A 71189-nucleotide genomic window follows, 5' to 3' on the forward strand; every position below is an offset into this window, starting at 1 on the left:
TCCCCGAGGAGAGCTTTTCACTCCTCTCCAAAATGCATTATGAAGAATTAGCCACATAAACACCTGCAAATTAAGAGCCAGACTCAGACACACACCGGAGACAAACTTTCAGAAGAAGTTTATCTTTCACCCAAACGCCCAAAACATCTCTGGATTCCCCATAGAGCTGAATATGTTTGAATGATTTTCATACTTACCTCTTCCAGGTGCCCTTGACCAAGGCACTAAAAAACCAAATTGTTCCCATACAGCTGCTCAGAAACCAACGGTATAGTGTTTGTAATGGGAAGCTCCCAGGCGAAGCAAGGAGCCGCTGAAAAAGAGCTTGCACGCTAAGCAATATAATTTTAATTTCCTTATATGAATAAATGTTTTTTTTGTTTTGTTTTTTTAAAAAAGGAGTTGCTTGTCTGAGTCCGAATGGCTTTGGGTTGATTTTGTCCCAGTTTGTCTTCAGTTTCAGCAGAGCACAAAGAGACTTGTTCTGATTCAGTGGCAAAACTCATGCAGGTGTTTACTTTTGATTATGTTTGAAGATAATCCACTTGAGTTTGTCTACAGAGTCACTGAGGTGAACACAGACGTTCCAGCCACAGTTGCGTCGTGCACTGTGGGCCATCACTGCAGATGTTCATAAGAGGTGGATTAGGGAGATAGAGGCATCTAGGGAGGTGATGGAGCTCTCAACAATGAGGGCCCTGAGAATTTACTGCCCGGCTCACCGTGGACAGAAGAATGGGCTGCTTCACTAGCAGGGAGCGAGCTTTATGCAGTGACGGACGATGAGTCAAGAAGAACCCCGTCCTGAACTCAGCGTGGAATGTTTCATTTACAGTCACCCACATGGACACCCCAGCCTGTGCCTCGTCTGCCAAGACACAAGAGGGAAGGGAATTTCAAACAATGTAGATAATTCAGGGCTCAAACTTCCCCCACTGCACAAAAGGTTTACATGCACTCAGATAGACAGAAAGGCACAATCCACTCTCTCTCACTTTGTCTGTCCTTCCAACACTCCCAGTACCTCTCTGTTATCTCACTGTCTCCCTCTCTATCTTCTACCAGTGATTTGTCATCTTTAAATTATTCCACCTAAAGAATTCCATGGACAAAAAAAAACAAAACACTGCATGACACCGTTCCTACGTAAATTATTAAAGCCAACATTTGCAGTGTAAGCAAACAGGATTTCCATCCACAAACCCTTCCTTGTGTGTTTATTTTGTTTAGACTCTGCACCATACAGTTTCTCAGGCTTTAAGACAATATTTTGACTGTAGTAATTACAGTACGTGAAATATAATCATTATAGTTGTCAATAAAATCAGGTGTGACGCTTACAGTTGGTGCCTGAAGATGCTGTTTGCGATGTTGCCATGCTGGGATTGAACCCAGCAGAATGAAGGCTTATCTTTAAGAAAACATCATGATATAAGTTATGTTGCAACTTTGATGAATACCTGCCAAACACCAGCTGAAGTCGAAACCATGAAAGAGGCATCGACCCAGGTTTGTTTTTACATGCTCAACTCACCACTTAATCCATCCGGTTCAAGATGTAAGTTTTATGACTCCTTCCAGACCTAAGCTCACCATCTCAGATGCATACTTGTTTTGCTCGCAAGAAAATATCAACGTTCAAGAAATATGGGGCTGCATTATGGCTCTTTCTACCATGATGTAAGCTGAGTAAAACCCTGTAGTGTTCAGTGTTGGTCAGTGCTGGGAAGGCTCCTCACTGGGCTAGGTCATGTACAAGCCATGGTCATCAATCACAAACAGCGAGGACTGCGTAGCGACGAGCTGGCGAAAGGAGTTGACGGCTTGACATGACTTGGCCTTCGGTGCCTCCTTCAATTCCAAGCCATCGCTGACTGATTACTTGCATAATCTAATATTTGGTGACACAAGAAAGCATTCATGCCTCATTTCGCTAAGTTTTTATTGGCTTTTTATATATGATTTAGTTATGTGTGGCTCCTAACCCTGCTTCCAATCCTGATATTTTTCTTTGCATATCAATAATGCTTTTAAATTTGTCGAGAGCATCCAAATTTAACTCTTCATTTGACCAACTGAGAGCTTCCTTGTAAAGTCTATTCATTCTCCAGGCAACACAAGCCACAATTCCCCTATGCAAACTCCTATTCCATGCTCTTGATTTTAGTTGTGGATATCTATTCCATGCACATGAACTCACATTTAAAAAAATAAATAAAAAAAGCTCTAAAATCTGTGTGCAATGTCAGTGCAACTGAGTGATGTAACCATTCAGTCCCACAGGGCACGGAGTGTGTGGCAGGTCGGTGACTTGGAACAGGACCAGTGATACACAATCAACAAGTCCTTTCTTAGCAATCCTTAAACACAAACACATTACTGGAGTTTAAACTGTGGTGCAAATCATTTGAGTTATTTTAAAATCATGAAGTTCTTTGGGCTGCACATGTGTTAGTTATTTCGGGCTGAAACAATACAACCTGTCATGAAAAGCAGGACATCTCTCCTCTAGCTGTAGTTTGTGCTCACTTTAACTGGCACAAAAGGAGGGTAAATCATTTTTGATGAGCTGTAACAAGATCATGACTTTCCTGGCACTGGCAATCGCCAATGTTGCTTTTAATGGCATTACAGACAGACGGTAAGATGTGATCGATACCTTTTTGATTACACTGAATATATGCCAACCTGTCTTGTATAGTCTTGCTAGTTCAGTGAGAGATGAGCCATGATGATAACGACATGGCACCCTGGCACTTTCCTCCTCATCTCATCTCAGTGATGACACTATCTGTGACTCATCCTGCAGGCCACAGGCGTGAGAGTAATCTGTTATTCTTTACCTATGCCACCGTCTCCTCGTGCAGAGCCGTGGGGAGGAAGTTGTTGCGCCATGACCCACAGCGGTGAGTTTACATAGCTTAGATACCCAAAGAGATACCCACATCCCCGTCATACAGAGAACTGATAGGAACTAATCAGTAAATGGCGGTTTTAACTGGCAGGGGGATCTGACATGAGCTGGACCTCACAGGATGTGGTCTGAACGTGGGACAGATTCTATCACAACAAAACCTGCTTTCTTCCACTGTGAAGGCTGTGTTTAACAATGCTTTTTCATGGTGCAGTTTTACATCAATTAACATTTATGTAAGTTAAAGATGTTACTCTTTTTACAGGCAGAAACTTCGGATAGACCCTGACTCTTGGTGGGCGGCCATCCGCCGCTACTGGTTGGGACACAGAGACACTGATACAGATATACAGATATAGAGAAATAAGATTCATAATAATAGCAGTTAGTATGATGAGCAGTACTATGACTAGAAATAATAGTAGTAGTAGTGCAGGGCGTAGCAGGGCGTAGCAGGGCGTTGAGCAGGACCACGACAACAGGTGCAAACACGATTTAGCTGCCACCCCAGTCCAAGGAAGTCCAAGGACTGCGGGGAATAAGCTCCCCGGAGCCAAGTTAGTAACAAGCATTACTGGGACATGAATGCACACAGATGGAAAGAGAAAGGAGCTCAGTGTGTCAAAGGAAGTCCCCCGGCAGTCTAAAACTATAGCAGCATAACTAAGAGCTGGTCCAAGGCAGACCTGAGCCAGGCCTACAAAGGGCTGGTAGATGAATCAGTCTACTATGAAGAGAAGCAGAGCGAAGGAGGGGGCGGGCCGAGGCTGTGGCTACACCCTCCTCCGCCGGTCTAGGCGAACGCTGCCACTCCTCACTCCTTAACTATAAGCTTTAAGAGGAGAGTTTCAAGCTTACTCTTAAAATGTGAGGACGGTGCACAGTGTTGACTGAAGCTAAATGCTAATGTTGGTATGCTTACATTGTCACAATGACATGTCATTGTTCTTTAGAAGGTATCTTTGTTAGCAATGTTAGCAGGCTTAGTTTGTTAGCAATGTTAGCAGGCTTAGTTTGTTAGCATGCTACCATTTGTCAATTACCACTAAATCCAAAGTACAGCGGAGGCTGATAGGAATGTAATTTGTTTAGTTTTTTTTCTAACTGATATTTTCCCAAAGAAACTTGGCTAAGACAGTGTTGCAAAATCAGGACCCAACATGAAGGAGACAAATAAACAGAGGTGCACGAATTCCAACACAGATCTTGACACATGCATTTTGACAGCTTAAGATATATGTTAACTTTAATGAGTGTTGAGGAAATCAGCAAAAACAATATTCAATTCTAATACAAAACGTGTGTTGCTCAAACAGCTGGTTACCAGGCCTTGAACTTTCTGACACAGAAGAAAAATAATTACAAAGCTTTGCAAAAAAAATCCTCTCTGACATTTTCACCTTATATGGTGCAATAAGCTTCTGGGAGTTAATGCCTAGAACTTTACAACTTTAGTTGATTATGTGTTAGTTGCTGTATCGTTCATTCTGGAACGATACAGCAATGGTTCTGCATTTGGGGAAATGTGCTTTTTGCCCAGAGTAAAGTAAGAAGATCAGTACCACTTTCATGTCTGTACTATAAATTTAGCAATCTACAGCCAGCAGCCAGTTAGCATATCTTAACATAAAGACTGAAAACAAGGGGAAACAGCTGGCCTAGCCTCGCTTTGTCCAAAGGTAACAAAGTCGGCTTACCAGCAGCACCTCTCATTAGGTCACTAATTAACACATTTGTTTCACAAAAATGGGTTATGTGCGCAGGGGCGTCCCATGTAAAACCACAACATTTTTGTACCGATTTAACAAATAAGAATTAAACACCCTTCCCTCTCTCCCTCCCCTCCCCTCTGCCCCCAAGAACTCTGGACTCTGAACCCCCCCCAACCCCCCTCTTTCAGTTACAGCAATGGCCACCGAGGAACACTTTTTCACTTTCATTTTATATTTTTCCTTTATATTGCACATTTTCAATTTCTTTAGTTTTCTATACCATTTGGTTTTGCCTTACTTTTGCACTTTTAAGAATGTACTGTATTTATTATTATAAAGTTGACTTGACAAGATATTATATTTTAATTAGCTAACTTTAGAGATGTTGGTAGGTGGATTTTGTTACTTTTGAACAATCCCTCGTCTTTAACCTAAGCTAAACTAAGCTAAGCTAAACTCAGCTAACCGGCTGCTGGCTCCAGCTTCACATTTAGCGTACAGACATCAGAGTGGTATCGATCTTCTTATCTCACTCTCTGCAAAAGAGCAAATAAGTGTTCTTCCCAAAATCTCAAACTATTACTTTAATGAAGTTTATCATGACAATATTCATAAACATGTACAGGTCTATTAAATGATAATACCTTCAAATATTTGACATGCTCTTCATGTCAAGTTCATATGAAAGCATTATTTCAGACTTTTCAGGATCAGTTATAGTCTGTAAACATCTTTATGTGTAAAACAAAATGCAGGTGAAGCTTCACAAATTAACACAGTCAACGTGTGGCTGTTGTGGGATGCTGTTAGTGACAGTGCACAGGGGTTTCCACGCAGCGCAGAGAGGTGACAGAGTTTCTATGGTTGGCTCACCAAACAGACCTGCTCTGTCCCAACCCGCGGAGCGTCGGGCTCCCTGCGTCAGACCTGGCCTTGGAGAGAAGGGCTATATTATGGGGCCTTGGCCCCTGCCTCTCCCCTGTAGTTCACAACTTTTTCACCACAAGAAAATGTCAGGGATGGAGTTTTTTATTTCACCCCAAAATTTCCCTTTCTAATCACGCGTCTCAGCTCTTGGCTCAAGCAGCTATGGAAACTCACCACCACATCATGTCCAGAAACAAGTCTGTGCTATCAGCCACTCCATCAAAATCTTATTTGCCATCCAAACACAGCAATAAATAAATTCAGAGCTGGGACACTGATTTAAATAGTCGTCTGGCTGTACCTTTGCAAATACATGCGCTGATATGTGATACTGGGAGGATTTACATGAGTGCTTTGTAGGCTTTGTCAGGAGAAATATATGACCAATAAAGGCAGCAGAGTCCTCATGTCCTCCTGCCGCACTGGAATGGCCTTGGTTTTTTTATCTAACTTGCCTAAAACATAATGCAAGATGAACCTTCAAAGCATAAACGACGAGCAGGGATAGAGGATTTACGCTGGCATTTTGTAAATAGCTCCATTTGCTCCGCCGCTTGACCTTTGGCTCCCTCTATTTAAGGTGTCATCTCCTGGTCAAAGGAGACTATCATTCAGTATAAAGCAAGACTTTAACAGTCTGCAAGTTTAGAACGCTCATTCTTCAAATATGTGAGGAGTGCTTCACTCAGTGGAATTTGCAAACATTTGCTGCACATTATCTTGTTACAAACACTTCTAATCCACACACTCACCCTGATAGAGGGGAAAGATAATTGCTCCTCCTCAGGGAGAGATTCCTAGCAATTGTTTCTCTTATTGTGCCGAGCCCTGTTTGCCAGATTCATTGTACCTTAAATGATAGATAAACTTGTTGATTTGATGTTTGTGAGTTGGCTTCTGAGATGAAAATACATTAAAATGGTAGTCTTGGGAAAGAATATGCTCTAGATTGATCCTCTTTGCTCATAATTTAAATGACACGCGTGTTGCAATGGTTGAGGGGAAACACCTCAGAAACAAAAGATACATTTTTCACTGGACTCTGGCTCTATGATTGCTCTGGGAAAGCGGCCCCCGAGTCTTTTGTTTGTGCAAAATCAAACTTTAATCTGGTGCTTTTGATAGATGTAGCCTTTTATTTAAAATGTTTATGGAAATACCCAACAACAGTCTTGTGTGGTCCTGTGTCTAATGAAACACACTCACGTACGCCTCCCGTAGCCATCAGATCCCTGGCCAGCACACAATGTTCACCATGGAGTGTGGTTTCTGAAGGGGCGAGCACATGGCGGGCATGGGACAGAACAAGAGGTTTTTCCTCCTCATCGGGGACTATCACATCTGTGAACGTGGGTGCTAGGAGGCTTTCAATCCCAGCTCGCGGCTCAGCAGGCCAGCTGTGTTGGTGCTGTCAGCCTCATCCTCCTCCGGTCCATCTCCTCTGTGGGCCACATGAGCTCCCATGGAGGGCTCCAGGAGGATTAGCACACCAGAGGAGGGGGTGAAGGGTTCAGGAGCAAGTGTTCAGGGGTCAGCCGGGGGTTTTACATTTGATCTCCTCTCAAGTACAAATTAATGTGCTCTGATGTATTATTTTGATTGAACCGGTTTACACTGAGAGCCTCAGCTCTTCAACCTATCAAGTGTAATTTACTCACACCCAAGCTCACACTTGGGATTCTGCTTGTCTGAGGGACACAAGATCACCTCGTGTTTTCCTGTCGAGTGCAATCGAGGAGAGAGCTGCAGGTTGTTTTGATTTGGGATGACGGATGGGGGTTGGGAGTGGTGGTCACAAACCACACAGCACATTGGGTTGTCATCAGTGTTCAACAACACAAGACCTCACGTTATTTCTTCTTATTATTATTATTTCTGAACAAGGGAAAGGGGAGTGGGGCAGCTGTGTGTGCACATTTGAATAACAATTCTGCGTAGACAAACGGATTGTAATGCCACCCTGAGGCCAATTCTGTCAAACTCCCCACAGGTGGAAAAACTTCAAGTGATTCTGCAAATAAAGAGGCCTCTTTAAATTGCACACCTGCGTGGAGACGGAAGCATTTCAGAACTCAACCTGTAATAGCCTGTGGTTATATTCCTGTGAACCCAAAAATCTAAAGGCTAAATATCTCAGAACAAACTCATCTCATGAAGATTTGATGCCACGATCAGATGCTGATCAGACATGAGGGAAGTTTAGAGAAGAGAGAGTTTGGTTCTCCTGAGTCTGTGCTGCAACTGCATTGCGATAGCTTAGTGGATGTCCCAAGCCACGTCTGCTGGTGTTCCTGTGTGCAAGAAGAAACTTGCTCCGTCAAAATAGCTGCCCTTTTAAAGGAGGAGAGGAGATTTAGTTGCTGCAGCCGAACCAGGCTTTTATGTCTTTGCCACCATCTTGATAAAACGTACATAAACAGTGCACACAGACAGGACAAAGGACACAACAACTGACATTGTATTGTATTTTTTCTATGACAGCAGAGCTTCCCTTCCCTGGATGCTGGGTTGGACAACAGACTTCCTCTCTGTGTGCAGTTTGTGCGTGAGAGAGAGGGGTGGATAAGGGACTGTTTATTTTAAATTCCTCCCTTTACACTTTTGCCTTTAAAAGGTTTAGTTCAGATCTTGAGACTTTGTTGAGGCAGACTATTAAAATATAAATGTTGGTCTTAATACATAATAGAGGTGTAAATCACAAGTTTTATCACAATACGATATATTGTTTTGTCGCACAACTATGCAATATTTGGTAATATCAGAAAGTCAGGGGCCATGCGATCGATATGATACTATATCATAGGCTCATTTAACACAATTGCTTAAATTTATATCATCTCACAAAAAGCAACTGAAATATGATTTGACCATTTCATTACTGAGCACTATCTAGCATATCTAACCCTAACCCACAGACATTTTAATGAAAAACAAACTATTGTTTTTAATAAAAAAGAATAGGCACATTTCTAAAGATGCATCAATGGTATTTGATCGTTGATCATTCGAGCAATACATCAATCCAGATCAATGTCTTGTCAAAATTGTCACTCAAAATCACAAATGTGAACCTCATGATGGTCAGAGGATCACCAAAGTCATTAGGATTCATCCTCTGGGTACCACTAATATCTGTACCAAATGTAATGGCAATCCACCCAATAGTTGTTGAGGCATTTCAGTCTCGAACAAAGTGGTGGACTGACCGACCGACCAACATTGGCATCCCCGGAGTGGCTAAAAACAGAAACAATCCTGTCTTCAGAACTACAGTTCTTTATGTACGATTTCACAAAACATCTCTTTGTGCAGCTCGATTGAGCCACAGTTGTGTTACTCAAAAAGATTGCTGACTCAACCACCGTTGCACAATGAACATCTTTGACCAAAAGAAGAAATGTCAGTACCCTTCAGTACATTCTTTGTGTGCATGCTGAGACTGTTGCTCAACTCTGTTATCCAGAAGTAAATTGCCGCCTTAAGGTCTGCACTAATAAACTGTTTAAGATCAATAACTGTCTGGTCTGTTCTGCTGTTTGGACAGAAACAGAGCAGGGACTTGCAAACCACAAGAGGCTGTGATAGTGTGTCATCATTTAAATCTGGTTCGCACTGTAGTAATAATGTTCCTTTTATTAACAGATGTTGAATTCAGGTTAGATCCTAACTCTGCAGAGGCTACAGGGAAGCGTGGGTGTCCAGTGCCCTGCAGACAGGGTCAGTTAAGTACCATGTCCAAGTCTTACACAGCTCAGACGTGTGTCTCCTATGAAAAGATATGGGCCATTTGAGACTCAGTGTCTCTTGTATGGACTTTGACACTTTTACATCCATGCCTGAAATGTAGCCTGCCTTCCCCGGGTGAATGATGTCTTTCAGACTTGTGTCTAGTTCATTCTGTTTTCCCCAAACAGACACATATACTGTACACAAATATAAGTTGTCTCAAACCTCTATAAAATATTTGTGGAAGAAGCAGGTGTAAACAAAACAAACATGATAAAAAAACTTCACATCACATTCACAGCAATTGTGCGTGGCACACTGTGCCCCTTGACAAATCCCCTTGGGGTTACACAGGGGGGAGGGAAACATTTTCCAAACAGCTCCCCCAGCTTGTCATACAAGAGGTATAGACCATCTATTGCTTTAAATTCTCCATGGGATCTTGCAGCACACTGCATTCATAGGTAAGGCAATGCTAAATCAGTTAATTTAGACTGATGTCTTTATGATTTGCAAGAGTTCAGCATGAAAGCCAGACTCCCTCACTCGCTGAATAAACAAAAATTTGTTCAGCTCAAATAAAATTTGATGAGGAGATAATTTTGCAAGCACATGGCATAAAGGTCTCTCTTATGTGCAGGGGTGCTGCACTCTGAGGGGAAATCAACTGAAAGTCTAAAGAGGTAGTTCAGCACACGGTGGACACGATGATAGAAAGAGATACGGCTGATCTGGTCCACCATTGGGGACAGGCCTCCACGTGCCCACAAAACAGTCTGCTATCAAAAATCCTCTTTAAAAATAATAATTTTTTTAACTTACAGGACTCAAACATCGTCAGGAGTACATTATAAGCTTCTCACAATGTGACTGGTATAACTGAAGGAACCAATTTTAGAACTGCTTTAATGAATACCCCTCTGTATTATTTAATTAAATGTCCCTATTGGATGAAGTAAAGCAAAGCAAAGAGAATTCCAACATTAGACAGTTCATTCAACATTTTTTGGCACGAACAACTCTCAATCAAAGCAACAAAAAAAAAAACTCAGAAAGAAGCCTCTAATCTGGGATTTCATCAGGAGATAAATCCTGGAGCTGCTTCACTGACAATGAATTGGAAAACTGACATGGTGGATTGTGCAGTGACTGTCTGAGCTTTTGCTCTTCAGTAGGTTTGACAGTATCTGTAGGCGCTACCAGTTATAAAGCAGAACATATCTCAAATACCTTGTAAAAACCCCCGGACCTGTTACACGCATTGTCGATGTTAGTCAGTGTCAAAAGCAGTGGCGCGTTATGTTTCTTGGATACAGCTTTGAATACATTGGAAGTGTCCAATAAATTCAGAACAACAAATTAATTCTGCTTTCTGTTTCAGGATTTGAAGACACAACCAGCCTATCCCTAACATGTCTCATGGGTGAGATAAAGTTGGAGTGTTCTAGATTAGAAATCACTAGCGGCATTAAAAATAAGTCTATGGTTTCAAAAACACCCAAAACCAAAGTAGAGGTGAATTCACTGGAAGCCTTTCTTTTAGAAGGATGTATCTATTTAAGAAGCTGCAGATAAAGAACAGATGCATTTCATTTACAGTAAAACTCTCTCGCTCTGTAACTCAGGAGCAGAGATCTACTGGTGAGGGGCCACATGTTAACATTAAAACACAGGGTGTGAGGTTCAGTCACACACTCATTCTGGCGTGCGGTGATTGTGCTGGAGGTGGTAGTACAGTACTGCAGTGATCAGAGGTAGCAGAGTGACGGAGGCTCTGTTATGAGACACGAGAGGCCACTTTGATCTCTGAAATTCCCTATATTTGCCTGTGTTGATGACAGAATACCTGGGAAAGGGATTTTCAATCAGAGAACCTGCATGGGAATCCCCTGACACGCAACAAGAACAACACACGCAGAAATATGTGACAATACACAAACCCCCCCCCGGAAATAGCTCAAAATCAACAACACCCATCATAGGAATCCTGCTTCTTTTCAAGCAAGCGAGTGTCTTCTGTATGATATCAGATTTGCCTCCTTTGAAGTCGTAAGCTCATAATGCCTAAATGTGAAAAGTTTTTCCATGGACACAGAGCTGACAACAGATTCACTCCCTGGCTCTTCCTCTCACACATACACACAGACACTCACTCAGTCCCACATATGACAACACCCAATGTTTACCCCTTTGACTTCCATCCCACGCATCCTGTTTGTGGCAGCATCTTCCATTGTTCCCGTCTGTATCGAGCTCCTGAGCAGGTACAAACTCTTTCCACTGCAGCTGTTTTGAAGAAGTAGCATGGCTACAGTAAAAGGGATCCCTGCCCGTGTGCTTTTGTTTCGTTATCAACATTTGGCTACTTTATCATGTCTTAAGTGGATGGGGGAAAAAGTAGGGTGGATGGAAAATCTGCTGATAAAGGCAGCACACAAAGGAGAAGCCACACAAAGAGAAATCCCGAGTGAGACAAAGTTGTTTGGAGTTAGCCTCGCAAAGTTGTGGGTAAAAGATTTTTATTTGAGAAGCAAGACTGGATTTAGAAGTTGGCCGGCCATGTTGACTCCAGTACAAAGCCAACACTTGACTGCTAAATAGAGGGCACCTTTTGGAGCAGCACCCCAGCTGATGTCACCCTGAAGGAAGTGCTTTGAAGGGGATGGGGGCAGAGGGACATCCAGGCATCACAATGCAGCGTTGTATGCCAGCAGCATCACAAGGACATGACGCTATCCCTGTAAGGAGTGAGCTTCACAATGCGCTGTATATTTTGCTATAATAGGAACATTTTGATGAGGGGCCTACCTTCAAAGTGATGGGGATGTGTTTTTGCAATCAGGGATAAGTAAACAAGTGATCTAGCTACATATCTCCTAAAGAAATCTGCAAATTCCATGATTAACTGCATGGTGAATGGATGAAACAGCTTCAGCTTGCACCCAGGGTCATTCAATTTCATATTTCCGATTGAGAGATATATGCAGCGTCCATGAAACTGTCCACCAACAATATTTCAAAGTATAAAACAAATCTCACAAGATTGAGAAGTGATGTGACACCGCCCTCTAGTGTCTTATTATTATTATGTTGTAATATAATTGTCTGTGAATTATGTTATTGCATTAAATGCCATTCACAGCATGTAATCTATAGTTTAGCAATGAGAAATGTAGTTGATTTAACTACTGTTTAAAATATGTTAATCAACTTAATTTTGACAGACCGTGTATAAATATATATATATATGTGTGTGTGCGTGCGTGCGTGCGTGCGTGCGTGCGTGCGTCACAGGTGTACATTCCTCCTGGTGTTTTGGTATTTCCTTTTAACTCCAGCTTCAAGATAGCTGCAGATATCAGCATGAAAGAATCTCCCCACCTGTGATACAGTGCGAACAGCAGCAGAGTAGGTGGATAGTCTGTAGACTACATCACGTTTCCTTCACCTGTGATGAGGGCTCAATCATTCCCTCATTTATTTGTTATCAGATTATTGACAATGAGAACAAGTGCTTCCTTCGTCTCAGCTAGATGAACCGCAGCTCAGACGAAAAAGAAAAGAAGAGAAATACTGGGCCTGTGAGTCACATTGCTGTGAGCATAACAGAGATAAAATAATGAAGTGATATGATGTTAGTAACTAAATGACGAAGCATAGACCTACAACAAAAAATAGTTTCACTGATTCTATATTACTGCATTTAAGCACTGCCCCCAATAAATGAATGACATCTTTTTTTTTATTTCTTTTTTTTTACTTATCTTACTTTAAAGTTTAGATACAACTGTTGACATTGACATTCTTGAGTTTTCAAGTACTTGCAAAAAACTAAACCACAGTCAGTGTCCTTTTATTTAGGCACTCGTAGCTTCAAACACAATATCACTGAAGTTCATATTTGTAGAAAAGTCTTTATTTTCATTTGCAGGCGTACTGTCACGCGTTTCATTGAGTGGACTTTGAGTACATTGACATAGGTTTGGTGATTTTTGTATTTTGGGTTTCTACTACATCATGTTTACATGCTTTAATCTTCAAAAAACACATTATTTTTCTCATTCTGCCTGCATTCACTCTGTGTATGAAATGCTCCATTTTAGCACCTTTGTCATTAAACACCCTCCTTAAAAAAGCCCAGTCTGCTCTGATTGGTCAGCGTTTCCAGGTCTTCCGCATCTGCACTCTTTGACTCTCAGCACTGTCATTGCAGCCGGGGAATGACTTTCTACAGTATAGTTGTGACATACAGAAGTCCTGACGGCTCATTTAAAGGCAGTTTGTGTGCAATTCTCTGTGGATTGAGGGTTTTAATACTTTCACAGTATTTATAGAGCACATTGACCTGCTTTTTAATTTTAAAAAAGGACACTTTACAATACAGGACTTTTAATCTCTGCCAGAAATCCCCAGAATGTTATGGAAATCCCAAAAAAATGGGAATAATTTTCTATCATTCCACTTTCTCCAGCAGCACAGAGCTGTTAAGAAGCCTTTACTGAATGCTTTCACTATTAAAGGTCCCATGGCATGAAAATGTCACTTTATGAGGTTTTTTAACATTAATATGAGTTCCCCCAGCCTGCCTATGGTCCCCCAGTGGCTAGAAATGGTGATAGGTGTAAACTGAGCCCTGGGTATCCTGCTCTGCCTTTGAGAAAATGAAAGCTCAGATGGGCCAATCTGGAATCTTCCCTTTATGACGTCATAAGGAGCAAGGTTATCTCCACTTTCTCTGCTCTGCCCGCCCATTGAATTTGGCCCACCCATGAGAAAGAGAGAGACATCATGGCTTGCAAACAAGCGAAGCATGGCAGTTGGTCAAGGCCACACCCCCACCCTCCACCTTGCCCCCCCTCTTTCATCTTCAATAGCATTTAAAGCTACAGACACAGAAACGGCACATCCTGAGGAAAGCTCATTGTGGGACTAGCTCTAGTGGCTGTAATTCTGCACCAAGGCTGAATTTCTGGAAAGAGACTTCAGATACAGTATTAGGGGACCACTAAGGCCTTTATAAAAGCATCCAAAAAGCAGTATGTCATGGGACTTTTAACCTATCAACATCCAATCAGATCATCCAATCAGATCTTTCCATGAATGACTTATTTCTTTGGAGGTAGATCTTTCCTTACCTTGTCCACAACAATTACATGTATATTCAGCTATTTCTTCACAAAGAAATACTGTCCTATTATCTTATTTCAAAAGTCTTGAAAAACATTTTAAGTACTTGTGTAAAGCCTGTCACTCTTTATGTAGACTTTCATTTTAAGATCATTTATAGGTAGCTAACTTCTCAGCATAGGAGAGACACGTCCATTGGGCATAAACCCTTGAGCAGGTCAACAAATTGTAGTATTCTTTACAACCACAAGGGGGTGGCATTCATCTATCACTTGTTGATATTGCCACAACATCTAGGGCTATATTTTGTTTTCTCTCTCAAGTCTCTATTTCGAAGGCAAAATAGAAACACTAGCCTACTACTAAATGATTTGTGTTGTATTCTATAAACTAAAAAGTTATGTATGTGCTATAGATATGCCTGTTGTAAAGTAAAGCTTTGAGTTTGCACAGAACTATACATATAAGTTCAGTCCTTGTACAAAACATGTGGATTGAACTGCTTAAATGCCTGCTTTTCAGGTGATTACATTGTGTTTTGATTTGGTGTGTGATTGTTTCGTGATAATGAGAGGACATGCCATTTTACTCCCTGAAATCACTTACAGACTCAAAGCTGATCACATATCTCTGGGTAGCCTACTACTGGTGAGAATAGCAGCAACACAACAATAGTGTAAATAGCATAATAATATGCTCATCATACCATGTGGTATTATGCAGATGAACTCAGTACATGCCTGGGCAGCTCTAGTGAGAACTTGAATGGGGAGGATTAGTACCAGATGTTCATTGGACTCAGTGGCCAGCCAATAGGGAGGAGGGCCGTTTGGTCTGTGGGAGGAGCTCAGGCTCTCCTCTAAACTCAAGATTTATTCTAACAGGTAGTTTAAAAACCAAACAGGCCCCCAGCAGCAGCAACAGCAGCAGCAGCAGTAGTAGCAGAAAGACAGTAACTAACGAAGTCTGAGCAAAGGACGTTTCTTCTACAGCATCTTATTTCTGGATATGCCCGGACGCCGCTCTCCAGCATGCTGAGCAGGAAGGGTTCTAGTGCAGGGATGATGACCGCTGCTGCAGCGGGAATAGACCGCAGCAGGGTCGGGGAGAGGCTGCAGGCTGCTCTGGCCGGGCTGCAGGAGCTGCATCTGCTGAAGGACAGACAGAGCGACATGGTGAGCTGGGCGCTGCGGATGGACCGAGAGGAGCCGGCCACTGCTGTCCACGCAGAACCGGAGAGTCCCAGGATGATGGGGGCTGAGGAACAACGGCTGGAGGCGACCCTGACAACCCTGAAGCAACAGTTGGTAGGAAGCCGTTTCTATCAAAAGCCATAAAACAGTATCATTAAAATACCTTTCTAGAGACATTATGTGCAGGCACTAGTTTGGTGTCACCATAATATATGTACTATTTATTATAGATTGTATTTATAACGATGGGACAAACACTCTCATTTACTTTTTTTAATTGTCCTTGGAATAAAGTCGTTCGTTTGAATATTGTAGTCAGCTGATGCTCATGTGCATTCCGTCTTCAATTATTAGCAGACACACTTTCATGCTCTCAGCTGGGGGTAGGAAGTAGGATAGATGTCATAAATCAAGGTTCACCGCAGGACCAAGAGGACTTTGAGTTGTGTATGTGCGCGCACACAGTGCATGTGCAGACTGCAGGGGGCCAAACCTCAATCATTAACCACTAATGCCAGAGAATATAAAAAACAATGATAAAGTGTTTTTTTTAAAGGTGGTTAATTTGCTGCGAATGACAGTCAGTCATGAGAGGCCTCTGAGTGTTAGAGATAGCTGGCTGTGTGGAGTTTTCCATGACAAGCTTTTTCCATTTAGGCTGCTATTATAACCGTTTACAGGAAGTGCAGGGATTAGGGTGCTATGCTTGACTTTTAGTAGAACTGGGCAAAAGCATGGAAAGACACATTGTAAAGTACTAGGGCAACATATGGTTTAAATTGTGTTGCAAAATGGAGCTACTGCAGACTCTCAACACCCCATATATTTTTCTAAAAAAAAAACCACCACAGCTAAATATGTAGACCTAATGGCCAAGAAACACTTTCCTAGAACTCTTTTTTTTGCCACAGTTTGAATAGAAGTCAACCAAACTAACTTCATTTCACAAGAAAATGAAACATTAATTAAATGGTGCATTTTGCAGGCAGGGACCCCCAGACCTCATTTGAAGAGCCACTGTAACAGTAAATGCCCAGCCTGAGCTGCAGAGCAAACAGTCCTTCATCCCAACCCCCAAGCTTTCCTCCTCTATTAGTTTACACAATGGCCAGGACCTCGCTGTGGGGGAGAAATGAGTTACCCACCACTTCTTCTTCCATGCTCCCCCATGTCCTGCTGGGGTTAATCATCAGCCACAGCTGAGTCGCCTTTGTTTTTCTGATGGCTGTACATTAGAGCATCTTTTATCTGAACAACGGGCATTGTCTTAATGAAATTAAAGCATTTGCTAACCATCGTCCTGACTTTTCTGCTTAATTTTCACCTGTACAGAGAAATAAATCTTTTGTGTAATTGTATACATGTGTGTGCGTGAGGAGATTTATTGCATAATCTTGAACTCCCTCCTTTCCTTAGATAATAGAATAAGACTGGCCCTTTGGGTCAGGTTGTATTACACGTATTTCCAAGGGTGTTGGCTAAAATGTTAATTGTTGTCTGTTTTACAGTCTCGTCTTCGGAAACAGGATGTAGGCCTGAAGACTCACTTGCAGCAGCTGGATCAACAGATCAGTGAGCTGAAGCTGGATGTGAGCAAGGCCTCCACAGAGCAGTTGGAGAGTGACAGCAGGCCAAGTTCAGGTGTGTAGGCAAACATTCGCACAAAATGCCCTGCAGTTGTTTACTCATAGCAAGCATCCACCAAAGCTACCATCACATGATACAAGAAAATACTCATGTGCATAATTGTTCCTTCTCTCTCCAGGCTTCTATGAGCTCAGTGATGGCGGCTCTTGCTCGTTGTCCAACTCCTGCACCTCTGTGTACAGTGAGTGCCTGTCATCCTCCCAGACAAGCCTTCTCCTCCTTCCCACGAGCCCTGCTAATTCCCAAATCAGCCCTCCATCACACATAGACGTATGCCGCCGGCGTTCTGCTGACGAGAGCACTACCCAACCCAACCCACCACGGGCCACAGGCCTCCACCTGGGCAGCAGCAGGATCCGAGCAAGCAGCGAAAAGGCGCGACCAAGACCTGTGTCAACAGGTAACCATATCTCTCAATCTCTAATTCTTGGCATTATGTCTCTTATGTTGTCATGGGGACCATGCAACTGTTGTTACAACATGTATTTTGCTGCATAATACCATGTTATTTTTCAGTGGATGAGTGATTTGAAAGGTTAATCAGTATTTTGTGTTGTATTTGTGTTAATCAGGTGATCTTGACAGGATGATGGCTCAAGGACCAAGCTACTGCAAATCTGTTGATGCAAAGAAACCCTCAATGTGCTCAAACCTGAAGACCACCACAGTGGACCCCAAGTTCCACAGCAACCTGGTGTCCCGCAGTGGGACGGAAGTGTACCACTACCCCAGCCCCCTGCACGCTGTGGCTCTCCAGAGCCCAATCTTTTACCATGGTGGCGACCCAGCCACACCTGGACTTCTAGAGGGACAAGGACCCCCTACGAACGGTTCTGACACCCTCCAAAGAGCACAAATGGGCTATGAGACCAAGACTCTGGGTTACATTGACAAGCTCCTACTGCGCAGCTTGAACAAAATCCAGAGTGAAACGAGCACAGACACTCTGCAGAAACACAGTGACAATCACAGGAGGCCTACTGAACTTTCAACTGCGTTTTCTGACGTGTCTCAGAAAGAGGTGTCTGTGCTGCAGCCACTTCCAGCCCAGACCACGAACATTATCCCACTTGATAGCGACCCAAAGAGACACTGCATGACATTCTCCAGCCAAGAGCAAGCTTATAACGCAAACCACAATCAGTCAGTGAGAGCCCCAGAGGTTTCATACCGATACTCCTATCCTGCTGCCATGAGGGAGTACAGCTCTGATGAGGTCACCACTTTATCCATGAGAAAGAATGATAAAGGTGAATATGCTACTGTAGCAAAAGGCAATTCAAAGAATATATGTGGGGATCATCCAGAGTCAATGCCACAAGAGAGGAAGGGCAATAGGCAAAGATCGGTGATGGCCCACAGCTCCAGCACAGAGGAGAGTCAAAGCTTTGAGGTTCATGCTGGTCACACAGCTTCCCCTGAGTTTGTTCATGCCAAATTTGTCCCTGCTGGATCTCAGAGGGTCAAAGTGAGACAGGCAGACCGTAAAACTAAAGCCGTGAAACTGAGAAGGAAAAGCAGCGAGAAACCTCGAGCAACGAGGCAGCAACATGGCTACTCCTCTGGGGAAAGGACCAGAGAGGCTAGTGGCGGAACCAAGGGGGAACAGAGAAGATCAGGAAAAGGAAAAGTGACCCAGAAATGTACCACCTGTCACACAGAGGAGCGCAGACAGGGCTCAGGCTCAGACTCCAGCCACTGTAGCCCTGGACTCATGTACACCCACAAGGCCCATCCCAAGCCACATCCCATCCCTGTTGTTACGAAGTCAAGCAAAAGCAGCAGACTGCAGTGCCTGGAGTATGAGCAGCCTGTAGAGCATAGGAAAAGGAGGGAGGGCGCTGCCAAATGGCCGTCCGATGTGGAGATGTTCCAGGTCTCATGTGCTCAGCGTCAGAGGTCCAAAGAGCGCCATGTTCAGGCACCAGGGAGCATGCAGATGGTCCGCAGTATGAGTGCCAAGTCAGGCCAGTGGATAGGACCTCCTCGCTCCTTCCAATCCTCCACGTCCTCTAACTCTTTCTTCCAAAATCTGAATGCCAGATACCCTCCAGCAGCCTCCCACATGTCCAGCAACTACCCACCCAGATGTGAGTCTGAGTACTCGGCCGAATGCGCCTCACTGTTTCACTCCACCATTGCTGAAAGCAGCGAGGGGGAGATGAGTGATAACACCACCAACCGCTTCGGAGACAGTGAGTCCAGCCAGAGCTTCCAGTCCTTCTCGGACTCTGACAGCAGCCTTTCCCTGGACGAGGAAGACCAGGTGGACAGCCAAGAGGAGAGAGGATTGGTGTGGGCTCAGGCTGCTCTGGGGCCCACCGCAGCTGGACAGCCCCTCCAGCAGCTCCCACGCCCAGAGCCATCAGCCTGCCGCATCAAAGCTTCCAGAGCCCTGAAGAAGAAGATTCGTCGATTCCAGCCGGCCTCCCTTAAGGTCATGACCCTTGTGTAGCAAAGTTCCCCCCTGGGTAGAGTGTGAACTTTTGGGAAAACACAGAGAGCTGTGGTCTTTGAGCTCAACACCCTTAATCATCACTGAAAAGCAACAATTAAACTGGACTGCATTTGTGCACTGATTGTTTTGTTAAACTAAAAGAAAATGGCAAGAATTTACAATGGTTGAATCTGAAACTGTAAAGATGGTGCATGGTGCAAAAGCATGTATAACACAATTATTACACTACACTTAATTTGTAAATATTTATGTTGTAATTCAAGTTTATCAGAATGTGGCTGCATTTGACAATTTCACAGACATTTCTGTCATGTAATTGTATGTACCTGAGAAATAAAAACAATCTTTTTACATTTCCTATTGCAAATAGCTGTTTATTTTCTCTTCATTTTACTCATTGATTATAACTATCCATATCTGTCTCATTAGAATAAACATGTTTTATATATATTGGGATAGTTTGAGTGTTTATGTATTCTTCACTTTTATTTCATCTTTAGACAGCTTTACGACATTATTGTCCATAAGCTGATTGGAGTAAGTACTAGCTCTGGTATTAATATCACCCAACTTTTCTTCATCAGTAGTCATGTTTCCATGTAATTGTCAAGGGAATTTTAGGCAAACTTTTAAAATGTCGCAAAAAAGAAAATGCGAATTAGAAGTGTTTCCATCAACTGGTTTAGAGCGAATAAACTAGACTACGCAAAGCATAGTTTCGTCACAAGTTGACATTACGCATGGTTGTAGATTGCAAACTAGTCTAGATCCTAACCCTAACCCTTCCGTCCGCCTTCTTTGTGTTGGAATTTTAAATTTGGTGGATTTATGAGGACTATGGTTGACTGCTCCTCAGATCTCTGCAGGGTAAATTGAAACAGCTAACTAGACTATCTGTCCAATCTGAGTTTTCTCTCACACAACTATTTTGCAGCGGCTCTGTGCGGAGCTTAGTGCCGCCCATGATGATTCTGATTGGTTTAAATAAATGCCATTAAACCAGAGCACGTTTTGCTCCTATCCCTGAATGCTATGTGGAGTAGCCAGACCTTCCTTCAGCGGGCTTTGGAGGAGGGTCTGGCAAAGCGAGACTAATTGCAAACTGGCTTGCTAAATCAAAGAGTTTAGAAGCGAAGTTAAATGGAGAGAGGTAGCATTGTATAAACTGGCCACCTGTGCAGAACACAGGGTTGTGGCAGAGACATTTGGTGTCAGTGAGACAACCGTTCAGCGCTGTCTATACGCGGTGTGCAGGGCCATACGATTCAAGCTGTTATACCAATTGGTCAATTTACCCGACGTGGCTGAGGCACAGGCTATAGCGCACCGCAACTCACACTTGCCTTGTGACACAACTGTACGGCGCACTGGATGGGACCCATATCCCGATCCTTCCCCTATCCGATGGATACCGGGACTATAGTCATGTGAGTTAGGTGTTCGCTACGTCACAACTTATTCAGCAAAGCTGTGTTATTAACTATTTTTCGAAAAAGGCAAAAACCACCTCAAGCGAGTGTAAAAACTTTTTTGTTCGAATTTTTTTATTTTGCCATTTCCATCAACATTTCCTAATGCAATACTTCAAAATGAGCATAAAAATACGTTGATGGAAACATGACTAGTGAGTACGCAATGTTTGCAAAAAATCTCATTTGTAGACTCTCATTTTCTGGTGACTATTTGTCAGACATGTTGAAAAAAAATCTCCACTTAATCCTCACAGACGTCCAGCTGAGGCTGACCAATTTAGCACAGATAGTGCTAACGGCTCCTTATCTGGTTTCCTGCCCAGCTGTTGGTTTAATAAGTCGCGTCTTCAACAATCAACCCAGACAGTTTGTTTAATTAGAGGGTGAAACCTATCAGTCTCAGTCATTTAAATGTAAGTAAACACAGTTACACTGAAGTATTAAAACATACAGTCACACTCCTACAATTTCACAAACAGACATTAAGATGACGGGTGGCAGAAGCTCAGGTTTCTGAGGAGAGACCTGTGGTTTTAAAACAGTTGGTGTATATGGCAAGGGGCACATGGGATTTAGAAGGAATGACAGATGATAAGAGGCTCCTCATTTCGGACCTGTCATGAGGAGATTAAACAGTGGGCAGCTGCACAGAGTTGTCCAATAATCTCATTTCCAAAATCTGCCTTGGTATCTTTCCATTAAAAATCTTTCAAAGACGGGGTGAGCAGAAGGACACTCGTGAAGGTAAGTAGTCCAGTGACTGGCCTTCCACACATCAGCACACTCTCCCGTGGTCATACATAATAATGTTCTCTCCCATTAAAAAGCCACTGTGACCTTAAAGTTCCCAACTAAGAAGCTTATAGGGCTGACAAACATTTTCAGCATTTCATCAAATTTTACTTTGAAGCTTTGTTCGCTGCCGATTTTAACATTTGTGGATCCTTCATTTATTCATTCTCTCTCCTTTAACTGGAAATGTTCGGTTCGACATCAAAGAAGAAAAGGCATCTTTCAGTAAGAGGCATGTGTTAATTCGCTTGCATTCTTTTCTCTATTCATCAAACACAATGCAGGTCTAAAGGGGACAAACTCCACACATAGCATTTTTAGTTTAGGAGAGTTGCTACAATTGAATCAACCTATTAGGATTGGTACATCCAGCTGACCTCTGTCCTCCCCGAAAGAGCGTCCATAAGTGGTCGGTGGGATTAGTGCTGCTGTTTTCAACCCGGCTCAGAGGGAGCATGACAGGCGCTGGACTTGTCTTTGATGTTGAGTGTTGCGGGGCCGTGTCGGCTTGACCGTGTGTGTTTGCTGACCCTTCCAGCTGTAGAGCTGACTCATCTCTGAGGACACATCTCCCCACAATAGAGAGGTCAGGGGCCTTTTTGTACCCTCGCTGTCTTTGGGCTTGTCTTTTTTGTGTTCAACATGTCTGTCATTTACTTCCTTTTGACCCATTGTTTGAGTCTGTTGTAAGAAGGTGAGTTCACATGTCTACTGCAAGTCCCGTGCAAAAGTTAGTTCGTTCAATATAAATACATTACTTTTTGCAGAATCAGTACCTTCACAACTACATAATTGCATAAAGCTAATTCGGCAAGGGAATAAAACGCCTCTAGGGTTCGAATTGGAAGCGGCAAGCTGTGCAGCAGGTGTACAGGTGCACAACTGCAAACAAGATTTGGTCATTATATTTTATAGGGTATTAAACTGAGTGCAGAGGGGGCGTTACTGAACCTCCTCCCTGTGGATGGCTGTCAAGTCATACTGAAGGACTACAGATGTCATATGGGATCTCATTACACAGAAGTGCTCTGACTTTGACATCATATACATGAGAACACATGGGCGAACGCTCGCGTCAAATCAACATCAAACAATTTCAGCTGACACCACACCTGCCAATAAAAGGTCTTAACTGAGATCTTTTAACCGTAACAAAGACAGAGCTGTGATGGCTAGAGCCATGAATACAGTTGTATTTTACTTTAACTCTTACCTTAGTCTGGATAGAAAAAGTGAAATGTAATAAGAGTGTATCTAAGCAGTAAAGGAAGGGAAAGTGCATGGAAAATTAAAAATAATTGATTATTGACTTCACACTAACACCCAGCTTTCCTCACATGTTCATTCTAAAACCGTCTGCAGCAGAACATGCCTGTCAACGTCTAGTGAGATATAAATAGGTGGAAGTGTCAGGCCGAACTACTCTGAGTACTGAGACAGGTAAACACTGAGGTAATGCAGAGAACGCATGCCTCTGAGCCGCTTTGGACATTGATCTCATTTCACATCAGCTCACTGTATTCCTCTTTTCTTCTGCTAACACGCATCTTATTTGATTGACAATCATTCCATTCAGGTCTCCATAATCAAAAGTATTCTAAAAAAAAAGAAGAATTATCAAAAAATGTATCCTAATATTAAATCCAGTACTGTTAAGTAGATTTAACAATACCGTGGCATCCGTTAAACAAGAAAAACATTGCAAAGAAATGCAAGAGAGTGAAAAGGGAGTTAAAATAACAAAGGGTGTGCCGCAGACAGGTGTTAATTAAACTTTGACTTGGTTCACATTGGGTCACAGTTGAAGAAGGGTTCTCTTCTTACGTGTGCATGAGTAATCCCAAAACCCAACACGCACCAGCCCTTCCCAGTCTGTCTCCACGCTCAAAACACATAATACCCCATCAAGCCGTCTGTGTTTTCTCTCTTCCTCATTGTCGATCTGTTGCAGCATGTAATACTCAGATTGTACCATTTACATTGAGAGTTATCTTGTAGTACAGTTTCTTGCCTGTGTATTTTTACCCTGTACTCATAAATATTTCCCACTGGATGATCCTGAGGCCGTGTTGCTTCCCTAATGTGAAAACTGAAGAGAGGGTGCTGGGCCTGGGATATAAGATGTGGATTTACTATGTTGACAAGTGGGAGCTCAGAAACTCATTACCACCCCGATGAGAGGAGCTTTCCACTCCTACCCACAATGCACCCCTGGAAACACAGAGGAGGTCATGCTTTTCCGGGTTCCTGTGAAGCAAGAAGGATTATCTTTAGTTTGACATGTTAAATATCTGGCACCAAATCAGATATACTCAATGAAACATATGAAGTTGCAGACAGATTCAGTAGTTGAAAAATTTGGCTAAAAAAACAGCATCTGAATGGCAGCTACAGACTATTTTTGTGGACTTTAGATTCTACTTTGCAAAGTGTATTGAGCATGAGAATGCGTTGCAGCCTGTTGTTGATAGTGAAACAACTGAGATCTACCCAGCTTCTTTGCACGGGGGATGGGCTCTATAGTGTGTGAGGTGGCTTTTGTCCCTTTGCTTACTGTACATATGAATGGGGCTGGACCGGAATGTCCAACCTCATGAATGTCAATTGTCTGAAGCCTGAGTTAAGGAGCAGGCTTCTCTGGCTGTGTAGAAGAGGACAATAGAGATAGAGAACGGCGAGATGAGATTGAAAGCGAGGGAAATGAGCAGGAAAAGATGAGCACAATTAAAATAGCTGGGAACTTTTAATACACTGTGCAGATCTTTTGCCTGATTCTTGCCTCAGGAAGAGATGAGCTACCGGAGGACAAGTGTGAAAGATCAAGAGCAATAGAGACAGAGCATGAAAATGAGAAAAATGGAGACGAAAGCTACAGGGAGATGCATGATGTTCGGCTTAGCTGGCCTTTCCTCAACCACCACCTGCCCCTCTTTAAGCACATCCTGTCATTTAATACCTAATCCCTTCATTCACTCCAATGTGTTTACTAACCATTGTCTCAACTCTCTTCAAGCTGTGGTCAAGAGGTGGTTCAAAAGTTCGCAGTGTATGGGGAGCACGCACTCACAGTAACAGAGGGCATTGTGGAGTAGTTCGCTCCTGCCAAGCAATTGTCTGAGACAGAGAGAAATCCCTGTGCATGCATGTGAAGGAGTATTTGGGCTCTAGCTTTTGAGGCTAACATCAGTTGCTTTCTTTGACATGATCAAACCAATATTAGGGGACAGATAATTAGACTACAGTGCTCTGTAACATGCCATGTATTACCAATACATGGCATATAAAGAAAGAGATATGTATTTTAATCCACTGGCACATTTCTTTCTACAACATACTGTATGTCATATTGTAAATCCTAACATTAGCAAGGCTACAGTAATATGCTCACAATGACAACACTAAACTAAAATGATGTTTAGGGCTGGGCGATATGGCCAAAATCTTCTGATATAGGTCATTTAATATCTAGATTAAAAAAAAATATATATATATATATATATATATATATCAGATCAGTTGCATTGTTTTCTTTAACCAGGGCAGCAGTTTTCATTTTACATTATGTGCTTACATAATTGCAAAAGGGTTCTCCTATGTTTTCTCAGTTAGCCTTTTAAAATGATATCAGATTAGTAAACAGAATGTGCCTTTGGAACATTAAATGAATGGTTGCTGTTAATGGGCAATGTAGATATTGCATTAAAGATCAGCCACTTCTTTCTACAACAGTCGAGAACCCTTTTGCAATTATGTAAGCACATAATGTAATCTGAAAACTGCTGCCCTGATTAAAAAAACTGTCTGTAATGGAGTGGAATGGAAATTTCTAAGTGACCCCAAACTTTTGACCGGTAGTGTATATATATATGATATATGAACATGACGTTCAAGGATCAGAATTTAATGCGGCATCCAAATGATGTAAATATTGTCCACATTGCGATAGAAACCATATAGAGAAATACATACGATAGATATTCTTATATTGTTTTGGCGATATATGTCGTCATATCACCCAGCCTTAATTTAGTAGGTCCTTTGTTTATGTTATCTTAGTTTACTGTGTAGGCATGTTAACATTTGCTAAAAGGCAGTTAACAAAGCAGCTGACGCTGATGAGATTAGCTTTGCAGGTATTTGGTAATAAACCAAAGTATTGGACAAGTTTATATTTTGATCTGATGAAAGTGCGAAATGAAAAGCCAGGGATTCATCCTGAGGCTAAAGCATAGCTTACATGGCTATAAAATCACTGTTATGTTGTTTCATACCGTTGGATAAGAAAGTAGGGAGAGCAGAAAACATGAGGCACACGTGCTCTCTCGACTAAAAACAGTTGAGCCCCAAGATTAGACGAGTGGGATCTGAAACAATAACAGTAGTAATCCGGTAATCCTCAAAATGTGTGAATTTACTCTCATTTGGCTGAAACATGTTGCTGCTACTTGAGTCTCAAACTTAATCAAAACAGCTGTCGCTTACAAGAAGCTTTCGTGCTTGAGTAGGCAAAAATAATGACTCCACAATCTTCCTGTAGCGTACTGGGATTCTACTCAAAGTGTGCAATTTTCAAAGGAAGACATGACCTCACGAGGAACAGTGGCCAAGTTTATCTGTGAAGGAGTTTCAGATGAATACATGGTGTTTCCCCTTTTATCAGTCCCAGTGTCTCTGTGAGGACGTCCTGGCTGTTTTATGAGCAGGATGTCCTGTTTCAGTTCAGAGGGCTGCCTCTCTTTTGTCAAGCCTCAGGCTCTAAACAACTAAATTGAACTGTCCCAGCCCCACATCTCCTCAGAGAGCTGTAACTATCTTGCTTTATCTTGATTTTTTTTTTTTACTGTGGGGTTTGTCAGCTGGCTCACTAACAAAGCCTCCAATCCTCGTTATTAACAAAAACAAGCCTTGACTCTTCTGAAGTGGTGTGTGTGTGTGTGTGTGTGTGTGTGTGTGTGTGTGTGTGTGTGTGTGTGTGTGTGTGTGTGTGTGTGTGTGTGTGTGTGCGCGTGAGCTCTGAAGAGGGACATCAAAAGAGCGGGGAGAGTGACATCTGGTCCTCCTCTTGGTCCTCCTTAGTCAGGCCCCCTGATAAGATCAGAGTGACAAGAGAACATGGGACCCAACAGGTACCTCCCTCCCGTCCCAGCACCCTCCTTGCTGCTCCCATATGGCCACTAACAAGTCCCTCACCTATCAACATTTCAATTCCCTTTTGACTCTTCAGACTTTTTTTTCACCTCCTAGAAGTTGATTGTCTACATTTCTAATGAAATCATGTCTTTATTTTCTTCACCCATAAAGCTACATGACCATTTTTTATTTTATTTTCCAGTTTATCACCTCCACACTATTTGTCTGACCTTCATGTGTGACTGCTTTCCGTCTACAAGATGCCATAAACCCGTTGGGAGTGTTTTCACAATGACCACTTGAAAGCTGAGGCTTCCTACAGGCCTAATGGACTCTGGTCTAACACCTATAAAAAATGTTTTAGACGTTCGACAAAGACTTCCACTTGTCTATTGCATGTGCTCCAGTTAAAGACGGGCTCAGCTGGCATGTCTGAATGGGTCAATATTCTATTAATTTTATGAGTACGAAACTGTTAAGCTCACAGTTTTATGGCCCCTCGTGCTCCTCTTTCCCTTCCTTTTTAAGGAAACTTTTAAACTGTGTTTTTAATTGCTTCTTTGTGATGTAGAGAAAAAACACATGATGAGTTGCGAAATGATGATCTAAATTAAAATGGAAAAAAATTGCATGGTAGACCATCCAATTAAATTGTATTCAGCTGGGGGAAATTGCTTGTCATGGGGCAAACTGCAGCATTTCCTTGGGGTCAGTAGTTTTCTGTTTGGTTTGTTTGCCTTTGTCTCCCAGGTATAGTTAGTGGTTAGCTTGCGCTCCCTCATCTGAGACAGGTCCCAGCCCGCAGGTGCAGTGGAAAAGATCCAACAGTGAGAAATTGTGTAAGATAATAAGGCTCTTTCTTCAACACACCCTGACACGGAATTATAGTACAGTATATCTCCTTTCTATTCTCTTTTTTTGCATTAGTCTCTATTTCAAAGTTTTTTGGATTTTGTCTGGCATGTCAAGGCAAAAAGCAAAGAAACACGAATCTGCAGAGCAGGCAAATGTAATTTCAGCCAGCTCCTCTAGCACACTGCGAGACACGCTAAGGTCCTATCTCTGCACAGGGGTCAGGGGTCATGCAGGGAACAGACCAAACCTCCATGCGGTATGAAATCTCTGTGCCCATAGCAAACACGATGAGGACAGACAGGTTCAAACAGCTGTCACCGCCAGGCTAACCAGAACCAGTTTAGTTTATCATAATTTGTTTGAAAGCATGCATGGCTTTTACAACATGCATGGTTCAACACATGACAATAAATATTGGCATGCATGCATATCAAGGCATTATCAGGGAAGGACCGTTTACACCAAAATATTTACACCAAAATATTTAGTTAAACAGTATGTCAGGTGAAACTTAATAATTTCAAGCTGAAGGGAGACAAAGTTTGAAATGATGCATGGTATTGTCATTTGTGTATGTTATCCTGATAAATGGGTCTTTGAAACGTGATACAAAAGCAACTGATGGGGGAGGGCTGGATTTAAGCCTTTGTATTAGGGTATTAGGGAAAGTTGAAGGCGATCTTGTTGTGAGCAGATGTAAAAGGTATTGCAAGAGTAAGAGGTATAACAAAGGTTTTACTAGTGGAAGGCAATGCAAAATACTATTTCTTCATTAATTATGTTGATTTGAATGGGTAGACAGTGTGTTTTCACAGTACTGCCTAAACGCAACATATGGCAAGCCTTCCTTTATCTGCTCCGGGCTGTTAGCACCACAGCTTCCTGGCATAAATACGTTAAAAGGGTGGCAACTGAACTTCCCTTTACGGCTCTAAGATAAACATTAACACCTGACAGTGAATGTGCTCCTAGATAAACCAAGATTAGTATTTTGATCTATGTTTTTCTGGTGACAAAGATGAAGGGACTTCTGAAGAAACACAAGCTGGTCATGGCTAATGTTTCATCATGTTAACAACAGAGAAGTGGATAAATCTTCCAAATCTGCACCACAGCTCTGTGAAAAGTCCCCCCCCCAGAGGCCTTGATGATGACATGTGGATGATATGTTTATATGTGGTGTGTACCGGGGCAATAAATCAACACAGGCCTGCAGTGTAAGCGAGGATGACAGTCTATCTGGGGCCCCATGTGTTTTTAGAGAGAAGGGGGCTAGTTTGGGGGTAAACTCTGTCACTTTGAGAGAGGTTGACCTGGCAGGTTTGACCCCGGAGTTCCTTTGAACAGGACAACCCAGGGTGACACTCTAGGCCAGTTTGTTGAGGGATTTGCACATGAAGGACAGTGGATTTCGAAGCTCTCAGAAGAGGACTGCAACCGAGATACCCATCTGCCATGTGTCTTACATTAAAATAGAAACAGATGAGGTCAATCAAAACATGATTCCCTTGGGAAATAGATATGAGTGTTTGGGTGTGTTTTTATGTATCCTGATGAGGTCAAGTTTTAACATTAAAGTATCGCTGAAACTCTATTTAACACCAGTTAGATAGATATGCTCAGTTGGCAGTGATAGGCCTTAACTATCTACACAGTCCACAGAAAAGAGGTGAATCGATAGAATCAGCAGCTACATGATAGGTTTATTCATAGAAAATGTACATTATGGTATTGACAAAAGCAGTGCAAAAGGGTGCAAAAGCCATAAAACACTTGCCAACACGCTTTGTTGCTACAAAGTACTGTAAGTGAGTGGGTGTCAGAGCATTTCAAACATATTAAGCAGCTGAGACCAAAAGCCACTCTATTTTTCCAAGTGCTAATCTCAAACAATAAAGGTTTGTTGCTATTCTAATGTAGTGAGGTGTTCAAACCAACAATTATAGTACTTTCCGTAGCACAATATGGTCTTAGTTAGGATTATGTAGTCACGCTAACTCATGGCGCCACTTAACAAACGCCATAATCATAACATGTAAATATATAAGACAAAAGATGACAGACAGGGTGACAGAGCCCTAAGAGGCTCCTGTCAGGCTGCTCTCGACGCTCATTCAGTACACACTCAGTTTGACACCATCACACTCATGGCTCCACAGCGGATCCATTCTATTGATCAGTGCTGGGTGTGCTCTAGTTGGATCAATGCCCATCCTCTTTCACTGCTCTTTACAATCTGCACCAAAAGTATATCCTTCCTCAGTGAGATCGATGACAGCGAAGACATCTTCTGCAGGATCCTCTGCAGGATGGACATATGGATTTCCTCCTCTCTGGTTATTGAAGCCATTAAAGCCAAAAGAAAAAGGGCTGAAAAGAAAAGAGAAGGATGACGTAGAGACAGTTTGGGAGAGAGAAAGGGTCCAGCTTTGATGCCGGCTCTGTGTGGATCTGGCGTCCAGATGACCTGTACTCGCAGAGCAGATTAGCCTTGACAGTTGTTTCAGGAGAGAGAGAGGGGGTAATCTAAAACGCTGTCTGGACATCCTCAGCCATGCAACTTTAAAGCCAGCGCAGGTACGCTGTGTCAAAAAAACCAAAGAGCAGTTCTCTGAACCTTATCTCAAGACTCCAGTGTAACGGTCCATGAAGCAGATTAGAGTATTTACATTTAGTTAAGATTTTATCCTGACATTCCTTCAAAATTAGGCATGCTGCAAACCAAGAGTGGAATTTTTGTCTCACACAAATTCTGTGTTCCTGCAGCGAGAGGCTTCTTATTTTGGTGGTGTGACAGACATTCAGTGCATAAGCTAAAGCTGCACGCCCTCACACAGAAGGGCATTGCTTGGGCATATCTCAGTGTGTATCCACCTAACAAACCCCCCGGCTCTCCAGGAGATCCACTTTGTGTTGTCATGGTAGTCCTCCAAACACAGTAGGGATGTATTTAGGGGCTTTGTATTTCCTGTGTTTACCAAGCGTCTCGGGCAATCCTGCAGTGAGGCACAGGATGCTAGTCTCCACAATGGCAGCAGTGAAGTCTTTAGATCCTCAATGGAGGAACAACACACCGGCAGAGAAGGGAAGCTTATCTTAGCTTACAATAGTGTGCAAGGACTGAGCTGTTATGTCACTACTCCATCGTACTGGCTAGAATGCCAATGACAGACATCCTCATTGCTTTTTACCATTCCTCCTCATCATTTCTTACTTCACCCATCGCATCAGTAGGCAGGACTCATTTGGCACATATACACAGAGGTTAGGACATCTCTCTGTGCCATAAGTGGATTTGTAAACCAGGAGCGGGGCTGTATTTATAGCAGGATCAGTCAGAGGACAGTAATCTGATCTGTTTTAGCCTGACATTAGCTAACATAGTCAACTGCAAACTGGGTTGGAAGTTTAAGTAGCTTTTACAGGCGTGAGATCAATTTCCCAAACATTGTTCCTTCTCACCAAGCACGCATATGCACCAGTAATGGAATACTGTAAATCCTTAATGTACCATTGAGTTTGCTGGAGTGGTGGCAGGGGAATAATTGTCATCAATCACCTATTGTTAACATCAGCTCAATTAAGAGGTGATGTGTGCTGGGGTTTAGCATAATGAATGGCAAGCCTGCTCCCCTGTTGAAAAGATCTTAACTGGGAGAGTTGTGTGTTTCTTTGGTGGCTTGTTATCTCTCACTGGAGAAGAAATTCTTACCATGGAGTAAGTGATAGTTTCTCTTTTATTGTTGAAATAAAACAACAATAAATGACAGACTGCAAATAATTGTTTTTACCATGTTAGTAAAATAATCATCTCAAGTAAAAGCCTTTAGTTTGTCTGTTTAACATCATATTATTGCAAAACTGTGAATGTTATTTGCATTTTAATTACTGATTTTTCCACTGGTATGTTTTCCACTAGCATGTATTGTCTGTTTTGGCACTTTAAAGCAACAATTTAACCACTAAAAAGACAAAGCGGGCTCAAGCTGGGAACACAAATGGACATTTTGAAGCAATTTTAGCCATGCTAGTGGTGTAGCTCAAGGGATGGCAATGTCTGTTGGTTGTTTAGTCTCAATAAACTATTAGCTTGATAGCAATGAAATTGAAATTTTACAGACATGAATGTTCCCCAGGGGATGAATCCTATTGGCTTTTGAGATCCCCTGACTTCTTCTCTGGCGCCCCCAGCAGGTCAGCATTTACACTTAAACAGATATTTAGCTCAGCTGTACTTTGTGTAAATTAGCAAATGTTAGCATCTACAATAAACATACCTGCTAGACATATTTATTGTGAGTACAGTATGTTAGCATGCTGGTGTTAGCATTCCACTCATCACCGTGCCTAACTACAGCCTCACAGAGCTGTATCGACCAGATGCCCTGTTCAGACCTGGCATTAACATAGTGTTAATGGTGATCGGATAACAAGTGGACAGTTTTAAGTACGTCAGTTCACACCTGGTGTTAGAATGTGTCTCCACATGTGTCTTGAGTGCCCACTTGTGATTGAATCTCACTAGCACATACACCATTTCTGTTAGCATATACAAAAATACATATTTTAATGAAAATTTGTTTTTGTGTGAGAATACGTTTCATTTGTTTCTTTCACATAAATCATACATTATTACAGAAACGTGCAATGACAAATGAAAAAAAATACTGCCTACGGTCTTTGTCTGTGTTTTGAAGGGCGTAGGTGTGTGTAATATGTTTTTTTCGGACAAAACCAGTGTACAAGTACGTACTTCCGCCTATGCAGAGAAGTAGGTTGTCCTTTTGTGGAAAGGACAGTACACATTTATGTACACACTGCTAAAAGAATGTGGTCAGAGTGATTGGATCTCAGTGTGTCCTTAACGCGTCTTGGGTGCGTTCACACCTGTACTTAGAGCTGTGCCACTTGTGATGGATCACCCAAGACGCAGGTTAATACCACGTCTGACCGAGGTCTTAAGGCAGCTACACACCGGGCCGATAATCGGCCGATTGACAGTCTGGCAAGGTCAGACTGTCGGCCTTCATTTTGGCCGACCTGACATGCTCAGTCGGAGACGGGGCAGTCGGAACTCACCCGGAAATGGCAAGTGGGATGACCGTGACTAAGCCTCTCAAAATCTGACAAAAATCTTTTAAACTGACCTTTGTCGATCTGAAATGAAGACAGATTCAGCATGCATGGCCTATTTCTCGCTTAAAATGTTTTCAGAAACACCTTTCAGTGAACTATTTTAGTACAATATGAGATCATATTCTGAATGAGTCGCCATTAATGGCCGGTTGAAAAATCCAAAATTCAGAAGCAGCAGCCAGACCCACGTGACACGTTCGTCCTATCAGCTGCCGGTTTTCATTTTTTGGGCGACAACACAGATTAGCGGTGCATGCTGTTGTGGAGACGTATTACGTCTCGCCGCTTTGGTGTGTTCTGAGGCACTTTTTTGACCAACTCGGGGAGACTGATCAGTCCAACTGCCTTTTCTGCCAGCGTTCGGCCGTCGGCCCAGTGTGTAGCTGCCTTTAGTCTTGTTTAGAAATGTTTGAATTCTTTATCCTAAAATAATTGCCAATTGAGTTGGCTTGTTAGACACAATTAAATGCATTTTCATCACAATCCAAGCCACAATCACAGATAAGACAAGTGAAAACTTATCTGAGGCTTGTCTTGTGTTGTATTTGGACAGAAGTTAAAAGGTGCATCTGTTTCAATGAAACTCAGATATTTTCCAACCTATAGAGTAATGTGTAGAAACCTCAACAATGCATTCATGTTCCTATGGTGTATTTAAGGGTATACTGAAATCTGGAAATACATGATGAAAGCAATGTTGATTACATAATTTGTAGAGAAGCTGAGGAAAATGCAGAGAGTGTGAACTGAAGAGAAAGAAACAGTTCAAAGAGTAGTCAGCTGACTTTTACTTCATTACACATTCCTAGTGCTCTGCCATTTCCTCATAGCATATCTGACACTGGAGCCCCCTGCAGAGTCCCATCCTTCATCCCTGGATGAGTCTGTTGTCTAATGAGGGGCTTAGATTCAGACCCATTACTTCACCACTCTCCAGGGCTTGTCATTCCCATCATTTCTGCTCATGCCTTCTTTCTACTTTACTGTTCAAAGTGGTCAGAAAAGCAAGCACTTCAAATTGGAGTCACTTATTTTCAGAAGTGCCTAGTCATTATAAATTGTTGAGTAAAGTATTGTTGAGTCTTCATAGCGTGACGAAAGAAAAGATTGAACTTTATTAGCTTCAGGCCACACCATAATACCACTGAACTGGTTGAATTCCTGATTTAAAATGATTTGCTGTCAGTATAAATATGCAGGAATAAAATAGAAGGACCTTGTTTCAAAATATTATCCTCAAAATGAACTAAAAATGTAACTGATATTTCCCATCATACTGTAGATTTATCAGGCAGGTTTGTCACATTATATGTAGAAAATCAGATTGTCAGCTTGTGTGCAGCCCCTTATGAGACACATTTCTGAGTCAGAGTATTGAAAACCTAATCTCAGAATATTAATGCCCTAAAAGAAAGGTTTTATTTTATTTTATTTTAGACGTATTATGGATTCCTTACACTTCGTTTGCATTTTCAATGCTAAAGCTACCTGATCTGTACTTGGAAACATTGCACAATTGCACCCATCTTGTTGTCCCACTAAAAGTAATTACAGGGTAAGTAATGTGTTTAGCCTATGCTGTTCTAATGATAATGCTAAGAGGTCCCAAATACAGGTTATCAACATGTAATTGCATGCTGTCAAACCAATAAAGAAGAAGCATAGGCAAATGTATCTGAGCTGAATTTATTTATAAATAATAAAAGGATTTTTTTTAAAGAAAAGGTTATGACCACGGAGAAACACACACTTCACACAAGTCAGAGAGAGCGTGCTGAGCTCTGAGCAGAGAGTGGTGAAACGAGTTCCTCTTTACACACAAACAAAACATGTCTGAAATGAGTTTTGGCGTGAGGCTTCTACCTCATGGTGTGAGGTGCTTTTTTCAGCTAACACCCTTTCACCAAATGTCAACTGGCAAATAATCCCAGCCCACCCCTGAAGGAGACCCTGATTAGGCTAACCATTCTCTTTATACAGGGCAGGAAGCAAGAAGATGCTAAATAGAGGCAAATAAAGAATTAAAGACCTTTAAATGGTTGGAGCGTTCAAATACTAATCATTTAAAATCCTGCAAACACACAGATGCAGACAAACGCACAGAAACACCACTGTCTGCATGACAGTTGTCTTATTTATGGTTTGCAGACTTTGAATGCTTGCAATGTTATCATCCAGCGATCACAATATGAATGGAGACAAACAAGTAGAGGAAACACGCAAATATGTCATCAGCTGCACAAAAGGTCCTCATCTCTGACAAGATAAAGACACAATAGTGACCAATGAGTCTCTCTACAAGCCTCTGGTAAGTGGACAGCATTCCTCCATTGGCTTTTGAACTTTCTCTGCTGCAGGCTATTTCTGCTACTCCAAGAAATGACCTGTGTGTGTGTGTGTGTGTGTGTGTGTGTGTGTGTGTGTGTGTGTGTGTGTGTGTGTGTGTGTGTGTGTGTGTGTGTGTGTGTGTGTGTGTGTGTGTGTGTGTGTGTGTGTGTGTGTGTGTGTGTGTGTGGCTTGTCTGCAGCTACACGCTCCACTGATTCTTGTTTTGCCATCTGAACGACACCCTACATCACTAATGCTCTTCCAGGGAAGGCAGGAGACATCAGCAACAGACCTGTGTGAGAAAACCAAGACATCCACAACGCTTGACGACAATTCAATGCACACGGTAGCCTATTCATCTTCCATGACCGACAAAATACAGTGTTCTGTTTATGAGAGCTGAGGTAGAAGCGGACAATTTTCAGAGGGACAAAACTGCAGACAAACAAATAGATTTTTTTTTTAAACAGGTGGTTGTGTGAGAATGTGTTATATCTATATTTATATATTTCATTCCCTCCACGGTGCAATTAATTCACATTTCCACCGCCTTTAGCATTGCCTCTGGCTTTTATTCAGCTTCTTGGCAAGTACTGACCCAATTACCTCTACTCAACATGTTCACATAGGACAGCCAGTCACTGGGTTCAACCCCACAGGTGTCCAGAGTGCAAGCCCAGAAACATCAAAAGACATCTTTTATGATTTTTTTTACATGGTCTACTTGCTTTGCCCATTCTGTTTACCAGAGACGTCTTTCTCAATGCTAAACGAAGCATCTTCTAACAATCTATTGCAAGTCCAGCTATGTAGATTTAAAAAACTTTGTACACGCCTTTGGTTTTTACACAATTAGAGACAGTTGTTTTGTTATTATCATGTGCTATACCTCTTTTGTTCTGCTCATTTAAAATGAGAAAGAAATATGGAGTCCCACTTTTTTAGGACACCCAACTGAGTACATTGTAGGAATATAATATAAGAAATGTGGTAAAGACAGCCAAGCAAAAGTACAGGTTTTGTGACTAATTACATGTTTCAGGGACAGGCAACCATTTCCCATGAAGAGCTATGAGAACTTATTTTGTGTACTTTGGCCAGTTTTACATGTTTACAGTATAATTATGTGGTATTAATGTGGCATTCCAAAAATATAGTGTTTCGTATTAAATGTATATCCTGCCAACCATAATCATGTAAGACAAAATAAACAAACATTGTATGTTTATGTATATAAATTATAGAATTTTTACCCAATGTTGGTTTTGTTCATATTGGATAAAATGTTGTTGTTGTTGTTGTTGTTGTTGTTTTTTAACCAAGCACTGAACCAGGTGCATTTACTGATTAGTTCCTCCTCTCCCTGGCTCTGCTGACATTGGTACTAATCGGTGTACTAATGAGTTCAGCTGGAATGAAAACTTGCAGACTTGTGGCCTTCCTAGACAGTAATGAATAGCCACTTTAACAGACCAACCGAGCTAACCACCAGAAAAACAATGCACATCCGATTGTTTATAGCATCCAATTTGTGTCCAAGACGTAGGCCGTGCTGTTCATCCAACATCTGCACCTCCGGTCTATCTGCACACAGTCTGAGGGGACTACCCTCCTCCTGCTGCGTCCACTCCGTGTGCAGTGTTCCTGGAAGACCGCAAAGGAGTAATCAATGAGTCATGTGTCCTGATTACAACCAACTCCCTATGGGGCATCTTCAAAGGGCTCCCGAGGATAGGGAGAGAGGGAGCATTGCCCTCCATGGGGGTAATTACTAGTTGGGGCTCCATGGTTTCTTCTCCTTTTTCTGTGGAGAGTCAGGCTTAAAGACAGACCAGTTAACAATTCAGCCAGTCCTGTTAGCGCAGTGGGAGGCGCTTCCAACTACTGATCACCGACTAGTGGTGCATGCCATCCAGAATTATACAAATCCACCCTGATGCACACACAAAAGCCCTGCCGTAGCATACTGTTTAGGGTGAGAGTAACAGATGAGGAGAACACTGACAAAAGATACTAAAAAGTAAGACAGGAAGACATTTTCAGGTTTGGTGCAGCTGAGTACATGCCTGTCTGTCCCAGGAAAACAAGCCCAGTATTTATGAGTTAAAAGGGCCATAAAACTAGACAAACACAATTAAGCACTGTCTGGATGCCTTTAGGCCTTCTGTTTTTCTCCACGACTTCCACCTATATGGCTTGTCCAACAATATTCACACGGTTTCTTTTCTTTATGAAGTCTTTTACTTTAGACAGCTGAAATCTGGTTCACATGGTTGTTTATCTTGTCTTACAGTAAAACACATAGTTACAGGTCTGAACAGAATCAGCAGGACCAGTTTTCCAAACAGCAAACTTCATGTTACAATAGAATATATTGTTTCCATTGCCTGGTCTGTCAACACTGCAACTGAAAAGGCCATAGAGTTGTAATTACTATTATTACAGTTTGAAAAGCAACTGCATAACTGAATCCAATGTTATGCATCTGCTGTCTATTTAAATGTGATTCTTTATCATTATGACTGCGAATGATGGTTAATTAGTGCTTAAAATGATGACTACATGGAAAGTTTACCAGAAACGGTAGCATGGAGACAGTATGGCTGATGGTGTCTTTGGGTTAAGACTCCAGTAAGCCCTGTCTGCACAGTAGCAAACAGAGAGGGGTGATCAGAGACAAAACAGCCATTAGCTTCCTGTAATGAGGGAGAATAATACAGCAACAGTGTGTGTGTGTGTGTGTGTGTGTGTGTGTGTGTGTGTGTGTGTGTGTGTGTGTGTGTGTGTGTGTGTGTGTGTGTGTGTGTGTGTGCGCGTTTGCTTGCGTGTAACCTGTGTCATGGCTGTCAATCAGGGGATTCCCATGCAGGTCCTGTAGGTCTTTTGGATGAAAATCCCCCTTACTACCTAAAAGCAAAATCTAAAAGAGACGAGGCATACATAATACGTGTAGGCTACTGCTTGTATTGTTCGTACTGTTGGCAATAGAATAAGTTATTCTGTGCTGCACTCATGCATTTATGTTGGCTGATGTGTAAAATGGAACACAAGAAAAGATGCAGCTATTTCTTCTTTTTTTTAATCTTTTCATTATCTTTACTATGTCAGGCTTTAATTTCTTGCATATATGCCTCCTCTATAAAGAGTTTCTACTTCATTACAATAACTAGGAGAGTCAAATCTTTGCAACCACATCATTAGGGAACCAGCCGTCCATACTGGATTGGGTGCTTTATTTTGGTAGTTTAAACGCAATTCTCTCTGATCATATCCATTTACATGTGGCGTAACCACAACGCAACTATGCATTTTTTCTTTTTACGGTCACTGATTTTCACACAGCAAAAAAAGAATGTATTATCCGCTACTGCCCTCTTGTGGACAAATCGTAATTAGCCGACACAACAGACTACAGTGGTTTTTGCCCTCCCCTTGAATCTGTACTTTTTATTTATAAGCTATATCCGGCTATAGCCTATATGTTGGTTAGTAATATCAAATATTTAAGCTTTATACAATATAACAGGTGATATAATATTATATTAACTAGGCCTATTTTGCGACCTGTACTAGCTAACAAAATGTGGTGTTGTAGCATTAAATTAAAATGTAAGAATGATATGAACTCTATGGAGCGGAAGAAGTAGTCTACCAAAATATAGGCCTATTAGTATGAATCTATGCTATATAGCCTATCTATATCAAGTTCTCATAGGTAAACATGTAAGGGTAAAGAATAGGCCTAATTTGAAATAGGCGTAATGGGCTAAGTAACGTTTTTGATTTAATTGGAAAAAATTACCTGAGGAAAAAAACTCAAATAGTTATACCAAATTTCCGGTCATTTTTACAAGTGGTAAATTCATAATTGGTCAGCTTCTGTTGCATTTGGACAGCGTTCACTGCTACATTCGTGCAATGTTATTGATTTGATTTTGGAGCAAGGCCATTAAAACCATTTAGGCTATTATAGAGATTGTATTCCTTATTTAAAAATAATTAGTTGTACCAGCAATTTTAGCTATGAGAATTATGTATAGCCCGAATAGGAGTCAGGAGGAAACCTTTACCATTGACAGAAGCAAGAAATGTGCGTTACAGTACGGTTTTTAAAATAATAACAGCAGTTTGCGTCATTACTTGTTTGAACCGTTTCCATGCTGTCAGCCCCTAAAAGCCGGACACTGGAAAGTCACTTCGTATGTCGTTATAGGCCTACCAGACCTTATTAATTATCACTAAATGAAAAAACCCTCTCTCAGAATCGGATAACGGTTGACATTTTTGATGTGTCTGACGGCCCATGAAGACAGCATCACACCCAAATTTTTCCCAACATCCGGGACTTTTGGAGCTAACCAGTGTGTGTGGAAGGTGGAAATTGGGTAAGGAGGGCAGTGGAGGGCGGTGGAGAGCGGTGGAAAGCGGTGGAAAGGCGGACTGATGACAGCTGTCAGTGTGGACAAAAACACTACCAATCTCTGAAGAGAAGCCGAATGGCTCTCTCCTAAACCTCCAGGAAAGAAGGGACACACCTTGGCAGTATCGCGGGTTATTTAAAGGTGTCGCGAAGGTAACATTATATTTTTGGGGTGGGAAATATGACGGGAGGATCAGTGCCAGTCTGCCCTGTCTGCCTCTCAGGATAGTTGAGGTTAGCCCTGCTGGCTATCCAAGCTAAAACTGGTCAGCTAGCCTAGCCTAGCCTTGGCTCCAAGAGATTGTCGGCGGTGCTGGGGGTCATTGCTATGGAAGGGACATGTCTTGATAGTTCTCGTCTTTGTAAGCGCTAGCTTCAGCTGAAGCGGAGGAGGAACCTAAAAGGGTAACTTTTAATGAGAATTTTGCAAGGACGAAATGCTAGTTAGCACTCCTAGTTAGCTTACCATTGAGCTGGCTAACCTTGGTCAACGTTAGTATAATTAGCTAGCTAACGCTAACAGGGCAGTACATTGGCGTAATTTTAGATTCAACCGAGTTAAGGTAACGTTAGTCACAATCTCTTTTCCATAATGGACATGGTATAGGGGCTGTAATGTTGGCTTTGTTACTGGTTGGAAAACTGTCCCAGTAGACGTTAATGTTTCAGTAAGTTAAGGTTAGCTGAAGTTGGTTGATTAACGCAACGTTAAACTAATAGTAACGTATAATGCTGTGTTCAATTAACCAAGGATTATCCATGGATTTGTTAGCCAGCGTTTCTGAGGTGGTCAGACTGCTAATTTTGAATCAACGTTATGGAGCCACAGGGTTCAGATCATCAAACGTCTTCAAGGAGTGCTCATGCCTCGCTTGGGTCCTCTGACTCAGCCGGCGGGTCCTAAACTAGGCGTTTTCCTCTGTCTTTACCAGCCAGCACAAGTTCTCTTTTGTCTTTGATCTGTTAACTTTGGTATTGTCTGGACCTCCATAATAAACATCATGTGGATGATGATGAATACTATACCAGCTAATGCAAGCCTTATCAGTAAACAATCATGGTTTTGAGATCAGTTTCAAATGTGTACCTTAATATTATTATTCTCTCTGTTGACCTCATTAGCTGTTGTTTATTGCAATGTTCTGTTCAAATGCTGATTTGTAAGGCTGCAGTGGTCCTGCATGTCACATTAAGGCTGGTTCATGTCAGCCACAACTGTTTGTTCAAAGACATTGTAAGTGCCATACATGAGTGGATTGTATGGGCTGTTTGTGAGATTAGAGTGCATAAAACCATATACAATTTAATGTAGTTAAACTGGAGAATGCACATGTCATATTATCTAACACTTGGCTTTGTTAACAGCCAGTTAAAATAAGCTTATTTTATCTCTACTTAATACCTGTAGGTATTTTCATACAGTGTATTTCCTGGCCTTACACATCATCGGTGGAGCTACAGTTGCATAGGCAACATGGGGACACAAGGCACTGGCAGAAAGCGTACCCCTCTAAAAGACCGGTTCTCAGCAGAGGATGATGCCTTGAGTAGTATTGCCAGGGAGGTAAGTTCAAACTCCATCACACATACACTCCTCCTACTTCTTTGCATTTTGGAGAAAACTGGAATGGATCTGTGCTATATTCATCCCTACATTGCTCCATTCATGCATTGCTTAATCAATGCTAATATGATTTCATCCAGCTCCAATTGTCTTGTTCATACTTATCCAGATAATGAGTTCAGAAGATTGATTTTTTTCCCCTCTCTGTCTTCAATGTTAATCAGCAGCCCCATCACATTTTAAAGTAAAGGGAACATGACTAGACATTGTCAGCACTCATATGAATGGCTGATGTTGCACTGTGGCTGAAATGGAGACAGTTTAAGCTAAAACCTATATGAAATGTATTGCCAAAGTTTACAAATGTTAATGTATATGTAGGCTATTTTCAGTTGCATCTATAGTTTATGACGTATTCATTATCATGACCTAAAACAAAAAAAATGCTTTGATCATCTTCCAAGTGTTATGCTTGTGAATTGTGCGATACCATACTAGAAAACATAAGTATGATTTATGAAATTGACTAAGAAAGACTCAAATGTACAGATTGGAGAAAACAATCTGGATGTATTCAATTTGGCCTCCGCAATTTGTGCCAGACATGATTGCATAATTTTTTGGTGTTCTTTTGAAAACCAAACTATTCATTACAACAGTGATATATTGAGACTACTAACAAAATGAACAGAAATATGTTAAATAGATTTTACAGGTGGAATAAAACTTAAGCAGTTCTGATGATAATCAAGTACACCATTGAACATAAGATAAGATTTTTTTTTAAGGACATGATGTTTTGACAACAGCTCTGGATAGATTTCTTGGATATTGGGATCAGATTAAAATGCAGAGTGTAACCTGGGAGATAATGTGTAATGTCTTAGGCTGGCTTACCAAGTTCTCCATTCAACACCCAGGTGTTTAGTCAACCTGTATCTATTACGCAATAAATTATGTTGAGTTGAAACATAGTGGTCAAAGTTATGTCAGCAAATGGGCCTCTGAAGCATACACTTAAATGTGGACTTTCAAGTTCTGCTGGATAATATGCATTGCGGCCCAAGAGAGTAGAGACAGCTGGTTTGGACAACAGAGATATTGACTTGACTTGTAGTCAACACAGGCAGAAGAGAGAAGCTGCCTAGCCTGTAGCGACATGCCTTGGGATTATTCCATTTTGTTCCACAGCAGGGCTGCCATTCCTTTGCCTTTTTTTCAGAGTGAGGTGGTTAACAACATTGAATGCAAAGATCAGTTTTCAAAGTTTAATGTTCATTTGTTTGGTACGCATAGGTATTAAAAAAAATAAATAAAAAAAAGCCACAGATTTTCTGTAAAGAATTCAGCTCAAGTCAAATGATTTCTTGCTTTTACAGGTAGAAATGTAACAGTGGATGAATCTGCTTTTCATAAATATTTGCCATGGCCCATTTTAAGAATGCTTCATCTATGCAGTGCCTCATTCTTGGGCACTAAGCACAAGGCTCCATTTGCTCTCTTTATAGTCATGCAGGCAGATCATAGAAACATGAGTCATCTGACCCTCCCAGTCAGGTCCTGAATCTGAATCTCTTTGTGGAGCAAAGCAGAGATTAGATCAACTGTGCAGGGGTCAGTGTCTAACTTGCACAACACCACCATCCCAAACAAATCTTAAGAACACTGCAGCTTCTGCCTCGTGTTGTCTGTGCCTGGTTAAGAAAAGTTACAGCCTGCCTCTGCTTGGCACCGATCACTGATTGAGAAGGACTGCAAATTTGAGCCTGCCCTGCACCAGTCCAGTTTTGAAGCCTCTTACATTACTAGGCAGTACGTCCTTTTGAATACCAGCAGCTTCCTTAGAAATTGGACAGTGGCTAAGTGTTGAAATTAGATGATCATCCCTCAGATTAGGATCTAAGGAAGCTAATCGTACTAAAACAAGGCAATCATTGACTTTCCTCAGTGTACAGAGGGTGTGTGCTATAGTTCATAGTTCATAACAGGTGCAATAGAAAGTGTTGCACTTTCTTTTTGCGGAGACGGTTCGGAGATTGCTGAGGCTGCAGAGAACAAAGCACATATTACAGCGTCTGTCAACAACTGATGGACAAGGACTGTCAGTTTGATCAGACTTCATCCTCTGATAATGCAAGCTTTTTAATGGTACTTGCATTGTACATTTAAAATGTTGTGTTTTTGTCGTATTAGAAGCAAGCAATTGATGATTTTCAAGAACTAGACTATTTTAATGTTGAAAGAGAGAACCAAAGGTTAACAGTTCAGTGCACCTAGAGTGACTGTACTATACTGGCCTATTTTTAAATCTGTGTTTAAACCAATCTACCAATTTGTAGGAGTTGATTTATATTTAGTTTGTACTTACTTTATGCTGTCTTGGCTTTGTGATGATTATAATTATGGGAATTGTTGAGTTGTCATGGCAATCAGTATATTTGTTGTTTAAACTGCTAGTGATTATTGCTAGATAGAATTCTGCATTTATATATTTTAGTGGGTGTTAAAGTATTCTGTTTACATATTAGCACCTTCCATTTAATATTATATATATATATAAAATATTATATACCTATTGTAAGCTTTTAGTTTCATTATTGATTAATGTGTTGATTACTTTTTTGATTGTGGTATTTGTCATCATTTCCCAGAGCCCAGACCTCTTGCTTATTTTTTCTGAACCAACAGTCCAAAACCCCAAATAGTCAATTTAAAATAACTTTTAAAACAAAAATGAGAAAAGTAATAAATCCCTACATTTCACTGGACCTACCCAAACTGTGGCATTAGATTAAATGTTATTTACCATACTCTCACACAGGTGATCTCATGGCGGATTGCTGGACTTTTATTGCCCAGAGTGCTGGAGGTGTGTTTAAAGGTGAACTTCTACTGCTCAGGTTACCCCCCAGCCCCATGATATGGCTGTCAGAGGGCTGGGGCCGGATGGGCCAGGCTATAGATAGGACAGAGACAGAGAGCTCAGCTGCGCTGCTGTGCAGAGCAAGTCATACTGTCAGACAGCTCAACAGGTGCAGAGCAAAGGGCCAGCTGTCGCTCTTGCTTTCTCATTCGCTAACAACTTTACTTCCTTTTTCACCTTGTACAGAGTTATATTGTATGACCATCAGTTAGACTCCAAAATCACAGAGCGCCCGTAGGAATTTCTTTACAGAAATGTCCCACATTGCATGTACGTTTGCAAAACGGCATTTAATCGCAAGTGTTCTTTGGTTTTGGTTTGGTTTTTATGCAGTTTTAGAAAGTAGTAGAACGTAGTAAACTTAAATACAGACAACAAGAATCACAAATTATTTGGTGATATTCCTTTGTTCACACTTTGTTAGTGATGATGATGACATTAAGAATTATCTCACTCATCTTCTGTACTTTGCTCAGACTATCATTCTGGGTCCTGGGTTTCACTCACTGCCTATCTTGGGAAGTTACATTAAGGTATCTTATCACTATAAAACAAGATGGTTATTATACTTGACTCAAACTATAGTCCGTCCAACTGGATACAAGTCACTTTCTCCTACTAGTGATATCGAACGAAGCTTTAGCCATAAGTGTCTATTTCTGTTTTTGTCAATAACTAGGCTTAACAATGTGCTTTTACACAACACAAGGTGTACAGGCAAAAAGATCCGAATTTGGGAGTTTGTTAAGCATTACTATACAACAGTGTTTGTTCACTCCAGGCTAGTATTGAAACAGGAATGGCCTATACCCACAGGCCTTCTATTCTGGCAGCGCAGATAAGAAATTGCTGGAATGCTGACAGTGTTTGTCTGCAGTGAGATACTGTACACACCACACGCTGTATGTATGGACTGTCTTTTAGTAAGAGATAAAGGGCTAGGCTCCATGAGCAAGTGTGCCATTCTTTGTTGGTGGGATGTTCAGTTTCAGAGCATGTACAGGATGTAATTGGTATTATGGACGTAATGGAAGGATAGTCTAGTCTACGTACATAGTCACCTGTGTGACTCCTCAGGGCCGTGTAGGAGCTCGCCTAAATTAGCTCCTTCTGCTGAGGTACTCTGTAAAATTAGCCCCTGTTCATATTCTGACTCAGTTGGGGGCAAATTTTGTGATGACTCGTCTCACTTTTCCCCCCAGAGGAGAGTTTATTGGTCTCAGTTTGGCTTTGACTTAGACTTGTTTGTGCTTCATGAGGTTCAGCAAAATCAGCTGCTCCATGTTTACCGACTAAGCAGAACCACACTATTGTGACTCACTTTTATTTCCTCTCGATTCTGTACTTATCTGTTAGCTTGTTTGTGCGCTACTGGCGTCTTTCCCCATGAGGTCTTTAAATCAGCCCTCCTGAAACTTATGGTTAGCACATGTTGTTGGTGATGAGGCATCCCAAGCACTCACTCTGGACAGGAGGACTACAGAGCTGTGACTCACGGGCGAAACTGGTCAGCAAGGCCACCCAGTACAGTATGAACTCTGTTGAGAGTTTATGCTGGACAGTGTCCACATTATAGCCTGACCGATAATGATATCGATATTTGAGAGAGTAAAAAAAAAAATCTCATAGTAATATATTCAGCCGATTATTAATATTTTGTTACGAGGATAAACAAACATTTTGACCCCCATGAACGTGTTTTATTAAAGACCAACATTTGTACTGAGTGGAATAATAAAACGTGTCAGTGCTCTTTGGTGGATGAACTATGTGACTGAGTAACTGTTTCTAAATTACCCATATCTTTGGCATTTCTGTTCTGCAGTTTCTTGTTATTTATCTGACATAATATACGGCGATACCTGTACAACTGCTTATATTGGTCAACCTGGCCGATGTATTGGTTGGGTGAACTGCATTATTTAGTGTGAGGTCAACACAGAGTCTCTGTGGGTGGTCTGTTGTAGGGCTGCACGATATGAGGAGAATATGCGATAATGCTGTGAACATAGCGATAATGATATTACTTGCGATAAATAAAGAGATATTAAAGTGTACTCAGTTCTGCATTTCTGCTGCTTTCAGTTTTCTGTTAAAATACAACAAATTGCTTGTTGAACTGAAGACAAATGAAAGGAAATCATTTCTAACCTACTTTTATTGAACACATTGAATTGAATATATAAGGCACCACTAAAAAAAGTGACTGTTTCTTTTTAAAGTGTTACTTCCTGCTGATATTTTCTTTCAACTAACACAAAAAAATCTCTGAGTGTCTATCGCGATATGTCGCAGCCTTTCGCGATATGTATATTGGGCCAGTTAATATTGCGATGACGATAAGAAAACGATATATTGTGCAGCCCTAGTTTCTTGTTTTGAATAATCAGTTGTTTTTAGAAAAGCCTTTTTAAAAGGCAGTTGTAACTATTCCACTCATGAGCTATTATCAGCAGAAAATGTATTAGACTCAACATCTAGACATAACTGTCTAAACTGTTTCTAAAACTTAGATGGTATGTCTGAGAAAACAAAGCAGTTTTGCATTTTTTTTCACATTTTAATTTGATTTGTTTAATATATCTGCACAATAAACTACAGTGTAGCAACGCTACCATGAAGTCAACTTCTTCATCAAAAGGTTTGTTAATCAGGTTCCAGCTAGTGAAAGGCCTTGACAACCACACTAATAAAAATCAACTCATTTTCCACTGTCTTTTTGTTTTAGGGGAAACTGATGAGTTAAGCACTCAAATACACCCATGCGATTCCCTTCCTTGTGTTTATTCCTTGCACTTGTTAGGGTGTGTCCTCAGGGAAAGGCACCTTTACGAGTTTCCAGTCATGGCTAACAAGTGTGTTCATGTTGTGTCTCACAGGCGGAGGCGAGGCTCGCAGCAAAGAGGGCAGCTCGGGCGGAGGCCAGGGATATTCGAATGAGGGAACTTGAACGGCAGCAGAAAGAGGTATATAACACAAAATGTAACTGACTGGCAAAGGTGCACTGTGACCATTATTCAACCCATCAAGCGAGCTAGTGCCCCATAACTGCTGCTATCAGCACAGATTAACTGTAGATCGAACATGGGAATTGGACAGATTTTTGTATTTGTTGGTTTAAACATGGACAGTTACTACATTAACTGACTGAGTGTTTGCAAGCTGCTCATCTTCCTCCATAGCCACTGATGCAGAGGAGCTGTTTGGCTTCATGCCTTAGGCATTTTCAGATTAATCTGACAGGTCTTACACAACAAACCTAATATACCCACAGAAAGCAAAATGAAAGTGCTGCATGTCCACAGATGTAACCAAAAGTTCTATTCCTGAAGTGAATGTCACCCAGTTTTTACGTTTCAGCAGTTTTTAAGTGAAGTATGATTGTATGTTTTTCCTGGCACTTCCTCCCTCCATCCAGCGTTCTTACCAGTCATCTAGCAGCAGTAGCAACAGAAAATGGGGACAGATCCACCAGTGGATGGTAGGCGAGCGCAAGAGAGTGTTGTAGCCTCTCACTCCACTAACAGCCTGTTGTGTGGGATTGAACCCCAGTCAAGCCTGACCATTTAGCTACACTTGACTCACAGACTACACTGTACCTCACTGTTGAAATATGCCTCAGCAGTGTGTTTGCTTTGGAGACACCGTAATCTGTGGCTGTGTGTATTCATAGAGCAAGCATTGGCCTTTGACTTTATTTAGGGTTGGTGAGACTGCATGCAAGGAGTTGGTTTGGACGTTTAGTTTAGTTACTCCTCCAGCTTCCAGCTACGTCAGAAAGGACGGATGCTTTTGCATTCACTTGTGTCTCTGTGTGTTGCTGGTGTATCGACACAGTAAAGAGAAGCAGAGATTTTCATTGTGTGCCGCTATGTTGCCTTTTTAAAGTGCTCATATTATGCTTTTTGGCTTTTTTTCCCCTTTCCTTTATTGTGTTTTATATCTTTTTTGTGCACGTTATAGGTTTACAAAGTGAAAAAGCCCAAAGACTACCCCAAAGGGACTTACCGTCTCCAACAGAAAACACTGTTCACAAACTGCTCCAAACAGCTCTATTATAGTCCAGTTCTGACTGGCTAGCAGTCCTTACCTAGCTACTGTGCATGTGCGACTCCCAACAAAGATGGAACAGAAGTGAGATGTCTCACTCTGTAGCTAAAACAGAGAGCTCAACACACAGGGTGAAAAGAGGAGCTGCAGCAATGTGCAGAACAACAAAAAAATTGTTTTTTGAAAATGAAACCATGTAAACCTATCCTGATATAACCTCTAAAGACAATTATGAACCTGAAAATGAGCATAATATGAGCACTTTAAAAGAACAGATGAGACAGAAATGTGCAATATATTAGCTGTTTTTGTATATTATTAATCTTGATATGTTGTGCTTAAAGAGGATAATATTTGCAAATGTTTATGACATCTATCTGGTTATAAACATGCTGACAAAAGTTGTTTTGCATGGTTTGGGCTTTGCATTAGCAACTGTTGAGCGTTGCAGTGACCTTACTCACCCCTGGGATTGAGCCTCTCTACTTTCACTCTATAATCTTTTCCAACTTTCCTTCCTTACTCCAGGCTGACTCAGAAAAAGCCAGAGGCTCTAGTAGTAGTATATCCAGCAGCCGTCATCGCCGGGTCTGTATCTCCCCCACACACTTCCTCTTTGTCTGCCTGTATTTCCTTTCTACTTTCTCCTTTAATCCTGCAGTTAATCTCTCATCACCCATGTTCCTCTCTGTCTGCTTTTCTGCTGTGACTCCATGTTTCCACATCAACAGGGGCTGGATGATGATGTCATGTCAGTCCGCAGCTACAGGGTGCGTAAAACAAAATAAATCCCTGCCGGTTTTATTAGGATCATGCTCTCATAGGGGCACATAGATGTGTGAAAGCCATTGTTCGTGTTGGGAAAGCAAATGAATGCATTTGGGTTAAATACCTTTTTTTGTAATTTGGTTGTGTTCATAGTTTGCAAGGTAAAGATTTCTTCTAATGTTTGCTTTTGTCTGTTTTTTATTTTGAAGTCTACCTCATCATCAGCAATACGTGACTTGGGGTCTAAGAGTCGATCCAGTTCCCGTAGAAAAGATGCATTGGTGTGTGTGTGTGTGTGCGTGTGCATGTGTGTGCGAGCATAATATGTATTTGTGTGGAGTTTTGGCAACTGATTGAAAACTGTACCTGGATTCTTAGCATGTAACCAGAGTTCAGGTCTGCTTAACTTTATTGTGCTCAGCAGATCAGAAGCAACCAACAGTTTTCGGATATTTACAATTTTCCTGGTGTTTCCACTTTCCTTCAGTCTCATCTACTCCTGCTCCAGTTATTCCCTTTTCATATCAGAGATTCACATAATGACAGATTAGGTTATATCTGGAAGGAGATATAGCATTTAGGGGAATGTTGGAGACATCGGTTTCACTTTCTTTTTCACATTGCATTTCGCCCTGTGTTATTCTTGAATGTGTTGCTGTGCGATTCTGATGGACTGACACACTTTGAGAAATTTCAGCCTTTTAAAGTGCTGGACATTTGTACCTTGACAAGATGTTTAGTGCAGTAATCACCTAGAATCAGTCCAAATATACCATCAACCCAGAGAAACTCAAAGCTGTTTTCTACAGGATTACGTAGGGAGCGTCTGCGTTTGTAGCAAAAAAAACAAACATATGTTGACTACTCAAAGCCACCATTGGAGCCCAGATAGCTTAGTTGGTAGAGCGGGCCCATATAGAGGTTTACTCCTTGATGCAGCGGGCCCGGGTTCGACTCCGACCTGCGGCCCTTTGGTGCATGTCATTCCCTCCTCTCTTTCCCCTTTCGTTTCTTCAGCTGTCCTGTCAATAAAGGCCTAAAAATGCCCAAAAAATAATCTTTAAAAAAAACCAAACAAAGCCACCATAATGAGCTAAGAGCCACTGACACATGTTTTTGTTCCTTCACTGTGGCCTTGGAAGGGTTTAGAAAAACGAATGGTTTGCTTGATCCATTGTGTTGGATTACTTGTTGCCTGTTGAACAACTAAACTAGTGTTAGTGGGACACATGAATTGTGTGCTGCCAGTGCACGCCTAACAGCAACCTAACAGCTTCTCAGAGGTTTGATCTTCTGCTGATCGTAATTCTTGTGACTCCTGTTCCCTCTTCAGTCTGACGGCCTCTCCACTAGCTCCACCCTCAAGACTTCCCGCTCCACTGTATGTATCTTATGTGATGAACACCTGTTTTTCACTGCTTCTACGCTTTTGCCTCTCGTCCTTTTTATCTCATGTTTGCTTTTCTTTACTTAAATATTTTTTTTGTCGGGGGGCGGGGGCTGAACAGAGTTCTGTGTACAATGACCTGCATGGCCATAAAAGGGCTTCATCCAGCTCCGCGAAGAAGGATCTGCTGGTCAGTGTACTCTTTTTAATGTTGTTTAGAGTGTCTCTTCTGCAGCCTCAAGCATGAAGGCAGTGTAGTTAAAAGATATTGGCTTGCGGTGGTCATTTACTTTAGATTGACTTTACCCCCTGATAAGATTGACTATTTATTGCCTTGTGAAGTGTCACACTCATGTTGACCAAGCCATGTTGAATGTGTCTAAAATTAGACATTAGTCTGACACTTGAGGATGAAAGTTGTTGTCTGTTTGAGGTCACATTATGTTACCACTCTTCTAGACTGGACTTTACCACGATCAAAGGAACTACACCAGCCTAATGAAGACCAAACCAATGCCTCCTCCCTCCACATCCACCTATCAGCCTCGGGTTGGTCCCCCAGACAGTGCTGTCCAACTTTCAACCCTTTTTATACACAGGCTGAGGCAGTATATTCCTATCTGCATGGTCTAGTTTATTGGACATTTATATCCCTAACAAACTTGTTCTATAACTACAATAAGAGATATTGTTGATGCCATAAACGCATCCAAGCAAAGATAGAAGCCAAAGCTTGACTTTTAGATTGAGATCTCTCTTTCTACTGTAAAACCGTTTTTATGATCATTTGAATTTATGTAAAGGACTTGCTGACAGACAAAAGTGGACAGGTACAGTGTCACCTCACATCACTTCTCCTCTCACCCTAAATGTTAAAGGGTCAGCAAAATGGTCATCCTGTTTCTACTTTCTGCAGCTCTTTAGTCTCTGTCCACCTCACATTCCCGCTACAGCTTTCCTCTGTCCTCTAAACTGACATTTCCCTTGCTCCCCTCCTCTCTAACAGGCCACCACTTCCTCGTCCTCCACCACTGGCACAGGGCTGCCTCGCAGCTACAGCATGGTCAGTTTCTGTCCATGCTCTGCATGCCTCTAGTTACCTTAGGAAGTAGACATTCCATCTCTCTTGTGGCCACATACATCTGATAGGATCCTGCTTATATTTAGCTCCAGGACTCTGAGGCACGTGGTGGCTGGAGATTTATGCTTCAGTTAGATAAGACAGAAGTTTGTGTGAAGCCAAGACTTTTGTTGTAGAGCACTGAAACAAATGTCCTACTTGATGTTGGAAATACAGAGTATTTCTGTTAATTGCATGGCCCAGAGAAAGTGAGTCTACTCAACCTACTTAGCTAGTGTGTCAAAGATTCATGCTCCCTCTTTTGTTTTGCTAAGCCGTGTGTTGTTTCCCACGTGTGCCCTCAGGCCTCTATTTGTGACGACACCAGTCTTTACGGCTCGGGGAGCAGTTCGAGAGCTGTAAGTCTTCTGAATGTTTGTCAAACAGCGTTTGAGCAATGTCACCACCACGGCAGCTAACTGTTGTGCCTCTGGCCTGACGTCTGTCGTCATGTTGATCCCCTGTCCTCCTCCCATCCGCAGCCTTCTGAATATAGCTGGTACTCCTCCGTAGCCAGCTCCACCCGCAGTAGCCCTGTGGTGAGAACCTTAAAACCACCGCCACCCTGCATGATGTCAGCTAACACCACAGCAGATGACCACTATTAACAAGTTTCCCCTCTCAGCACCAGGCCTCCCTCCTAGGGAAAATGTTGATCACCCTTACCAAACTGGCTACAGCTTGCTTTAGGGAACAGCCTAGTTGATTGACATCAGAGTGTGTGAATTTGTGGCCGGGTTGGCTCAGTGGGTAGAGCAGGCGCACATATACTGAGAGGTTTATGCCTCGACGCGGAGGTCTAGGGGTCGAATCCGACCTTTCTCCCCTTTCTCACCAAGCTGTCCTATCAAATAAAGGCGTAAAAGTCCAAAAAATCCCCCCCAAAAAGTGTGTGTGTGAATTAAGGATTTCTTAATATCAGGCTAAGATGTTATAGCAAGGTTGTCTTATCTTACTTAGCTCCAGTTGGTGTATTTGACAAAATTGTCCTAATTGCATGAATTAGCATTACTTATAGTGTCACAGTCATTGGAGTAATCCAATAATCTGTTTAATACAGAGACTGCTACTGCTGTTTGAGTAAGAAGTGTGCGTGTCTCAGATAAAGCCTTGGGCATGCAGCCATCCTACTTTACTTTGGCTCCTCATCTTGTGTCGTGTGTGTGTGTGTGTGTGTGTGCGTATTCCTCTCAGTCTTCTTCAGATGATGACACTGTCAGCAGCGTGTCCCAGGAACGCCTCGGCAGAGGCCGCAGAGACAGTGTGGTGAGCTGTAGGGACCGGGCTGTACAAAATCTAGACTGATGCTGTTTTATCACAGTAGTTGATGATCTAATAATCAAAGCTTTTGAACTTTTTTTTTTTTTTTTTATTGTATTGTGCTGTGTAAGAGCGTCAGCTTAATACATTTTAAATGTCTTCACCTTGAACAGTGATCTCCTCTGTCATTGCTTTCCTTCTGTCCCTTTTTTACTTGTCCCTCTGTTATTCTTTATTTCTCTGCGTCTATCTCCCTGTCTTCTTCATCCTGTGTGTGTTGTAAGCAGTCGTCTGACTTCTCGGACATTAGTGAGACGGCTGCTGATTATTTCAGCCGCACCAGCCGAAGAGGCAGCATTGTGTCTGACCTCGATGATTTGAGCATTCCAGATCTGGACGCTGTAAGTGACTGAGCTAAGTTCACAACAGTGGGCTGAAAAGTGCATTGCAACCCCAATGCATGATTTAAAAATAACATTTTGGTTTTCAAAACTTTTCCCACAGCGTGTTTTTTATTGACTATTAATAAGTAAAGTGGTATAAATTCAGCTGAAGTGGATGTGACTGCAGTGTGCAGCAGCATGGACTTAGAAAATGTTCTTTAATGTAGTGCTGTGACTCACTCAGTGTTTTATTTGCTTTCACTTGTTTGGTGGTCAAATCTTTATGATCTGTGAACATGCAGCACTTATCCCAGACTCATATTAACTCCTGGACTAACTCCCTGATTTGCAGATGAGGAAACGGCTCCAAGCATGACAACCCAGGATGGGTGTTCTCAAAATAGTCTTTATCTCTTTTTATAATATGTCTTCTCTTTCTTTTAGCTGGATGAAAAATGTGACAAGCAGTATACAGACTTTAGTCGGGTGAGTGCACCATTATTTAGCAATTGACTTTATTCATTCAAACTCTTCAGCGAGCACCAAGTAGGCAATGCAGTAGTCGGTGAGTTTAATCTCACACTTAGAGTAGCTATTAGGCAGCTACCATGTAACCACAACACACCCGCAAGGAAGCATCATCTGGCTTTTATACAAACGGCATGTGGAGATGGGGAGCAAGTTTGTCAAGTTTATAAAATACACTTGATGATGACAAATCCTTCCTGGGGAGGTTTTGAATTGGGCGGGATCACTTACGAGCCCTGCTTGCTGTGCTCAGATGATGGTGTTGTATATGTCGGAATTGTGTTCTTTTGTTTTTATGTGTTTCTGACTGGAGTTTTGTGGTACTTTTGTGTTCTCAGCCATCTTCCCGATGTGCCACCCCAGGCCTGTCAGCAGCCACGTTGGCATCGCTGGGGGGCACCTCATCACGAAGGGGCAGCACAGACACGGGTAGCATCTATGACCCTGACACCAGTCTGAGTGAACTTAGGGTAAGGTGTACAAATCACAGTGTCACCCTTCTATACATGTGACTGAATAAACTGCAGAAAAAAGCTAGAAGAATTGTATGTGTTTTAGCTTCAGATGTTCATCATCACATTATCGTAGAGCTTAAATGCTAATCTACATGTTCTGTGTCTGAGCAGTTTATGTATACATCTGTTCCTTCTGCATATGAACCTCCTACAGCATTTCCTCTGTTGTGCCTTCCCTGCTGTTCTAAGTGTCTGCTTTCTTTATGGATGTGACATGTTTTCTTTTGAAGCTGTTACTTATATTTCGGTGCGCTGGTCATGTGTATGCCAGCTGGATTGTTTTTAGAATGGCAGCACGGGTGCTTTGTTATCTCTCCTTGGTACTCCCTCTGATGCCCCAGTTCACCCCAACCATTCCTTCCGTCTGCTCTACAGGATATCTATGAACTTAAGGACCAGATTCAGGATGTAGAAGGGCGGTACATGCAAGGGCTTAAAGAGCTAAAGGTAGAGGGGCTTGAGCTCACAGCATGCCTTCTCTTGTTCTCTGGGGAGCAGTATGGCATCACTAACCCCTCTGCCTCCCCACTCATACCCCTCTGCACCCCCTCCTGTAGCTCCTAACACCACAGCCATGTATTTGCGTGTGCTCCCAGTGTGAATTGCGTAATGAATCCTTCTTTTTGCATGATCTTCCCTCACTTCCTGTTTTTAACCAACTCACTGGTTGTGGCCTGAAATGAAGACACTCCCACTATTGAGCTGGGTTCAAAGTTTAAAGAAGAAGAGTCAAAATGCTCCACCTGCTGACAGATAACAGTCATGCTTTCAATTTTAAAGCTCTTCTTCCAGCCAGCCTACATTGCCACAGTGTTGGATGGCCTTCTGGCTGACTTCTGACACTTTCAGCGGCTTCACGTTCTCTTAGAAAGGACACTGAATGTTTTATTGATAATAAGAGTAGTTTACTAACAAACCTGACTCCTGGATTGTTCTTGTTAGAGTTTGATATAGCTGATGCACTATAGCTAGATCACTGTCCTTCTAGTTTTCTGGTTGTTCACTTGTAGTTCTGTCTTTCAGATCCCCTTTTCACACAATTTCCTTGTTTCACTCCTGATTCAACACATTCTATTTATTGCGTGGTCAATGTCACCACTTGCATCACAAACATTAGTCCCGAATGACCTGTTAAAAATGGAAAACTACCACAAAAGGTGGAGTGCCTTTACTTAATCATACATTTAGAAATAAGAATAGACGTGTGTAGTATGTTTGGCCAATGTGTGTTGAATTCTTTTTATACCAGAGAGCCCACCGGGTGCATGTAGGTGAGCTGTGCTTGGAACCAGTTTACTCTGTTTGTTAACATGCTCCCACCCTTATCAGGAGTCCCTTGCAGAGGTGGAGGAGAAGTACAAGAAAGCCATGGTATCGAACGCACAGCTGGACAACGATAAAGGCAACCTCATCTATCAAGTGGACACACTAAAGGACGTCATCGAGGAGATGGAGGAACAAAGGGCTGAGATGAGGAGGGAGCTGGAAGACAAGTCAAAGGTGAAATATCTGTTGGTCAAAGTTACATAATATTTATATTGAAGGGTTGTGGCTGAACTATTCTGTCTGTGGTTTCAGGAACTAGAAAGACAAAAGCACACGTGTACAGTCCTGCAGCATAAACAAGAAGAACTGAAAGAGGGAATCCGCCAGAGAGATGAGCTTATAGAGGTAAGGCTGCCCTTGCATTAGAAAAACAAACCGTTTCTGCCAGCGTGACCCCCTCAGACTGCTATTCTGTCAACACCTTGAAAGGTGTTCGAGCCTCTGTGCAGGCTGCAGAGGAGGCTCTGTTCTGCAGGAACTTGATAAGGATTGATTGGCACTGGCCTGCCTCTAGGTCCTCTCTGTCCCTTCATTCATTCCTTTCTCAGCATTATCTCCTCAAATGAGTGTCTTCTCACCTTGTTTCACCTGTTCCTATCTCTTATTTTGTATCTGTATGTGTTCATGTGCATTTTCACTTCTTTTGTCTTTGTTCCATTCAATTTGTTCCTATTCTGTTCTTATCCTGTACTGTGTCGTCTTGTTACTGCTCAACGCCGCTCCAGGAGAGCCAGCGAATGCAGACTAAGTTAGATGCCCTCACCAGAGAGGTGTTTGACCTGCAGGAAACGATAAACTGGAAGGACAAAAAGATTGGGGTAGGAGGTCCCACAGGGGTGCTCTGACAGAACATGAGAGGCCATAGATGGTTGTGCTTTTCAGCCTTTAGACATACAGTAATGTCCATCCACCTTTTTGGCCTCTCGTGCTGTCTCTGCATGATGGAGACCCTTAGGCATTAGCACATACCTGGACCCATCCACATTCACAGTTTGGAATTTTGCATGTCGAGATAACAGGGTTTTCGGTTTGGATCCCGTGACCTCAGCTAACAATGCAAGTTCACTGACACTGTGATAAAGCCTGCAGTGGGCAGCCTGTGAAATTAACATAGTTTTATTTAGGATTGTCATGTAAACTAATGTGATCCATATATTCTGGCATGACATGCATGTTCCACTCGTGGATTACTTAATGTGTTAGTTTCTTAGTGATGAAAGCATCATACTTATATGTAGTTTTCACAAAGTGCTAAGTCAAAAAGATCTACCTCCTTACAGACTGTCTGTATCTTTAGTCCCTGTGCTCTACCACACCTCTTTCTCATCTGTGTATTGTTTGTTTTCTATGTCCTTGTTGTTGGCTTGATGTGCACAGTGCATGTTTGTGCATGTAAGATGTCTTGCTATAGCATGTGGCGTTGCATGTCTGTCCAGAGTCAATCCAACTTCTCCTCTGCCTCTTCTTTTCTCTCTTGTCCTTTTCTCGTCTGCGTGGCCAGGCCCTAGAGAGGCAGAAAGAGTACTTTGATTGCATTAGGAATGAGAGGGACGAGCTCAGAGATGAGCTTGCTGACATCAAGGGGAAGGCCCAAGCAGAAGAGGTAGGTCTTCTGAAAGTCCCAGCAGAAAAAACAAGATCAGAGGAATGAGTTGCTGACACAAAAGTACTTTTTTTTTTTTTATACTTTTCCTTTCGGTTGGAACTAAGCCAGTTAATGCTATCAAACCTGTTCTTGTGTTGTACTTTGTACTTCTACCTCTTTGTTTTTCTTTCCATTTTATTTTCTTGACAACTTTATCACTATTTGGTACGTGGTAATCCGTACTTGACCGTGACTACAGTGTACTATATGAAATTACTGGTGGATTTGTTGTTTATAGAGGGTATGCGCATAATGTCACTATGCGCTGTACGTACTGTAGATGTCACCACGGTAACTTCCCACAGTGCTAAAAGCACAATAGTCAGCATCTGCTGTGCGTTCTCATGTGTGTCAAAGAGCTGTCCAAATGGTTTCCTAAAAGTTGTATAATTGAATTCTAAACAAAGTTTAAAAAAAAATAAATAAATAAGGTTTTCAAAAATGAGTCTTGTAATATAATAAAAGTATTCTTACAAAGTTATTTATTTATATCAGGGACCCTAATATTTAGCTTCATTTTTTTTTAGAGTTGCACCAATATGGAATTGCAGTGCCAATAACTTTTTTTTTTTTTTTTTAGCCAATACCGATACGATAACCGAAAATATTACTTGTTTGTAATTAGGCTCAGCCATTCCTTACAGTTAGCGATGGTTTTTAGCTCATTTATAACGATTTACTAACAAGCACTGTATGGCTGTGCAGAGCACACCGGCTGTGGGTTAAGAGGGAACAGGGAGTTGACTGTGAGCAGCGTGAGTAAGTCCCATTTCTGCAAGATCATGTTCTGCTTGGTCAACACATAACATAAATTGCTCATGCGGTCTTCCTTTTCTGGCGGTTTCTCTAGTATTTTACTAGACTCGAGTAAAACATGAACTCAAGCCTGTTTCAATCTCTCGTGTGTGTGTGTGTGTGTGTGTGTGTGTGTGCGCGCGCGCCATCCCCGCCCTCATGCAAACAGTGACTGGCACAGGGAGAGGAGAAACCTCCACCCAGAACCGTCTGGGCTGCAGCCGTGCTCCACATTATCGGACATAATTATTGACTGAAATTCAATTATTGGAACAATAATTGAATTTTCTTGCTTATCAGCCACCGATATATATATATCCTGCATCTCTACATTTTAACCTCCACAGACTGCTGACTGTTCAATACATCGTACAGATCATTGTCATTTACAATGGCGTTTTCCGTCCATTTCTAGCGGCCAACTGTTGGTCTGCGTGGTCACTCATTGGTGGTGAGGGGTGTGGTATATAAAAAGGTGACATCAGTGCATACCCTCTATACTTGCCAACAGAGCGAGTGGAGCCAGTCCTCAGTAATGTGTGTTCTCTCACCACAGAAACATGGGTTGGTCATCATCCCAGACGGCACACCAAACGGAGATGTCGACCATGAGCCTCTGTCCTCAGGGATCACTGTGGTCTCCCAGGAGGCCGCCCAGGTGCTGGAGTCTGCAGGAGAAGGCCCGCTGGGTGAGTCAGGATATTACTTCGGTCCACATGGATGCTAAATAAACTGATCCGATGAGCACCAAAGCTGTAATAAGAAAAACAACTGTCACATTTCAGTGTATTTTAGCACGCCAACCTGCTGAACACATTCACGTTTGTCCAGTCAGCATCTTCTGCGTGTTTCCGGTAAATTGCATCAGCTTAATGTATTTTCCATCTGTTTTGTAGATGTCAGGCTACGGAAGTTGGCAGAGGAGAAAGATGAACTGTTGGCTCAGATCAGGAAGCTGAAGAATCAGCTGGAGGAGGAGAGACAGAAACACTCAAAGATGGACAGTGCATACACAGACGGGGAGAGGATGGAGAACGGTACAGACCTACACGTTATTGAGATGCAGAGTAAGTTGACCTTATGATCATGTTTCGGCACACAGATCTTATGAACACTTTTTGGTATTTTCAAACTCACTGGTTTCCGTTTGTTTTTTTTCTCTGTAGGAGATGCCAACAGACAGATTAGTGAATACAAATTCAAGCTTTCTAAAGCAGAACAGGAAATAGGTACAATGGAACAAAATGTAAGTTAAAAAGAAATGTCTTGTCAAACTAAATAGTAGTGCACACATTCAATTATAGAAACATGATATATAAAAAAGTTGTATGTTTTAGGGCTCTAAGTCACCAAATAGTTCTCTTTTGTGTCCGTTTTCCAGATTAACAGACTTGAAGGACAAGTGTCCAGGTACAAGGCATCAGCCGATAACTCGGAGAAAGTAGAAGACGAACTTAAAGCAGAGAAACGGAAACTTCAAAGAGAGGTACAGACGCAGACTTGCATTTTATAATGTGAAACAGGAAATGAAGAAGGCTGAATGTAACTTCTCCCCTCTGTTCCCCCACCCACACACACAGCTTCGCACAGCTCTAGATAAGATCGAGGAAATGGAGATGACCAACAACCACCTAGTAAAGCGCCTTGAGAAGATGAAGGCCAACAGGAACGCCCTTCTGTCACAGCAGTGAGGCAAGGCAGCGTCACCACAGAAGCCCTTAAACTCGCACCTCAGACCTCTGACTGCCATATTGCGTCTGGAGCACATTTCCAATTTCTAGCTGTAACACTTTAAGATTTGTAGCTAACCAAAAACACTTACAAAAACGTGTAGCACAGGCAGCAAACTGAATTGTGTCCTTTTTTCTTTTTTTTTTTAAACGGAAGCGTTGTCGGGCAAGCCGCCAGTGTTTTTGGGAGGAATGACTCAGAAACTTAACTAATAAAACTATAAAGTTGCTGGGAGATACATCTGAGGACATTTCTCGAGTCACTACTTACTTCTTCTGAGCTTTGTACTACATCATGTTATCCACGAGATTTTTTCTCTCTGGCTCGGTGCTCTGCTGTTCTTCGTTTTGTTTTGTTTTTGATAAGTTGCATGAATGAGTATAATGATGCTTTTAAACTATTCAACCCTCACGGCTGCTCCGGCCCCGCACCTTTCCAGCTTCCCCTCACACAGTGAAGTGCCTTTTCACACTAGGAGACTGGGGGGGTCCGCACCGCTCAATGAAAACAATAATCATTTTTAACAAGGTACAGAATGATTTATTTAAAAAGGTGCAGTCAATATTTGAAAATATGTAGAACCAACTGTGTCTGCTGCGGTTTCATTGAAAATTTTCAAATATTTAAAAGATTTCTTGAAAATAAATGTGTAATTTACAGAACTGTGTAAACAATCTGAATATTTTCTTTTTCATGGAGTTCAGATGTTTTCTACTTTTTTGAATCGGTATCGTTATTGTCAGTATTTTTCATTTGTAGCACTGGTTTCCAATATACATAGTGGGTGGGTTTGGGTGTGTTTGGGTGGGTGTGGGTGTGGGTGGGTGTGGGGGTGGGTGTATTCTTGTTTAACTATATTCGTGGGGTCCAAAAACCAGTATGGGAGTCCAGTATACTTGTGGGGTCCCGACAGCTTTGTGGGGCCAAAATGCTGGACCCCTCAGGTTTAAAGGGCTGTTTGAGGGTTAAGACTTGGTTGTAGGATTAGGGATAGAATTAGGTTGTTAAGGGTTAAGGTTAGGCATTTAGTTGTGATGGTTAGGGTAAGGGGCTAGGGAATGCATTATTTCAATGACGGGTCCCTACAAAGATAGGGGTGTGTGTGTGTGTGTGTGTGTGTGTGTGTTTTTTTTTGAATCGGTGGAGGAAAAGATGAGGTCATTTAAAATTTGGAGTTTGCCTTTTTTTTTTATATTCTCAACTCTGTTTGGTTTTAGTTAGTTGAATTATGTGACTGGAATAAAGATAGCACAGTTGCTAAGCATAAATCATGGAAATAATTTTCCAGGGAAATAGGTGTTGCAAATTTGTAATTGTTCAAAAGGTATTTGGAAACATTTGTTGCGGTGTTAATTTCCTCCAGACTGACAGGGAAAATGTAGCTGTAATCAAAGTCGAGCATGTTTAAGCATCGTTAGGGGACTCGTGACCCAAATCTTTTTCCTGGCTGTGTGTTCCAGGTCTTACTTTTAGGAAACTATGTGTCGCCTTGGCACATTTAAATAGGCTATTCAGAACAAGGATTTCCTGTGACCTCATGGAATAATAATAATATGGTTTGTCACTCAAGAAGACATACATCTGAAGCTTCATGCAAAGTATTTATTTACAGAACAAATGTTACATCAAGTTTAAAACGGCAGCTCGTATTTTAGATTTGACGATCAGATTTAGCATCTCTCAAACACTTTATAGAGATCGGGTAAGTTGGCGATCTGCAGCACAGTGCCGTCCTCACTGAAGCTCTTCGGAGGACTGAAGAGGGTCCGGAAAGCTTTGAAGATGACGTGCTCAACTTTCCAACGCCATGAGTTCACCTCAGCATCCTGAAAATAGCATCACACTTATCAGTTCTTTGTCAATAGTTATTGTTAAAGTGCTCATATTGTGCTCATTTTCAGGTTCATAATTGTATTTAGAGGTTATATCAGAATAGGTTTACATTAGGGATGCACCGATCTGACTTTTTCAGTCCCGATACAGATGCCTGGACTTTGTATCTGTCGATACCCGATACGATCCCGTTGAATTAATAATACACTGTATACCTTCCCCCTTATACCTTCTTTCCACCATGTGGAAGAGACTAAAGGCACCAGACTTTCCTAACTGAACATTACTTTCCTAACTAAGACAAAATAACATAGATGTAACGTATTGAATTATTTATTTGTACACTCAACTCTTCCAGCATGCGACACGTGCGTGCGACAGAGGGGGAAAAAAAACTAACAAAACTGGATTGGCCCGTGGATCTGTTAATTTTTCCGATCCCCAATCCAGCTATTTTGTCAATATCGGGACCGATGTCCGATCTTAATATCGGGGCGAGCATTATAACGTGTGTTACAAAGTGACGCACGTTCGTCACGGAAGTAAAGGCTGGACTACAATAGAGCTGTTTGGAGCAGTTTGTGAACAGTGTTTTCTGTTGGAGATGGTAAGTTCCTTTGGGGTGGACTTTGGGCTTTTTCACTTTGTAAACCTATATAAACGTGAACAAAAAAAGATATATAACACAATAAAAGGAAAGGGGGGGGGGGGAAGCCAAAAAGCATAATATGAGCACTTTAAGCAAAGTAAGTTAAAGTGCGTATAGCATTCGAGCATTTGTTTTAAACGCGAGTCTGGTCCGTCACACCTGCTCCTCTCCCGGCTCGGCCTCCAGGATGTACCGCGTCCTGATGGAGTAGAACATGCTGCACTCCTTACTGAAGTCTCTGAAGCACTCCTTTTCAATGTCCCAGTTCACCTGCACAACACGGCCGAGCAAAAGCCTTCAGATAACAGTTTCCAGAATCTCATCGTAAATGAGGACAGAGCTCTGAGAAGTTCACCTCAGTGGCCAGGCGCAGGATGAACATGGGGAGACCCTCCATCACCGGGGTGTACTTGTCGAGCAGTAACGGCAGCCCTGTTAGATTCCCCTCCTAAAATTCACAAAGCTCAGTTTTACAGCGTGAGTAATAACAGACCGATAATGTCGTGTTCTGTTAAAACATGAGAAAAAGACACACGCAGCGAAATTAAACTTCAGATTTGATGGTCTATAGAGACTTATTTGACAAACACCGCCCTGTTCCAACTGACCTGGTCTATCTCGATGGAGAAGTAGTCCCCCAGCATCTCAGTTTTATTTTTCAGGAAGTCCACTATGTACTGAGCCAGGCCTTCTTTAGGACCATCCTCTTCTGTCCAGCCGCTCTCCTCAGAGTCCAGAGCCAACATGGCCAGGTCATAAAGTGGAGCCGGTGTCTGAATGCAGATAAACCAGCCATGAAACCAATCCTAACCTGTACAGTGTATATATATATATATATATATATATATATATATATATACATATATACATATATATATACACATATATATATATATACACATACATATATATATATATATATATACATACACACACACACACACACACACACTCTAATCATTCACAATCTAAGACTTTACTCACCGATAGTCTTAGTACACCGAAGTTCCCAAAGTCGTAGATGAGGATTTGGTAGAAAAGCTCCTGGCTGCAACAGAAAACAAAAGAGAGTGAAATGTGACATCAAGCAGCATGCTGAATGAACAGAACTTTGTGTGTGTGTGTGTGTGTGTGTGTGTGTGTGTGTTTTCTGTGGCTCTGACCTGAGTTTGGTGGTGTTGAGCAGGTACAGTTTGGTGTGATGTTGTACTAGAGTCCACTGAGGGTTGACGCAGCCCACAAACGAGTGGTTCTGCAGCATTTCTTGAAGACCTGGAGGAAATGTGTGCATACTTAAAAGAAGGAAACTGTGGATGAGGGGAGAAACAACCACACACAAGTTGCGTGAAACTAGTTATGGAGATGGGTTAAAAATCACAAATAGATTCCGTCTCTCACAGTTGAAGTGTACCTATGATAAAAATTACAGACCTCTACATGCTTTGTAAGTAGGAAAACCTGCAAAATTGGCAGTGTATCAAATACTTGTTCTCCCCACTGTATCTGAGCCCATGTGGCCTCACTCACTCACTCACTCACTTAGCACCTGAGATCAATGAAGTCTGTGAGTCTTTATTCCTTAGTCCTCAGGGCTCACTTTGGGATTGGACCATGGCGTACCTTTGTGCGTGTTCTCAGTGATCTCGGCTCGGAGCTCTTTGATGCTGGTCAGTTTTACGACTCGTCTCTTGGGCGTGGCTGCGGCCGTCAGGTCCTCGTCTTCTTCCGCCTGCTGCTGCTGCTGCTGCTCTTTCCTGGGTCGCTTCCTGGCTCAAACACATCCACACAAGCTGCTGTCACACCGCCCGCATACAGCATACTCTGCATGTTTACAGACTCTTGTACTCTCTGGACAACAAATCACACCAGCTAACAGACACGCCATACTGTAAGACTTAACGGGCTGTTTACACATTTAATCACACACGCAATGGGTGGCAAGTACCTTTTGTCCCGCCATAATAAAAAGCAACCAGTACTTGACAATAGCGCTGCACGATATGAGGAAAATGTTTAGTTGCGATTATTTTTGACTGATATTGCCATATGATTCACGATACTGGAGGGAATGATCATTTGTGTATCATTATTCTCATTTTCATTGAAAATGATTAACATTGAAAGAAATTAAAATGATTATAGTGTGATTTTTTTTTTTTTTTTTTGCGAGGTGGTGTACCAAACAAAGATTTGTTTTCTTTAGTCTGTAGGGTGGGATTTGTATGCCGGGACGCCTCTGCAGCACCACAATACTTCATTCAGAATGGTTTGACACATATTTTGCCATTAACAAATACTGCGCCCCCCCTGCGATTTGGATATTGCATAGTCCATATTGCGTTTTAGATACAATTGCGATTAATTGCGCAGCCCTACTTGCCAAGTTATTAAAGCTGCATGAATTATGTTTTCAGCCACATGGGGGCAGAGGAAATCCACAATCTGATGACTATAAACTTTCCGTATGATTACTTTGTATAGTTGTAGTGACTCAGTTAGCAAAGAACTACCAATTCACACATCAAGAGTCATGTTTCTGGCAATCTGATCAATTGGAACTCCAATATTTACCCTCTCTTTGGCTGTTTTTGGTTTCTACCAACTACTGACAAGAGATATCTGGGTATTAAGCTGCTGGATGTCTTTTCTTTACCTAAGCAGGTAGTGTACACTGGATTTAACAAAACCTTTTTGCAAAAAAAAACTGGATTAATGAGAGTAGTGAGGCTTATAGAGTACTTTTGCTTGCCAAAACTAAAATAATAACCTAAAAGAGGCAACAACAAAGGCTTGTGTGGGTTCATCACTGTAAGCAACATCTTTAAAAACAAATAATAATAAAATACTGATGGGTAGAGCTTTAAAAACAGATCAGTTTTTAGCTACTGTAATGTCAACAGCAGGTAAACACAATGTGACATTTGTACTGATTGGCCCAGAGGAAGATGACATCATCGTGAGTGATGATACACTGTGTACTGTTGCATTGTTCTACCTGCTCTGTTGCTCAACTCATCTGCTGCCGGCCAATGTTCAGATGTGTTACAGGATTAATCATACATCAAGACCTGTCCTGATACGACTCGTAGAAATGCTATCTGGATTAATCATGATTGTATGAGTCCGTAATCCTCTGCTGAGCACACATAATGACCCACCCAAAATGTAGTACCAACATGATTGGTGTTCTCCACCTTTGAACGCTGTTATCGCCTTCATCGCCTTTTGGCACCTCTGCTTCCTGCTCTGCCAGGGCCTCTATCATGTCTGCATCATCTGTCTCCTCCATCTCTACGCTGCCAGGCTGGGCCTCCCTGCTGCTGGGACCGGCTGCTTCCCGATCAGGAGGCGGCTTCTCTCTGGGCTGGAGGAAGGCGTCCAGCTTCTGGGCACGACAGTCGGTCCTCACCATCTGATGTGCGTAGATTCGCTCGCTTGGCTCTGCCGTGGCGCTGGAGGACTTGACTTCGCTGCCACCCGAGACTGACAGCCCTGGCAGCAACGTCTGCAAAACAAAACCAAAACAAAAAAACACAGTGCATCTGTCACTTTTAGTGTCTGTAAAAGTGACAGATGATCTCTGGGAGGAGTGAAAACATGTTGCGGCAATAAAAGACAGCGATCAGATGAATTCTGTGACACTGCCAGCATATTTGAAGAGATAGTGATCCAGTCATTAGAGCTGTAATCGGGCCTTAAACGTTCGGCCCGACAAGGCCCGAGCCCGACAGAATTCAGGACAAGTAGAAGTACATTTAGATTGACAGCTTTTTAAAAGCCCGAACCCATTTACAGCCCGACATTATTCAAATGTGCGCACGCACACAGCTCTTTTGCCTTTTGTCAAGAATGAGTCATTTATACATTTTTTAACATCATTTATTCATGACTAACGTAGGCTATAGGCCACTTGGAAGTTGGAACAAAGACATAAGATAAGTCCTCCTGAGGCCAGCCTCTGTTTCACCTCCTCAGCATCTATTTTCTAATCGTAACACATCACCTGACCGCTCATTTAGCGCGCAACCCGGAGCGCAAGCCCGAGCCCGTGTAAAATGATAGAAATTAAGACCGTCGGGTTCCGGCAAAGATCTTCAGCTCTATCAGTCATATCATACCTGAGTGAAATATGTGCGCGAGGAGTTGGAGCCCAGGAGTTTGCTCTCGACGTGCTTCTGAATGCTCTCGACGACGCTGTCTTCGTGTAAGAAATGCACCTCGTGTTTTGTGGGATGGACATTGACGTCTACGTTCTGCGGAGCGATCTCCAAGCTGTGGTGATTAGAAAAGCGACCAGTGAATGTCAAATGTATTTAACCATAACAGAATGCGTTGAAGGAAACCGACAAATGCGCGTTAAGTCACCTGAGGTATAGAAAAGGGTGCATGTTCTTGGGAAGGTATGCAGCGTAAACTGTCTCGATGGCTTTTTTCAAAGCACTCGACTCCACCAGACGATCTGAGACATCACAGATCACAAGCTCCATTTAAACAAAGTGCTAATAAGATGACATCATCTTCATGTGACTCTTCTGTGATACGTACGGTTGATGAAAAGGACCAGGATGCATTTCTTGACCGAGTAATTTGCGTTGGAGATGTAGCCTTTCATCTTATAAGCAAGCTTCTGATCCTCGCAGCCAACTTCAATCAGCTCCCTGGGAACATACCACAGAACCAGTCATGCAGTCGGCGTTAAGGTGATATGAGGTCGCACAACTGCAGAGAGCATCAAAGCTTATCTCTTTTCTTTCTTGGTTTATTAATACCTGCTGACTGCGTTGCCAAAAACTCCTCGAATATTATCCACTACAGATGCGTTGGGTAGAGTCCTCACATCTGCCACAGTCTCACCTTGCTGGAAAAAAACAGACCATAAATGATGTTGAATATCTAAGGAGTTTTTATCAGCGCATTCACAAATGTCCATAGATATACATACATAGACATGTAGTAATACAGAGATCTTTTTTGTTTTTCCAAGAAACGTTACAAAAAGAAAAAAAGGAAAAAGTAAGCACATCTCACCTTTTTCACAGAAAAACTTTTTCCTGAATTGTGTATGGCGTACCTTCAAAATACCATGTTTACATGGGAGTTATCCAAACACAACAATCCACAATGATGTTCATCAAAACAGCAGGAATCACAAGACACAATGAGTGAAGCCACGATGACAGACCTGCTGACAACTTCCACAATCCTGGAGTACTCGTCCGCGGGGCTCTTTAAAGCTTTCCTCCTGGTGGACACATTATAGAAGAGGTCCTCCACCTGTACGCAGGGGGAGCAAACTACTGTTGGTTTCTCAACACCCATATACTTCATTCTGTAACATAAGGTGTGCTCCATGAACTCACAAGAATCTGTGTCCCCTGGTTGCCAGCACATGGTTTGGGAGGGCCTTTTAGTTTGCCATCGCTGTAGCTGGCTCTGCAGAGAACCAACGCATCACAAGAGCTCTGCCATCCTGGTCACTTTATACCCATTAAGGGCTCCTGCACACTGCCTGCGTGGCGTGAGCGTGGCGTTTTTGTTGCGTGGTCAGTTGCGTGGCGGCTGCGTGGCGTTTTCTATGTCTTCGCACACCAGAAACGTGTCAGACGCAGCGCTGCTGCTGCTAGCCTTGTCTGTACACATCTATGTTTACCCATTGATAAAATGAAATAATAGCGTGGTCTTCAACTTTATTTTGTCAAATATTTTTGTGTTTGTACATTTTTTTGCACATATTTCAATATATATATTTTTATATTTGCCAAATTACATTTATATCCGCATTTATGTCAAAACAGAGACTTTCAAACATCAAAATATCATTTATTAAATGTATTTGTGTCAAAATGACATATATACATCTTTTCCTATTCTATTTGGCCTGGTAACGCTTCCAACACGCTTGCGTGTCGCGTGAAAAATAGGCGTCGGTCCTATTTCTAGCATGCACGCGTTTTCGGCGCGCCTGAGATGTGCGTGTCACGCAGGCAGCGTGCACGCTCTAACCTGTTAACATGGGGACCGAAATAAAAACGGACACGCCACGCAGGCAGTGTGCAGGAGCCCTATAATGTACATGTAAGCTTCAAGGAGGCAAGAGAGTAGATGAGTGAACCATGAATTAAAATGTTAGCATACCTGTAGGCGCACTTGGCATCAGCTGTCTTAGTCGTTATGGTGACATGGGCAACATGGCTCACGCTAGCAAGAGCCTGTAAACAAGAACACAGACAATAAATGGGACAGAACTAAATATATGTTAATGTTTAATAACCTGAATGTTGATATTGCTCCAGAGCTCTTACCTCTCCTCTGAATCCATAGGTTGCAATAGCTGAGAGATCCTCAAAAGTCTGGAGTTTGCTGGTGGTAAACCTCTCACAAACTATTTCCATATCTTCTCTCTGCCTCGGAAATTAAAACAGACAAAGAAAAGACCGTTACAGTGACACAGTTCTTCTGAGAGTCCCACTTACCAGCAGTGTGTGCACACACACTCTCTGGGCAGGGGAAAAACAGAACAAAACACTTAAAGTGCTCGTATTATGCTCATTTTCAGGTTCATAATTGTATTTAGAGGTTATATCAGAATAGGTTTACATGGTTTAATTTTCAAAATACACCATATTTTTGTTGTACTGCACATTGCTACAGCTCCTCTTTTCACCCTGTGTGTCGAGCTCTCTGTTTTAGCAACAGAGTGAGACATCTCACTTCTGCTCCTATCTTTGTTGGGAGTCGCACATGCGCAGTACCTAGTTAAGGACTGCTAGCCACTCAGAAGCAGAGCATGAGGGAGTGCCACGCTAGCAGCTAGGCGAGCATTATAACGTGTGTTACAAAGTGACGCACGTTCGTCACGGAAGTAAAGGCTGGACTACAATATAGGCTGTTTGGAGCAGTTTGTGTGAACAGTGTTTTCTGTTGGAGATGGTAAGTCCCTTTGGGGTGGACTTTGGGCTTTTTCACTTTGTAAACCTATAACATGCACAGAAAAGATATATAACACAATAAAAGGAAAGGGAAAAAGCCAAAAAGCATAATATGAGCACTTTCATCTAACATAATGGGGACAGAGAGCCCAGACTCTATTAGACTAGATACTAGGGAGGGCACAAACAACACCTTTACCAATGTTCCTTTCTGTTATGTTTCAACTTTTTGGTATTCATGGCATCAATTTCAATTTGAAAGACACATTGAGAACCACCTCAAACAGGGCTGGGGCTTCACCCTGCTCCCCCTGAGGGCGCCCCTGTCACCCACCCTGATGCCAGTGCCGTTGTCCTGAATCTGAAGGAGCTTCAGTCCGCCGTCTTTTACCGTCACCTGAATGTTGGTAGACTTGGCATCCAAACTGAAACATTTTAAAACACAAATGATAGTTATTATAAGCCACGTTTCATTGAAACAAGTGGAATCATCCAGTCGGTTCGCAGTGTCGAATAACTGTTGTTATTAACTAGCTTTGTTACAGGTGTTGATAAGCGGCTTTGCCACCAACGTGATGTAAACAAAGGTAGCTCCTGCCATATTTTATCACCTTTTTTGGTGACACTGTGGGTTATTTATGCCACTATAGTCAAACACCTGACATTAAGCTAGCGCACATTATCAAAACTGTATTATGTAGCTAGCTAGCTAGCTAGTTAGTCAGTTACCAGTTTTCAATCAGTTCTTTGACGGCGTTGGCAGGACGCTGGATAACTTCTCCTGCAGCTATGCGATTGACAACAGTCTCGTCGAGCCTCCGGATAACTCCTGCCATTTTTACAGTGCTGCTGACTACGTTTCAGGGTAGTTAAGCAGCAGTTAATAGATGTAAATACACTTACATATGGATAAAAATGTATGTATGCTTGAATGTAGCATCACATATTGTACAAGTACACAGAGCATGCATGGAACCAGAGATGGGGGAAAGGAGGAGCTCTCACTCTCATTTGAAATGCCTGAGCACAGTTAAAGTCATCTCATTCGCCCAACTTTCCCAATAACCGCCGTATGGGTGTTATTGAGAGGGCTAAATTGATTCACTTCTCCACTAAAAAAAGCTTTATCATGTTATGCAATGCGTGGCTGTTAAATAAAACGATGTTGTTCCAGCTACCCTTTTCTCACAATCAGGTGATTCATCTTCTTAATCATACACAATCTTTGATGATACTGCGCGGGGAGAAAACGTGGGGGCGGGCCTGTGTCCTGCAGTTGAACGTCATTCGTCGAAAGTCTTCTTCTCTGGTAAATATTTTTGGAACGTTGTAGCTTCGAAATATGCACAGCGCCTCATGACGATGGATTAATAATAATGCTTTTTCATTGAGACACATTTGCAGAATCTTTTCACATTATACCCAGTAGCGGTTGTTGGCATGGTCGAAGCGGGGCGCGATATTACGAATCCCACTATGGCCACGCCAAGACCCGCCCTTCAATAATTCAATTCAATTCAGTTTTATTTATAGTATCAAATCATAACAAGAGTTATCTAGATACACTTTACAGACAGAGTAGGACTAGACCACACTCTAATTTACAAAGCCCCAACAATTAAGCATACAAGAGCAAGCATTAGCGGTAGCTATTGCGACAGTGGTGAGGAAAAACTCCCTTTCGGGAAGAAACCTCAGACCCAGACTCTTGGTAGGCGGTGTCTGACGGTGCCGGTTGGGGGTGTGATGAACAGTGGCAGTAATAGTCACAATAAAGATAATGGAACAGTGACTACAATGGTAGTCATAGTAGTTCATGTCATAGTAGGGCACAGCAGGGCGTTACGGGGTGTAATGTGGCACAGCACAGCATGGGTGGACGTGGTAGGACACAGCCGGACACTGCAGGGAATCGCAGAGCGTAGCAGGGTGTAGCAGGTCCCTAG

The 71189-nt window shown here is 42.1% G+C and overlaps 3 protein-coding genes across 22 annotated transcripts; 2 read left to right on the plus strand and 1 right to left on the minus strand.

The window, feature by feature from the left end:
- The first annotated feature begins 15274 nt into the window (after positions 1–15274).
- On the plus strand, positions 15275–20071 carry dact2 (dishevelled-binding antagonist of beta-catenin 2). Its single transcript, XM_078245008.1, has 4 exons — positions 15275–15713; positions 17108–17240; positions 17365–17646; positions 17819–20071. The coding sequence occupies exons 1-4, from the start codon at positions 15438–15440 to the stop codon at positions 19699–19701; spliced, it is 2574 nt and encodes an 857-aa protein (XP_078101134.1). The 5' UTR covers positions 15275–15437; the 3' UTR covers positions 19702–20071.
- Positions 20072–39784: 19713 nt separating this feature from the next.
- Positions 39785–60506, plus strand: lrrfip2 (leucine rich repeat (in FLII) interacting protein 2). 20 transcript variants are annotated; one of them, XM_078244999.1, is made up of 26 exons: positions 39790–39990; positions 41246–41401; positions 47204–47290; positions 47743–47805; positions 48903–48962; positions 49106–49144; positions 49352–49423; positions 50476–50523; positions 50651–50719; positions 50989–51078; positions 51536–51592; positions 51955–52008; positions 52132–52188; positions 52844–52915; positions 53197–53310; positions 53737–53778; positions 54159–54290; positions 54711–54782; positions 55665–55835; positions 55914–56006; positions 57163–57264; positions 58658–58790; positions 58998–59168; positions 59268–59347; positions 59483–59587; positions 59682–60066. In XM_078244999.1, the coding sequence occupies exons 2-26, from the start codon at positions 41312–41314 to the stop codon at positions 59790–59792; spliced, it is 2184 nt and encodes a 727-aa protein (XP_078101125.1). In that variant the 5' UTR covers positions 39790–39990; positions 41246–41311; the 3' UTR covers positions 59793–60066. The 20 variants fall into 20 exon arrangements, with proteins under 20 accessions (XP_078101123.1, XP_078101113.1, XP_078101115.1 ...); XM_078245001.1 differs by lacking the exon at positions 49352–49423 and having other exon boundaries at positions 39791–39990; XM_078245000.1 differs by lacking the exon at positions 47743–47805 and having other exon boundaries at positions 39791–39990.
- A 913-nt stretch (positions 60507–61419) lies between these two features.
- mlh1 (mutL homolog 1, colon cancer, nonpolyposis type 2 (E. coli)) lies at positions 61420–70817 on the minus strand. Its single transcript, XM_078245007.1, has 19 exons — positions 69973–70817; positions 69578–69668; positions 68617–68715; positions 68450–68523; positions 67675–67747; positions 67497–67588; positions 67343–67385; positions 67084–67172; positions 66860–66972; positions 66680–66773; positions 66433–66586; positions 65509–65819; positions 63935–64080; positions 63478–63586; positions 63299–63362; positions 62923–63087; positions 62670–62762; positions 62474–62584; positions 61420–61658 (listed from the first exon to the last, which is right to left on the minus strand). The coding sequence occupies exons 1-19, from the start codon at positions 70077–70079 to the stop codon at positions 61503–61505; spliced, it is 2184 nt and encodes a 727-aa protein (XP_078101133.1). The 5' UTR covers positions 70080–70817; the 3' UTR covers positions 61420–61502.
- Positions 70818–71189: the final 372 nt, after the last annotated feature.

This window comes from Sander vitreus, unplaced genomic scaffold (genome assembly GCF_031162955.1).
Source record: "Sander vitreus isolate 19-12246 unplaced genomic scaffold, sanVit1 ctg350_0, whole genome shotgun sequence".
NCBI classification, from domain to species: domain Eukaryota; kingdom Metazoa; phylum Chordata; class Actinopteri; order Perciformes; family Percidae; genus Sander; species Sander vitreus.

Excerpts from the sequence above, each read along its gene's own strand:
- dact2 (XM_078245008.1), top strand. The coding sequence starts at position 15,438 with ATGCTGAGCAGGAAGGGTTCTAGTGCAGGGATGATGACCGCTGCTGCA. Across the intron at positions 17,241-17,364 it reads TGACAGCAGGCCAAGTTCAG|GCTTCTATGAGCTCAGTGAT; the intron begins GTGTGTAGGCAA and ends TTCTCTCTCCAG. Across the intron at positions 17,647-17,818 it reads ACCAAGACCTGTGTCAACAG|GTGATCTTGACAGGATGATG; the intron begins GTAACCATATCT and ends TGTGTTAATCAG.
- lrrfip2 (XM_078244987.1), top strand. The coding sequence starts at position 41,312 with ATGGGGACACAAGGCACTGGCAGAAAGCGTACCCCTCTAAAAGACCGG. Across the intron at positions 52,189-52,843 it reads CCACCCGCAGTAGCCCTGTG|TCTTCTTCAGATGATGACAC; the intron begins GTGAGAACCTTA and ends TATTCCTCTCAG. Across the intron at positions 53,779-54,158 it reads AGTATACAGACTTTAGTCGG|CCATCTTCCCGATGTGCCAC; the intron begins GTGAGTGCACCA and ends TTGTGTTCTCAG.
- mlh1 (XM_078245007.1), bottom strand. The coding sequence starts at position 70,079 with ATGGCAGGAGTTATCCGGAGGCTCGACGAGACTGTTGTCAATCGCATA. Across the intron at positions 64,081-65,508 it reads GGCGATAACAGCGTTCAAAG|GAAGCGACCCAGGAAAGAGC; the intron begins GTGGAGAACACC and ends TGTTTGAGCCAG. Across the intron at positions 61,659-62,473 it reads CCGAGCCGGGAGAGGAGCAG|GATGCTGAGGTGAACTCATG; the intron begins GTGTGACGGACC and ends TGCTATTTTCAG.